Source organism: Pelmatolapia mariae, linkage group LG22 (genome assembly GCF_036321145.2).
Source record: "Pelmatolapia mariae isolate MD_Pm_ZW linkage group LG22, Pm_UMD_F_2, whole genome shotgun sequence".
In the NCBI taxonomy this organism is placed as follows: domain Eukaryota; kingdom Metazoa; phylum Chordata; class Actinopteri; order Cichliformes; family Cichlidae; genus Pelmatolapia; species Pelmatolapia mariae.
The window spans coordinates 30,296,151-30,368,239 of record NC_086245.2 but is presented as its reverse complement, the minus strand read 5'-3'; the positions used below and the strand labels follow the sequence as shown (position 1 = coordinate 30,368,239).

The 72,089-nt window shown below is 38.6% G+C and overlaps 1 protein-coding gene across 1 annotated transcript; it reads right to left on the bottom strand.

Moving 5' to 3' along the window:
* Nucleotides 1-35,837: 35,837 nt before the first annotated feature.
* On the bottom strand, nucleotides 35,838-59,394 carry oprd1a (opioid receptor, delta 1a). Its single transcript, XM_065469923.1, has 3 exons — nucleotides 58,856-59,394; nucleotides 44,275-44,630; nucleotides 35,838-39,083 (listed from the first exon to the last, which is right to left on the bottom strand). Exons 1-3 carry the CDS (start codon nucleotides 59,104-59,106, stop codon nucleotides 38,554-38,556), a joined length of 1,137 nt encoding a protein of 378 aa, XP_065325995.1. The 5' UTR covers nucleotides 59,107-59,394; the 3' UTR covers nucleotides 35,838-38,553.
* Nucleotides 59,395-72,089: the final 12,695 nt, after the last annotated feature.

Below are 72,089 nucleotides of genomic sequence, written 5' to 3'. Positions count from 1 at the left end.
GATTTTTGACCAGAGTAAGAAACATGAATGAACTGCTCTAATGATGCTGTGAAAAGAAGCATAATACCTTATTTTATGTAAGGAATAGATTGTTGTTGGTTCTCTACAAGTGTGTTTGGACCAACCCTCTTTTTGATATCCAGGAAGTAATAAGAGTAACTTCTGTCTGTGGAGCTCTGAGGCCAAGAACGCGCGTGACAGCGTTCTTGGCCATTCTGCCACTGAGAGGGAGTATCATGCCTTTTATTTACTGCATGAGGGTCTCACAAAACTGAAAGCAAGTCCCAAACAGCAGGTTTAAATTGGTAACATAATTGTAGGAGTCAGGCTAATGTAGGCTGCCACCTTTTTGATCATGATTGGACACTAATGGAGAATGGTTCTTATAACTGGCAGAGAGGCTGCAGCTCTCAGCCACACTCAGGTGACCCCTGCCCCTCCAATGGGAGAAGAGCAAAATGTGATCCATGTGAAAATCTTGGTTTAACCCTTGAAGACCTACCATAGAACCAAGTCCGCCAGACCTTATATTATATATTTACATGCTGTAGTGCCATTTTTGGGAGCATTTCAAGTTGCTATACATCAATACAACCATTATAGCCCAAATTTTAATAATATGTATGCATTAAGTGCATAGTGATTACATAAATTGCAAAAAAGTGCAATAAACTACAAAAAAATTGAAAATCGTTTTTGTTTTTTTAACATATATTTCTAGTTAGAGAAATTTAAGAGGCTTATCCCTCAAAACTGTAAATACAAAAAAGTTGCACAAACTAGTTTCCCACCACAGGAAATTTATTTTAAGTGTCTTCATAGTTTTATTTTTGAAATACACCAATTTTCATATACTGCAGGAAAAACGAAAATAAATATTATTTGCAAATTTGCAAAAAAAGCAGCATATGCATCAAAATAAACTATTTCCAGCAGTGCAATATGAGTCCTAAGCATCCCAGAAACGACACAGAAAGTCATAAAGTCAAACATAACTTTTAAAAACACCAGTATAGGGTCATAAGGCCACGATGGTAAAAAACTACATTTCCGCAAAATGACGTCACTTCCGGTTTCGGGAAGGTCATGGCGGACATGCAACAGTTCACGCTGATGGACGTAGGAAGTGTTTTGAACAGCTGATCGGATCGGCAAAGCGTTTTTCTGGAATATTATGTTTTTGTTGCTGCAAGCGCTTTTTATGCAGTTTTTGCAAAGCTATATGTAGAAGGAAACTGTGACCTAGGACAAGCTGATGGCATAAGATGTAAGTACAACTCCTCTAGTTTCATATGCAAAAAAAATTATTGCGCTAGCTTACGTGGTTGCAGAGCTACTGGGATTTAAAAATAGTTACGCAAAACGGAGCGTGTCCGCTCCGACCGGCTTTAAAGGGTTAAGGATGCATTTTTCTCTGTTGAGGTCAGGAATCTCAGTCCTGATATACAGTAACTTAGTAAGAACTTTCTATCTAACCCAATCACACTCCAATGGATGCATTGGAGAGCAACTTGGGGTTAATATCTTGCCCAAGGATGTTTGGCATACAGACTTGGGGGAGCCAAGGATCGAACCACCAACCTCCTGAGCTACAGCCACCTCCATTGCAGTACTATGTTGCTCCTGTTATTGTTTCACACTCTGTTTTCACTGTATTTGTGTGTCTGTTGGTGACATGTGTAGACCAACAAACAGCAGAAGATCTGTTGGTGATAAAGATGCAAAAAATGCTATTCTCTGCTACACTGATATGATGCCATGGTAGAAGCAGCAGATGTAGTTTGGTCAGTGGATGTCTTCACGGAGAGCTAAGTGTTTCTAGATTTGTTTCCCTGCTTTGCATTGAGACACTTATTAGTAGAACACGGGACTCTACTTGCTGTTAACTAAAACAAGACTTGGGGAAGAGCATGTGATATTCCTGAAAGAAATCAGGTAGCACTGGGTGTGTCTCATCTATTAATTCCTCAGATATCAAGACCCTGTTCTAAGAGCTTTTCAAACAAGTATCTTCTCTGAAGTTTGAAAACTTTGCAACTATTTTGTAATTTTTTTTATTTTCAGGGGGGATAAGATACTTACATACTTTCTGTCAAAAAGTGATGTATTAAAGGGGAAGTAACAAATATCTGAGTCTTAAAATCTGTCACTATATTAGGGTTATAGTTACTCATGTCATCTCTAATTAATAATATGAATATTACATCTGATTATCATGTTTTTTGTCCGAGATGTAAACTACCAGTAAAAGGTTTAGACACACGTTCTCATTCAACGTTTTTTCTTTCTTTTTTTTTTTACTATTTTCTACATTGTAGATACATACTGAACTGAACTATGCTTTTCTGAAAACACTGATCAGCAGTTCTCACACAAGACTATTAGAAGATGTTATCTAAGCTGTAGGCAAGCTTTGCATGAATCTCTTAAAAGGTAAAACACCTATTACAAATTATCAGTATAAAAAGCTTCAATGATACTGGAAAAACAGACTGATGGCTAATAAGCGTAAAGGAATGAGAAAGGAGAGACACTCAGAAGGATGGCTTTCTTTTGCCTCTCCTCACTTCAGTTTCACTCATTGTAGCTGGCCTAACCTAGGTGCAATTTGTACATAACAGAATCTCTATGCATTTATATATAATAATTACAACAATGCAGACAATGTACTTAATTTCTCCAGAACAAAACAAACATCTGAACAGGACTGACAAGTATCAGATAAAAGCTGAAAATGCTTTGGATCATGAAATGAGGGAAATATTGGATGATGAGAAGTTACTGCCTGATGGGAAGAATAAACAGTTTAATATTCTTTAACAAAGAGATCTTAATCTGCCACAACAAAAGGGAAACCAGGGAAATAATTCTTACTATCCCCACAGAACTTTAAAGAAGAAGAATTGAGTTTGAGTCAAAGCCCGAGACTGACAATCTTTGAGGATATTTAAAAAATAAAAATCCTCGTTTTAAGAAAAATACTTTGTACATTATGTATAAACTATTAGACTCAAAAGGCTACAGTGAATGGAATAAGGATGGTGAATTAATCTATAAGTTTACTCTGTCAGGCAGCCATATGCAAGTTTTTAGCAAGCTCTCACAAGTCTAAAGAAAGCCTGAGACCTACAGGATAGAGATGATTTTTGAAAACCCTGTCGGATTTAAAAATTCCACTTTCCATAGTGAGTAACGTGGCCACTGGTCAGAACATTATGGATCTTAAACACTCTGGCAACACATCAGAGGAGGACGGGTTACAGCAGATGTCATCATCAGAAGACCCCTGTTTTGAAAAAAGGAAGAAAAGAAGAAAGATACTCCTCTATCACCTTGTTGGTTAAAAATTTGATGAAAAATGCAATATCTCCAATAAAGACTTGTTTCTATATGAAGCTTAGATCTGTAGTCACTCATCTGCCAGTTTTCCTGGGTGTTCGGCTGCTAGTCTATTTTCTACTTCACTACCTGTTTCCCATGCTGTCATCATTACTCTAGTCCAATCACCTTCTTGTCTGCCTTTTTAAGCCAATCAGCCGCCACTCTGCATGGTTTAAATCTGTGGTCTCTGTTATTCTCCTCTCAAAATCACTTTAGTGCAAAAAAACCTCCTCCTCATCTCCACCTCAGAGACATGTTAGCCACACCCATCCGAGCCTTAGTCTTCATCCTGCCACGATGGGCCATCAGATAAATTACTTCTCTCTCCCAAAAAATAGATTCTGTTGATCTGGATGCAGCGTTTTCATCATTTCGTCACTCATCCAAGTGAGTTCTCCAGTCTTTTTTAGGATTTCCTTACCTGGATGATTGAGCATGCAATAAGACATTACTTGTCTATGTCAATATAACTTGTTCAGTTAATTCAAATGATCTCTCCTTATTGAATTAAAGTTACCTTTTTGTTGTTTGGATGTTTTTGTACACAGAAAAAACAATACATAAAGGTTTCATTCCACTGTGTAAATAAAAATTGCAAATACTCATGTTATTCACATAGTTTTTTCAGCTATGTACACCAAATAAAATCATTTTTTTCAGATCAGTTATAATAATGTGCAAATGTGCCAAGGGGCAACCCTGGCACTTGTATTTTTCAGTGTACCCGAACATGATTACCACTGTGTGGGAGATAAATTATCCATCTACAGAGGCTGTAGAGCTGCTGTAGCTCTTCATTAATAGAAAAAAGAAGCAAGCAAATTTCTCCCTCCGTTGTTGCGTGATTTCACCGATGGGGAAAATTGGTAAAAGATGGAACAGCTGGTGATGCAAATCTGGAGGCTAGACTGTCCACTTCACAGCTAGCTTCCAGCTGCTGTGGCATTTGAAAGACCTGGCCAATGTAGGCTTGATAATGGCTCTATAAGAATTATTTGTGCTAGCCTGTGTATTAACCCGCCACTTAGAATGATGTCAAACTGTGCAAAAATTGTATCAAGGGGATAACTGATAACAGCTACAAGAACGTCAATGGCAACAGGAAGTTTTTAATCATTTCGATTTTTATCTTATTCCCAGTTTCATTCTGTACACCTGTAAGAAGCTTTCTAACCCCTCCATCTGGATGACCATCCATCCTCTTCCACTTATTCTTATCAGGGTCAGAGGGACTGGAGCCTATCCCAGCTACCATAGGACGAGAGGCAGGGCTACACCCTGGACAGGTCCCCATAGTGATGCAGGGCTAACACAGAGAGACAGACATCCATTTGCACTTACCCAGAGGGAGAGCCTTTGCATTATTTTTTTTGCATAAGAAGTTTTTCTGCAATCCATGACCCTAAAAAGTTACAGTTAACCATGTTAACAAATCATGATCAAACCATCAGTTTCTTCAAGAAAACTCTATACAAACCTACCAACTATACAAACCTACTCTCCTAACCACAGCTTGTACTTCTCCAAAAAACACATTTATCATTGTTACCTTTGAAATACTAGTTTCTAATTCAAAAAGAGCTTGTTCTATGTCTTTGACACCTGCCAGCTCAAAAAGATCAACTTTGACAGCTACTCTCTGTCAAGATAGCAAGAGAAAATTTCCTCTCAAAATTTCAAGCAGAGCAGTCGGAGTTTCTGAATTGTTGCAATAGTAACACATTTTATTGTTGGATCGATGAGCTCCAAAACTGCTGTTGGGAGTAAACTAAGAGCTTCTTCCTCAAGTGTTAACCCCCTGGAGTCTGCAGGTGCTTTTGAGAATAAAAGTCATCATGAAAAAGTAAACATTTTGGCCCTAAAATTACAGCATTTATAAACCATTGTTCCATACATTTAACTTCTGATATATACATGTCTCAAGCATAATAATAATCCCATTTAATCTTCATATTATTATTAATAACAACTTTTTTGGTATCATAAAATGTATGGCAGTCATAAATCTTTATTACTTACCCGGTTATGAGTCACTTGACAGGTGGGGCCATAAATTACTTTTTGACAAGCAAATCCTATCCCTCCTACTGAGGAGCCCACTGTGGTATTCTCAGGCCTCAAGAAAATGAATGAGGAAATGTTTTCCTTTCCTACTGGTATGCAAAATCTCCAGTTGTCCAATTTTAACTTTTTAGCTGCTAACATGCTAGCTTGTTAAAACCATTGTCCAGTTTTAACTGGACAACACTTCAGAAATGTCATGCAGAGAGATGTATAATTGCATGACATAAGGAGAGGTCCATAAATAAAATCCACTGGATTTTTTTATCAACTATAGTAACCTGCCCTTCGCAGCCCTCCAGCGCCACATCGAGTTTGTGCACTGTTTGTACTAAGATGTCAGTAAGAAACATGGTGACCCATTATGAGGTAGGAGTGCACTTTTCACTGGCTGTTGATCCGGGATCTCAAAGATTGTTTTTTGTTTAAGGGTTTCTTTTTTCCTGCAAAAAGTTATCAAATGGACAAACACATATCCGTCATGGTCCGGGTGAGTGGCAATGTGTTTTCCTGCTGTGCTTCATGTCTCCTCCTCTGAGAGGAGATTATCATTCCTCACGGGAGCCGCACCTGAGGCTGATTATCACGGCAGTACTTAAGACCAGCGATCGCAACTGCTCCTTCCCAGAGCGTCAGCAAATCACGGTTAATGTTAGGCACTCATGTTTATTGCTCTTGCTAATATTCGTACTAACCTTGTTTCTCTGGCTCCAGACAAGTCCACGGATCACATTCTCAGTCTGTCTGCGGTCAACCTCCGCCTGGTCGCTCTAGCAGTCAATTCCGCCACAGCTCAGGTACAGATTCCCCACTGTGTTCCACCTGCCTGCCTCCCTGTCACACCATCAGGACCAACTCCCTCATGGACTCACCTGGGCCTTGCCTCCCCTTCTAGTAAACCTCCACCTGCTGAGTTGAGGCTCGGGTTTGAAAATCATGGTTTTCAGGGTTTTTATCTGTCTTTAGCATTATTTTTTTTATCGTTAACTCGGTTTCTCTGGGTCTCTGTGTTACGAATAAATGTTTAACTTTTTTTTGGTACTGGTTTTATTTTGTTGTATTTATCCACGACACCTTAAAGGCCGGTCTGTGAAAATATTGTCGGACATAAACCTGTTCGTGGTGCAAAAAAGGTTGGGGACCGCTGCCTTAAGTAACTGGGAGCACCCTCTCTCCATAGCTGACATGGTCACTTATACTTTCCAGCTGGTAAAAAGGCACAACAGACATTTTTCTTTCTCAGAAAGGTTAAAACAGGCTAAACCTCCACACCCCGGTCATTGTCTGTTTTTAACCGCTGCTGTCTGGCAAACTCTTCAGGACAAGAAGAACAAGAACCAGAAGTTTTTGACCAGCAGGGTAGTTTGTGTCCACATGAACCCTTGGGAAATGAACAATTTTTTGAACCAAATGGATGGAAAGATTCAAGGATTCATGAGGCTTAATTTTGCCATGACTACACAGAGGTAAGTCCAAAAACAGCTTTATTCTTGAGCTTTTCCAAAAGTACAAAATACAAAAACACAATTGAACCTGGTCACTAACTCAGCTCAAGGGAAACTCAGACAATATATACACACAGGATAACATAGGAACAGACCACAGGTGGAAACACAGCTGACACAAATCCAGGTTAATGAGTCAAGGGAAGCAAAACTGAAGATGATGCGTACGAGGTAGGAGGCTATCAAAGTAAAACAAGAAGTAACACACACTGAGACTCAGGTGTGTGAGCTTGACACAGGGACCGGAGAAAAACACATGAAAACAAGACAGACTAAACATGTGATGTGGAATACAGGGGCGGCATGATAACAGTAGCCTAGATAACAAAACAAAGACCAGAAAATCATAAACTATATAACAACAAAAAAGCTGAACAACAACAAATAATATAAGAATAACAAACTTGAAAACTAAACGTTCCCCAAACTAAAAACCCTGGGTTACAGAACCAGGATCATGACAATTACGATGATAAATCACTGAAGCTCATTTATTTGCTAATGCCATCTACACAAAATGCAAAAAACTAAAGTCAGTATAGTGAAAGTAGAGCACCTGGCAGCTTGCCTTGTATGCTGCTCTCCCATTAGTTTACCGTTAAACCATTTGACTCACACACACGCGCATGCACACACGCGCACACACACACACAGTTATCCTACCACCACAAAAATCACAAAAGAAAGCTTGTTTGAATTTGATCATAGCAAAGAGAAACATAATGAGGCAAATTGGACTCACAGCATTTATTAACCGCTATCTCATTTGTCTGTGTCTTTATTAGGGATCCATTGAGTTGTCTTATTTGATGGTTTAATAGAATAATCAGGACAGCCAGTGCCGAGGTTGAATAGATGTATTAGACTTTTCAGGCAGAGAGCTTTGAAGTAAACAATCTATTAAATGTATAATGCAGTGCATGTATTATATCACATGTATGAAAATAACATAAACAAGAAGCAAAAGTGACAGAGTCAGTGAGGTCTTTATTGATCAGCCACATGGACACCAACAATATTGCCCCACTCTTACCTCGCTGTCTCTATGATTTGTATAGCCAGGATTTTTTCCCTTTGTTACATTTCCATTTATACTGAAAACAAAATGTGGTTATTTTGTACTAGGTTGTATGTTTTTATGATGTTCTGTGGGTCTTATTTTGAGGTCTTATATGTTCTGTCATGTTTTAAATACAGTAAATTACAGCTGCATTGATCATTTTGTAAATAGTTACAAGAAATACAGTATTTCCTGTATTTTAATGTAATTTGTTGTACATAATTTTATTTGCGCATAATTTTAAATTTGTACATAATTTTTTTTTGTTAGCTAAATTTTACATTTTAATTTTTAAATTCATCAACTTATGAGTTTGCACTTAAAATTCTAAAAAAAAAAAGAATTTGTTTGGTTTTACACTACCCCCATCTCAGATTTTTGTTTTTCGGGTGATTTTAGGCCCATACAGTGTCAAAATAAAATGCTGAAACAAATGACATTCCAGGGTGCTGGTGGAAACTATGCTACTGTTGGGCAAAGATGAAGAAAAAAGGGGGAAGGTGTGTTAGAAGGCAGAGAAAAAGAGAAGGAATCCAAGCAGCGTGGAGGTGAGAATAGGGCCTTTAAATGTAGGGACTATGGTAAAGGAAGAAAGTTAAAGTTAGATATATTGTGTGTGCAGTAGACCAGATAAAAGGGAAGTAAGGCCTGGACATTGGAGTTGGATTCAAGCTGCTTTACCATTATATAGATAGGAAGTAAAACCAAGTAGGGATAATCTTGAAGGAAGCATATATGAATAGTGTTGTAGAAGTGAAGAGAGTATCAGGCAGAGTCGTGAGTTTGAAGTAGGAAATCAAAGTGTTACGTTCTTGGCCTAGAAGTAAATTGAACGTAACAAATGTGACCCCCCACTCCAACACCATCCAAGAAAGAGCCAAAACTGAGCAATTTCTAAATGCTATGCAACCATTTTTTGTTGACTCTGAGCTTAAGCAATGCCAAAATAACCAAGAAAAAAACTCTAAAGGTCCCTAAGGTTCCCTATCAAAAAAGTAAACCAAAAAACAATTTGCTTACCTAAACTTCCATTTTGAAAAACAGGAGAAAACTGATTTCAACAGAAAAGGACTTCTCACTATTACAAGGCTGCTGCAGTGGACAATATATACAGTGAAAAGGCTACAAGTTACCCAATTCACAAATAATAATAATAATATTTTCGTGCCAGACACACAAATCAACTTATACTTACTAACACATTATTCTGCAAAGATTTTCAGAGAATCACACTCAAAGCAATGATCAGAGGTACAGACTGTTTGTTGGGTGGTGGAGGCCAGGAGACAGGGGCAAGGTGGCTGTCATCTAGTGGTTACGAACTTGCTGGTTAACCAATTATCCAATCCTGGACCAGGAATGAAGTCAACCCAACCACTCAGCAGGCACTGGTCTCCATCAAGACACACCCATGCCCACACCTAAGAGAGAGGAAAGAGAGAAAAAACCTACAACCGTCATCTGGTGGGAGGAGTCACACACATAAATACTCACACATATAACCCACATGACCTTGGGTTATAACAAAAAGGCATGGTGCTAAATGTTGTCATTGCCTATGCCCTGACATGGCCTAGATTTTGATATCAGAAGTGAAAGAGGAATTGTGGAATAAGCTGGATAAAATGGTAGTGTCCCCAAGGGAGATTTTTCCACAAAAAGGATGGAAATGGCTGTGCTGAACACATAATTTAAGAGGGAGAAATGTATAGTTACATAAGAGTTTAGGAAGGTGCACTACATCCTATGCAGAAGGTGTAATCTCAAAGACAGGAGACTTAAGGAGGTGGCGGGGGAGAATGTAGCTAGGCAGCTTCAGACGGTAGTCTGATGGTTTTGGACATTAGGAAGACGAACTGACTTAAAGCAGAGACATGATCAAATGGTGGAAGTTAAAGAGGAAAAAATGATGCATAGAGGAGGCAGGTTTTGGGCGGCAAGGAAGAGTTTCCAGATGGCCATAAAGCAGAGAGAAGTGGCAAATGAAAAGGCTTATACTAACTTTTATATTGATTGATTGATTGACTTGCTAGGCAGACAGATTGAGCTGAAAAGGATGTGCAAAGTGCTGTGGATATTTTGACTAGACTTTAACACTATGGAGAGTAAGGGGACACCTGAGGAATGAAGAAGAATAATGTTAATCTACACAACTGTTGTAACTACAGTAGGATAAAGCTGATGAGCCATACTATGAAGTATCTCACCCCAAAATCATTTACTGGATTTTAATAGTATCTCAAGTCCAAAACTAAACTGTATCTTATCCGTTGGATTCATAGTTTTCTATTCAGTTTACAACCAAATAATTCTGTTTATAAAGTGTAATGAGATTCCAGCTTTAGCTTTTAAGGAAAATTCAGTCTGGCTGAATGATGACTGAATAGTCATGGGTGTGTTTTTTGGTGCATGTTGAATTGCATTTATATTTCTTTCACCGCTGAATAGACATAGACGCTTTGCTCGTTACCTGTTACCATGGTGAATCCTGGTGTCAAAGCTCCATTTTGATGACTTTCTTTCTTTCCTCCATTATCCACATTCACACATACAATTTTTTAGTGAACTAACTATAGTTACAATTTTCTGGAACAGGAAACAAGGAGTTTAGGTCTAAAATTTCTGTCAAACTTGTTGTAGGAGGCAGGGCCGTGCAGAGACGTTTAAAGGGGCGGGTGCTCAAAATTAAAAATTGGCACATTGAACCAGGCTGAATAACAACAACACACATTCATCAAGAATCGAATATGGGATCGCATCATACTATATCACTGTTGTGAGGTGGCGACAAGGCAAAGCAAACATAGCCTATGTTTTACCTGATGGGTACAATGTTGCTGTTGAGGGGTTGCTGCTGCTCCTGCTGCTGATAGTGCTGGAGTGCAGGGCTGTGCTGATGTGAGACTGTAGACATTAAAAAGTCCATAGGAGAGATGGTAGCTGATTAAACAAGTCTCATGAGATAATAACAAAATACAAAGAACATAACAAAATGCGCTTGGAACCATAAGGCAACAAAAAACTGTGAGAAATAAACTAGGCTCTACCTGTAAATCTCTCTTTGCTTCTCTTCTTCCTTCCATCCCCTCATTTCATATAACAGTCTCCACTTGCTGTCTATCTGAGAATAAGGCACAACTTGCTATTGCAATAAACTATAATTTAATTATTCACACCTAACAACTCCTGCACTTAATCTATAATAAAATGATGACAGAAAAATGTTATAGAAGCAAAACATTCCAGTTGTGCTTATTATTATTTTTATACTGGAATACCTCTCCAACAACTGGTACATGTGTTAATGTTACCTGTGCTCTTTGTAATCCAGCTGCTGAGGGATCCACTGCCTTCAGCTCCTACTGTTTCCTCCTCATGTCCTTATCAGGCATGTCTGGACAATGTTATATCATTAGTAATTATTTTTAAAAATCCATATAAATAAAACACACACATGCACGCACACACAGTGACATTTTAGACCTTCTTCAGAATACTGTATATACTATGGGCATCATGGTGCTGATCCAGAATCCTTCCCTTATTATTTATTAATAGAGCTACAATAATAAAGCAATGAGGGGAAAAAAGTAATAAATATGAAATAATGTATTTATGATGATTCCATTTGTTTCACTATCCACTCTGTGCAGGCAGAAAGTTTATTAAATGTTTAAACTGCAGAGATACAAAAATTTTACTGCTGTAAAATCAGCATTTTAAAATATAAATCTAATATAATCTGTGTCTTAATGTATGTTCTTTAAAAGACAGCATATGTTTTTTTTAAATATTATAATTATAATAATCCATAATTATGTGGACATGCATATTACATCGTTTTTAGTGAAATATAATCCCCCCAGAAAGGCAGGAAAAGCCCTGTAACTTACTTTAAAACTAAATATGTTCCGTAAAACGGTGACAGAGCTACAGACCCATGACAGCCTTACCCAGTTAGCCAGCAGCTATGACCAGCACTACTTGTGCAGTTAATAAAAGGACAGGTAATGTTTGTCGCGCTGTTACACACAGCACGCTCATTTGTATGGGCTCAAAATGTGGTCATAAATATTTTGTACTTGTAAATCAGTTTTGTATGTGTAAAAAGAATTTGTGTGTGCGTAAAAAAGATTTGTATGTGTAAAAAAGATTTGTGTGTGTGTAAAAAAGATTTGTATGTGTAAAAAAGATTTGTGTGTGCGTAAAAAAGATTTGTGTGTGTGTAAAAAAGATTTGTGTGTGCGTAAAAAAGATTTGTATGTGTAAAAAAGATTTGTGTGTGCGTAAAAAAGATTTGTATGTGTAAAAAAGATTTGTGTGTGCGTAAAAAAGATTTGTGTGTGTGTAAAAAAGATTTGTGTGTGCGTAAAAAAGATTTGTATGTGTAAAAAAGATTTGTGTGTGCGTAAAAAAGATTTGTATGTGTAAAAAAGATTTGTGTGTGCGTAAAAAAGATTTGTATGTGTAAAAAAGATTTGTGTGTGCGTAAAAAAGATTTGTATGTGTGTAAAAAAGATTTGTATGTGTAAAAAAGATTTGTGTGTGTGTAAAAAAGATTTGTATGTGTAAAAAAGATTTGTGTGTGCGTAAAAAAGATTTGTGTGTGTGTAAAAAAGATTTGTATGTGTAAAAAAGATTTGTGTGTGCGTAAAAAAGATTTGTATGTGTGTAAAAAAGATTTGTGTGTGGACTTAGCCAAAAAACCCCTGCAAGTTACAAGTACGGATTTTGACCCTGTTTTTCTTCCTTTCATCTGATTGGTCAATGTCATGTCAATCACAAATGTAACAATCCAATCAGAGGACAGATGGGTTTGGCTGTCGGAGGGGCACTTTTTTGAACTGCAGGTCCTTGAAGGGTAATACAGTTTGAAGCTGGAGGATCTCTATATAAATATCCGATAGCAGCTAGGTCCGCTAACTTTCAGCAGCTGTTGAAAGGATAAAGTTGTGGTATGTCAGTGGTTAGAAATACCATCATTACTTTAGGATTAGTTTAACACAAAGTCAGGGCTGACCCGGGACCATTGCTGTGAGTCACAGTGCGCAGCATAAAAGCCCTTTCACATCGGACACAGGATGTGCTGCTAATGCTAACTAAAAGCAAAGGATCCAGAATTTGTTGCGCTGGCTGCTGGGCTCTGTGGGTTTTTGCAGCAGCTCTACCTGTACTAGATGCACCTGCTCCTTGTCGTTTCTATCTCTGACTTTATGTCCTCTACAAGAGTTTCGGGTTTTTTTGCTAGTTCTTCAAATGTTCAATAAAAACATGTATGCTAATTCATAACGAAGAAAGCTTTGTAATGGAGACTGTCATTTCCAAAACACTGCCCCCCCCCGCGGTCCGCAGCGCTGTTGAAAAGGCTGTGGAAGTCCCTGTATTAAGCACGTAGACCTGTGACACAAACATCACCAAACTCAGACCACCACAGACTGTTTTCCTTCCTGGTGATGAAGGAAAACGCTGGGTTGGCATGTAAAAGGGCATTTATTCCCTTCAAAGACCTGCAGTTCAAAAAAAGTGCCCCTCCGACAGCCAAACCCATCTGTTCTCTGATTGGATTGTTACATTTGTGATTGACATGACATTGACCAATCAAATGAAAGGAAGAAAAATAGGGTCAAAATCCGTACTTGTAACTTGCAGGGGTTTTTTACGGTGGCCCTGAGAGGCCAAATGGACTGCAACTTCAGAAAACACTTGCAAAAAGAAAAATGCTGCAAAAAGAAAAATGCTGCAAAAAGAAAAACACCTGCAAAAAGAAAAACACCTGCAAAAAGAAAAACACTTGCAAAAAGAAAAATACGGTGGCCCCTAGAGGCAAAGCACTTGCAAACTCCAAAGCACTTGCAAACTCCAAAACACTTGCAAACTCCAAAGCACTTGCAAACTCCAAAGCACTTGCAAACTCAAAAGCACTTGCAAACTCCAAAACACTTGCAAACTCAAAAGCACATGCAAACTACAAAACACTTGCAAACTCCAAAACACTTGCAAACTCAAAAGCACATGCAAACTACAAAACACTTGCAAACTCAAAAGCACATGCAAACTCCAAAACACTTGCAAACTCCAAAACACTTGCAAACTCAAAAGCACATGCAAACCCCAAAACACAACGGAAGTGCTCCAGGACGCTAGGGGCAGTGTTGAGCTTTTGTTAGCTAGTAACTACACAAGCCATGAAGTACCGGATTTGGGCTGTAGGCCGCATTTTAAGGCCGATTACGTCACAGTGACACGACGAAGGCTGTCCTAATTCAAAGGCTGCTCCAACTGCGGCCCTCAAATGCGGTCCTTAATTTCCCTGAATTTTAAGGATGGGTCGGTGAAGCCTTCATGGCCCAACATACCCCAGATTTCATAGTGCGGCGGTGGTGTGGATAATTTTGCCGAAAAAACGGCGGAAGCGGAGCGGCCGAAGAGTAAACTTTCAGAAGTAAGTGCTGAATATTATGTCACTTATTTATGCGCAAATATTTTTATAATGAAGATCATTAAAACATTACTGTTGGCCACATGTTGGGAAAGTTATGTGACATTAGCTTGGTTTTAAAGCCTTTACTTAAAAATATTAGTCGACCTTAGTCTTACAGAGAATGTGAGGATTTCATGGATAATTAAAGTCAGTCATAAATCCACAAACACAACAAGCTGAAAGTCAGTGATGCAGCTCGGTTTGCAGTCCTGAATATCACGGCACAAGCAGGATCCACTGCACTGTTAATGTTAGCTATGTTATATTGCTGCCTCTGTTCGGTGGTGTCGAGCCAAACGGACTTTAACGTGTGTTTGAACGAGCTGACGGTTCACTCGTTAAGCTGAAAGAAAGATGCTTTAATCACAGGAGTCACACATGTGTCCACTGTACCATCTGGGAACTCTTCTTGTTTAGCACTCGTAATAACACAAACGCTAAATCTTCCTTCTCTGTGCCGTTTTGTAGCAGTGTGTACACCTGAGACTGTCACCTGTCTGTCTGTCCTGCACTCTCTCTCTGTTTCTTTCTCTCTGATTGTGGAATAAAAGTATGAACATGTATTTATAAGTTACACTTGTGTTTGAATCCTGCAGCTTATCACACATTTGATTTCCATGTGTGACAACTGCAAGTGTCCAGAATGAGGACAGACTGAGGGACCCACTGCTGCACATCATCTGTGAGGCTTTGCACCCCTGATGATCCACCAGGACAAACTCAGCAGTGTGTGAGGAAGAGGAAGAGCCAGCAGCAGCTGACAGATGAAGAGAATAGACAGACTGTTCCCTGTTTGTGAAGGACTGCTAGGAAAGTTTAACATCACTAATGTCTGTCCTGAATCAGTCTTATTAGGTAATTTTCAAATAATGTTATCATCCCAGTGTTTTCAGTGTGGGAGAAAGTACTCAGGGCCTTCAGGTTACACACTATGAAAGGCAGCAACAAGTTTAATATTCAGAAACCTAAAGTATGTATCAGCAGCAGAATGGAGCTAAAAATAAATGTTTGTTTCAGTTCTATGAAGCTTTGAGTATTTTGGATTAGTAGTCCTGCTGTGTTTGTTGCATCATGTTGCTGTGATTGTTTATATGCTTTATATATTCTGAGGTAAGTTGATCTATAGTGTTACACCATATTCTATAAGGATGTTATGTGTTTGTTTACTTTCTGCCCAATATGACCCATTTAGCAGAAGTCAGCCTGTTTAAGGCCCTGATATCTATTCTGTATGACTTAAAGCAGTTATGACATGGTCTGATTTTCTCACCCAATAAAGGAATATTTAATATATCAGTCTACTCTTCATTTTATCAGAAACAGTTATCACAGTTCATACATTTGCTTTTTACACACATATGTAAGCATTGAGCCAAATTTAGTAATGCCAACATACTGAAGCACCAACATTTGTCTCTTATATATGATACACCTATATATATATATATATATATATATATATGTATATATATATATATATATATATATATATATATATATATATGCACTGTCAAAGATACTTGTCTTTGAGTGAAGATTTAAGGTGATAACACATAAATAACTGCAACTTGAATCTGTAAGCTCAGTATTTAACACAGAGTTCATGTTAACTGCCGCAATAGCTAATAATGATCAATATAATAACTATTATATTGGCCATATTATATTTACATTACCAATGTGATATGACTTTAGTCTCATAAACAACATTAGCAAATTGTTATTTATTAACTAATCTTAAATGACTGTTCAGTACAGAAATGAAGCCCAAAAATCATGTTTTACTGTCCTGTGGTCTCAGCCTCAGATACTTATCAAATCACACAAAGCTCTTGTAGAAACAAACAAACAAATGAACAAAATATGTTCTCCTTCATTTCTGTCAAACAAAGTTGTATGACTCGTTTCCAGTGGTTAGTATCATGGTTGCTAGGCAACCTGGGAAGCGCGACGGTCATTGGTACTTCATGGCTTGTGTAGTTACTTGGTAACAAAAGCTCAACACCGCCCCTAGCGTCCCAGAGCACTTCCGTTATGTTTTGGAGTTTGCATGTGCTTTGGCGTTTGCAAGTGTTTTGGAGTTTGCAAGTGCTTTGGAGTTTGCAAGTGTTTTAGAGTTTGCAAGTGTTTTGGAGTTTGCATGTGCTTTGGAGTTTGCAAGTGCTTTGGAGTTTGCAAGTGTTTTGGAGTTTGCAAGTGCTTTGCCTCTAGGGGCCACCGTAGTTTTTTGGCTAAGTCCACACACAAATCTTTTTTTACACACACACAAATCTTTTTTACACATACAAATCTTTTTTACACATACAAATCTTTTTTACGCACACACAAATTCTTTTTACACATACAAAACTGATTTACAAGTACAAAATATTTATGACCACATTTTGAGCCCATACATTTGTTTCAGTTTGTCAGTTGCAACAAGACAGCTTACCAACGTGTACATGATAAGCTAACACTCCTGTGTGCTATATACTACAGTGTACGCTGTACACCTACTTACTGGTTTTGTCCCATCAGTCTGTCTCTGAGTTAATTTGTGTTTGTCCTACAGCTCCGGACCGCTAAAAATGCGCGCGCTCTTTATGAGCTCGTTCCCGGCTCGTAACCAGCGCGTTCTGCCGTCAAGGGCGATCATTGGTTAATAGTGATCATGTGACTGATGCAAGCCAGATCCTTTTATTTAGCAAAACTGTGATTAATAGTTAAATATTAATGTTGAGGGGCACAGACAGGACTCCACACGCACACACACATTAAAAAAAAATAAATAAATAAAAATTTTTTTTAAAGTTGCCTCAACAAAAGGGCACTTTGGGCACCCATCAGGAAAGGGGCAGGTGCTCAAGCCCCTCCAGCCCCCCCCCTCTGCACGTGCCTGGTAGGAGGGGGGAGGGACATTTGGAGCATTTTAAGGAATTCAAAAAGAAGAAATGAGAAACAGAAATTAAATTGTGTTTTACTGCAACAATTTGGAAACAAAATCATTTTAATCGGTTATGTGTCATGGTACGGATTAGATCACTAAAACTGATAAAGTCATCGTTTTACAGTCAGTGTGCGTGACAGAAGAATGATAATGATAAAAATAAGTGAATTTAAAATATTCACAAAATCTCATGCAGAGAAATGCGAAAGGGAAAAGTAGTCTCCCAGTGCACCTGGGTGTGTGCACCAATAACTAAGGACCATGCATCATCATAATTATGAGTTTTGGTAATATTATAGGCTTGGTTTCCAATGTAATATTTTTGTATGATTCAGTTAGCAGCTCGAGGCTGCCACATATATGAGACAGAAAAGTGGGGGAAAATCAGTCTATGAGTCCATCGTGAAGAGACTGATCATTTTAATCTCAAACAAACAGTTTTAAGAGGAATCGGTCATCATGAACGATCTGCTGTTACTTGTTTTTTGTCATTTGGGCCTTGTAATATCTTGTATTATATTTTTGTTGTTGATTTAAACTTTTTTCATGTGTATATTTATTATATATGTCTTAATATTTTTTAAGTGGTGTATCTGATAAGTTTGATACATTTAATAAAATAAAATAAATGGTTATAGATGCATGTACCGTATTTTCGCACTATAAGGCGCACTTCAAATTCTTTAATTTTCTCAAAAATTGACAGCGTGCCTTATAATCCGGTGCGCCTTATGTAGGAATTCTGGTTGTGCTTACTGACCTCGAACCGATTTTATGTGGTACACGGTGCTCAAAAATCTGTCCAAAAATGTTTTAGTACGACTTTGCTAAGCTGCGAAGCCGATGGATTGTCTGAGCATTACGGCTGCCGTAGTCAGGAGCCTCGCGGAGTAATCTGGGTCCAAAACTCCGTCTGCTTCAGGTCCCAAAGTCAAGTCAAACAAACACTGTGGCATCACTGAGAGTTAAAAAATAATTTAGATAGACCTAAATTCTTTCATCTTTAATAAAATGATCAGCATTTCTGCTTTACCAGGTTTAACAATTAAGTTTAACATCCAGGCATCCATGAAAATAGAATCTGTTAAATTTAATCAGTTTTAGAATTAATTAATTTAGGTTGGAAGTTAGCAGGAAGTTAACCTGCTACATTCCACCTAAACATAATATACCATGTTCTGACTGAGTGATTTCTGAAAAAATTAAAACGTACAGCTCTGCTATCACTTCCAACATAAATGAAGACAGAAAACTAACAGCAGTGACTTTTGTGGGGTTACTGAAGTTCAGGTAGTTGGTATATAATGATGTGCTACGTGATCGCTAGCGACACAGCTATGTTAGCATAACATAAACATAACATAAACACAATGAAGCTGGAGGACGAACGCTAACTTTTTTCCCCTCGATAAAAGTTAACGTGAGGGTTCCCGATGGTTAGGGACAAATGCAATCGCATGGCAGGATGCTGTAAACGGACCAAATTTCAGTCAGGAGAACAACTGAGATAATCCATCCACAATACGAGGTTAGTCATTAATATACTGCAACAACATGGTAATAGAGCAGCTGCGAGAGAATTCATCATCAATGGATCAATGGTACGGAAGTGGAGGAAGCAAGAAGAATGAGTTGAGTAAAGTTTGACTTATCTGACTGTTTGGTTTCTTAATGCGGTGCGCCTTATGGCCCGAAAAATACGGTATGTCCGTTTTTAATGTAAAACTTACTGCATATATTATTGTTAAACATTAACCAGTGTATTTTTTAAAAATTCTGTTTTTGACTTCTGACATAAATATTTCTTGTTGTGCCATCCTCCATGTTTTACATGTTTTTTTATTTGTTAGTAGTTTTAATGATTTCCTCTCTGTGCCTTCTGTCACATACATTTTTTATTTCTTTTTGGGGCAGCTGTGGCTCAGGAGAAAGTGTGAATCATGGGCTGAGGATTTATGGTTTGCTCACCCGGTCTCCATATGTTCTTGGGTAAGATACTGAACTCCAAAGACAGTGCTTCAAAGTACATAGAACAAACCACTCTATGAAGCTACTATGAAGTACTTAGAGTAGTGAGTAGGATTAGAAAAGTGCTACATACCAGTCTTTTTACAATCTTTCCATCTACTTTAATAAAATTAGAACTCATGGCATCCATTTTTTAAGATACTGTTGATAATTTGAGTAATTCTAAATTAGGAAAGCCTGAACCTAAAACAGAGACTACTCTGACACACCATAGACATTTTACTACAGACATATCAATAATCTGATTTCATATGTTTAGATTTGATGCACCCTGTGTCAGACACACACACAAAAAAGCAACACAGCTGAACTCACTTACATGTCACAGTGGGGATTCTGTTCAATGGCTCATGGAGTTTTAGCACTGGGCTGCAGAAGTGCAGAAATTTCTAAACACAACCATGTTTGAAAAAAATAAATGATAGGGTTAATGGCAATTTAAAGATGTTAGAAGTCTATCATTAAGTTGCAAGTCATCAAAAACAAATGGAATGGAACTATGTGCACTGAAAGATGAAAGAAAATGATTAAACACTCCCCTCTTATTTTACTCTGCAGGATAAACTATGTATATATATATATATATATATATATATATACATATATATATATATATATATATATATATATATATATATATATATATGTGTGTGTGTGTGTGTGTGTGTGTGTGTATATATATATATATTCACCATTGCCATTCATCACCATGATTACTGAGCATTGTGAATTAATGAGGATGTCAGTGAAAGATTTTTTTAATGGACCAAGTGGGCATAATAGCGGTACAAGATATAAATGTCAGTGATGCAAACATCTATTTCTCCCATTTACCATCTTTCTTCAGCCTTGTTTAGGCAGCCACCACCCTCATCCCTGGCTGAACCAGCACCTATAGAAAATGGCACTTGAAATGAAATGTTTATTTGCTAGTTGCAGCTTTCCTAATGGTCTCTTCATGGTGCCAATTTTCCTGTGAGATTCCAAGGTACTTGTATCTACTCTTAGTGTCTACAATCTTGGCTTCTGGGAGCACAATCTCCTCAGTTCTGACTACCTTCCCTCTCTTTTTTACCACTTGATATACTTCTCCTGTCTGAATGGCATTTTGCTTTAAGATGTTGCTGCTGTAGATCCTTGTAAATTCTTGCCATCTATGTAAAGGATGTGAGAAACAGTTGTTCCATTCCGTAGTCGGTCAATTTTATTAAAATAACACAAAATCACAACAGTTGCCTTAAAGCGCTTTACACTGTAAAGACCCTACAATAATTTAAAGAAAACAGAGAAAACCCAATAGTTAGATGACCCCTTATGAGTAAGTGCTATGGTGACAGTGGGAAGGAAAAATTCCCTTTTGACAGGAAGAAACCTCCGGCAGAACCAGGCTCAGGTAACGGCGGCCATCTTCCATGAGCAGTTGGGGGTGAGGGGAGGACAACAGGACAAAGACATGCTGTGGCAGAGAGCCAAAGATTAATAATAACTAATGATTAAAGCACAGTGGTGTACAAACAGATGTGCCCTGATTATTCAAGACCTTGCATGTTAGGAGAAGGATTTTAATTTCAATTCTGTATTTAACTGTAGCTTTTTGGATCAACTGAAGTAACTTTTCGGGGAGGTTTTAGGACATGCTGATAATGAATTAGTTTGGCCTAGAAGTAATAAATGCTGAACTATTTTTCCAGTGTCACTCTGAGACGGGATATTTCTAATTTTAGAGATATTGCACAAGTTGAAGAAAACGCTCCTACATATTTCTTTACTGTACAAACCAAAGGACATATCCTGGTCAAAAACAAATCTAAGATTCCTCACAGTGTTACTGGAGGCGAGGGTAATGCCATCCATTTATGTATAATGGAAACAGAAATGTTACCAGCACAGAATCTGGTAGAACTTCTTGTAGAAATTCAACATTTACACAAACAAATTGTAGGCTATTAGATAGATAGATCAAACCACACAACGCAGTAACTTTTAATACCTATAGCATAACTCTAATTACTGCAAAAAATATTATGGTCAACAGTACTGAATGCGGCATTGAGGTCTAGCAGGACAAGCACAGAGATGAGTTCACTGTCAGAGGCCAGAAGTAAATCGTTTGTAAACTTCACTAATGCCGTTTCTGTATTGAGCTCTGAAACCTTACCAAAACTCTTCAAATAAACCTTTTCTCTGCAGATGATCAGTTAGCTGTTTTACAACTAAAAAATGGCTTTACCAACTGTTAGCCGTCACTGGCAATCCCATAAACCTAACCAAGTCCAAATCCTGATTTCAAGTGTCTTTCCTTACTTTAATATTGGAGCACATGATAGTATTTCAGTTTAGTCATTGGCTCGGCTTATATGGTCATGACTACAGAAAGCTTTCCTCATCTACAACCAAGGCAGGTCAGCATAACCTGCTGGATCAAAGATTACTTTAATCCATGGAGCTTTCCTGTACGAGGGACTGAAATCTGAAGATAGACCTAATCATTTACAACAGAGTGCATGTGAGCATAATGAAAGGCCTCAGACTGCCGCTTACATTTTTCTGAGCAGCTTATCAGACCAGTACAGTGTTTTACTCTAGCCTGTCTGTGGCTGTTGCTTGATGCCGACAGAGCGACTTGCAAAAACCACAGGGGTGGCTCTAAAGGTGTTGGGCAAAAAGAAGCTCACACTGGCCTGTTAAAAAACACCTGTCAACCTCTTCATTCATTCAAATTTAAGTTCATATTTAACTTTAAGCTTTATGAAAATTAAACCATAGGATGTTATAAAGGTTATTTTTATTATATTTGTGTCATTCTTATCATTTGTAAACAATGAAATTACATACATACAGGTGTGTAGCTGCAGTAAATGCTTTTGCTGCAGTTTGACACCTGTACATCTTACAATTCACTGTGATTGATGGTTCTATCACTAGTCACATCATCAATAAACACCTGTTTCATAAAAGCATGTGTCAAAGAAGGGCTTCAAAGAAGAGTGCTTCAAGAAGCCTTGAGAACAATTACAGAAAACTACTTGAAGAACTTGCTGAGGAGAATTCAGACTGTGCTGCAGTCACACCAAATATTGATTTCTATAACTTGATTAACCTATTTATAATATTCCAAGCAGAATATAATTAAATTAATCTTACGGGTAAGTTCAGTATGGGAAATCTGTAATCATCCCTCTGCCTGCTTTCCCGGGTGTTCAGCTGCTTTCCTGTTCTTTACGTAACTACCGTTTTCTCACACTCTCAGTGTCAATACTGACATCATTACTCTAGTCCAATCATCTTCTCGCCTGCCTTTTTTGAGCCAATCAGCCTCTGCTTTATCTTCACCACCATCAACATCTAGAATCCAGTGGTTCCTGTCCTAAATCCTATCACAGCGGAGATCACATTCTGCCATGACAGGTCATCTGTGTCTAATCGCCATATACATTAATTTCTCTAGCTCAAAAAATTATGTTCTGATCTTCCAAGTGATTTCACCTTACTGGAATGACGGGTGGATTGAGACGTACTGTATTTCCATTCCTTGGATCCCATTAAAGTATGGACTTAGATTTTTGGAAATGGTGTGGGCAGAGAAGTGGCAATCATAAACATATACTTAACCAAGAAAAAGAGTGTCTGAGAACAGTTAGAAACAATTTGGAACTTAACAAAAGAAAAATCCAAGTGAGAATGCAAGTGTTTATCAAGGTAGGCCATACTAAAATATTTTGTATAGTTTAATCTCCTTAAAGATAAAGATAAATCAAGGCAGCCATCCACAGTGAATATTTACATCAGTTAATAACTACAAGATTGTCTTCATTTAGAACTAACAACCATTACAGATTTAGATTTAGAAATAAATACGGTGAAATCATTAGATACTAAATCAAAAGGGAATGTCAAGAAATACCTGCAAAGAATAAGGCAAGTCCTGAGGAGTCAGCTGAATGGGAAGAGCAAGACACAGGCAATCAGCACCTACTCCCTGCCAGTCATCAGATACCCTGCTGCGATAATAAGCTGGCAAAAGGAGGAAATAGAAGCCATTGACATCAAGACAAGAAAGCTCCTTAACATACATAAAGGGTTTTCTCCCCAAATCCAGCACGCTGAGACTAAATGCTAAGCATAAGGGAGGAGGGCAAGGAGCAGTGAGTGTGAGTGTCAGAACAAATATCCATGGGTACATCAGGAAGATGGCCACAACTGGCTGTGTACTTAGTGAATACCCTCGGCAGCAGAAACCCAATAAAGAAGAGGAGCAAGAACAGGAACCATTGTGGACTGCCGGCAGGTACAACTGGGAGATAAAAGAAGTGGCTGATATTGAAAAATCCTCCAATGGCTGGACAAAGTTGGACTGAAAGATAGCACAGAGCCAGTAATCATGGCAGCACAGGAACAAACGCTAAGCACAAGATGGGGTTTACTAGACCAGATGAGACCCCAGATGCAGGCTGTACTGATTCAAGTAGAGGTGTGAAATTAGGGCTAAGCAGCTTTGACAGCTTGGGGGAAATACTGATGCCTAGTTATTTTATATTGTCATTGTGAATTGTTGTTATTGTTTTTTTGTATTACTTTTCCCTGGAACACTCTCTCACAGTCTGTTCTCTAAAACCTAAAAGAGGAATTATGGATTTGATCAACTGGTCCCTGAATGCAATTGACACCCTTTTCTCAACGAGAAGTCTGGGCTTGGGTGAGCCTGAGTGTCCTGGATGTACTTTCCCTGCTGGATACACGATGGACTGGAAGATCGTGTGCCTGGCGGGACGGTCGATCGAAGACGCTGAAGATATCTACCTATTCGGAACCATGATAACAGGGTTCTTGGTGATCGGAGCTGGCTTGGTCCTGGCTTATCGAAGAATTAAGAAAGCGGAACCGGCTGTTCAAACCCCCACAAGGCTGCCCGCTGGGATTGAACCGATGGGACGTGGTGTGAGTTCTCAAAATGGGCTCATTGAGTGCAGCACGGATAAGATCTTGGAGAAGCTCACGGCTGCCGTGAACACTCAGAATAAGACCTCTGAGTGCAAACTGGATCACCTCTTGGAGCAGCTCACTGCGGTCGTGAGTTCTCAGAATCGGCTCTTTGAGCACAAGAATGACAACATCACGGAGCGTAAGGTTGATAACATCATGGAGAAGCTCACGGCTCTCCAACGGGAGATTGAGAGACCAGTGTTGTTAGAACAGCTTTGAAATTCTCATGAGTTGTTCGCACTAAAGAAAAAACCACCATCATAATGCAGCTATCCCTTCGGCACCAGCTGTGGTCTCAAGGCTGGAGCTGAACAAAAACACCCTGATAACGACTGTGTTTAGACTGTTCTTCCCATTCTATGCAAGGCCACCTGAGTTGGCTGGAAGACTGTTTACTTAGCCTGGCAGGGCTAAGGACACTGTCTCAGCTGAACTCTGGACATATACACACACACACACACACACACACACAGACATATATATACACATGCAGATATACACTCATCTCCCCTCCCTCTTCAAACGCCTTCGACGCTTATTGCCTTCTGATGCTGACGGTGGATCAAGGAGACCAGCGCATAGGCTGCAGGCCCGGATGTACTGTCTACATTGGCTGTCTCTCACCCTTTACCCACCCCTGTTGCTTGTCATGTGTTTCTTTGATGTATTAAGAGTTTTTTCATGTGCTATGTGCAGAGGTGTTTTTTTTCTGTTCTCAAACTGATCTCCCTATTGGAGCTCAGTCTGGGGGGAGTTATTTTTTTCTCCTTATCTTTCCTCATGTGGTGCATTTTCCATTGTTATACCTCTCTGACCTGTCTTCCCCATGTGATGTTTTTGTGTAATGTATGTATGGACGGAGGGTAAGATGGTGCCGCCATTGCGTGCAATAGGTTCGGCAGCCTTAACATGAAATTTCCCCTTGTGGGACTAATAAAGGTATCTTATCTTATCTTGAAAGTGATGGGATGTCACCAGGGCTGCCACATTCCAATTTTTGTTTTAGAAAATCAAAATCAAAAGTGGTTTATTATTGGGAACACTTGCAGTTGATGTGTTCATCATAGAAGTAGCCTACAATGTAGCTGATGTTTCTTTTTCTAACAGATTGAGTGCACCCTTTGTGGGAATAAGTTCCACTGGGCATGTGTTTACCATACCTTACCATCAGTGTTGGGGAGTAACGGAATACATGTACCGCCGTTACGTATTTAAAATACAAAATATGAGTAACTGTATTCCGTTACACTTACTGTTTAAAAAGGTGGTATTTAGAATACAGTTACTTTGTTGAAATAAATAGATTACACGGCGGTATTTTCCTGTTTCATATTGAGTTTTGTTTGACAGCTATGTTCTGTTGTTCCAGGCGGCAGCGTTACAGTTGCCATGGTTACAGGGCGACGCGCGCTCTCTCTGCGACTGTGTATTTCCTCGGTGAGAGAGCGCCTTTTTGTTGTTGTTGTTGTTGTGCTAAGCTAATAGGCAGAATGCTACAGGCATAGTTCTAAAGAATGTAGCCTCATGGGCAGTGTAGTCCGTGCTGCAGGGAGAATGAACTGTCATACCCGTTATGTGTCTGTGAGCGCCAGGAGGGAGAAAAAGGAGAGTGGAAAAGTAGGAGTTATCATCGAGCAGAAACGGGAGCTGGAAGCATGTAAATATAATAATAACCACTGCAGCCAAGAAGAGTGCCTGATGAGCCCAGTTGTAAGTACGCTATTAAGACTCGACTGTACACTGTGTTCGTGTTTTCCTCCGAAACAATAAGTTCCATTGGAGCAGCCTTTCAATGCCTCTCTCTGTCTCAAACTTGACCCAGACAACAAAGTAATGCTATTTTTCGGCTACGAGCCCGACACGGAACCCGCCGTATTAGCCAGAGGTCCCTTTACTACGGTTCGGAGCCGCGGACCTTCAGTAAAAGTAATAAATCACACAGCAATAGTACATTCATGTAGTTGTAAAAAGCATGATAATATATTAAGTAATCCAAAGTATTCAGAATACGTTACTCTCATTGAGTAACGTAACGGAATACGTTACAGAATACATTTTGGGGCATGTATTCTGTAATCTGTAGTGGAATACATTTTAAAAGTAACCTTCCCAACACTGCTTACCATACCATACCATAATTTATTTATAAAGCACTTTCATATAACAAATGGCCGACCAAAGTGCTGTACAACAGAAATATAAAAAGTACAATAAGAACAACAAATACAATAAATAAATAAATAACAATAAAATAATAGTGTCAGTTACCCACTGAGTCAAAAGCCAACGAATAAAAATGAGTTTTTTACCAGGATTTAAACACCACCACTGAAGTAGATTGGCCCCATATGAAGAGGAAGATCAATCCAAAGCTTAGAGTACACCTTGCATTCTTAATAGTGGCCTCGAAGTTTCAGCCAAGATTTAGGGACTGAGAGCAACAGCTGCAGCAGATCGGACAAATATACAGGCGCCAGACAATTTAAGGATTTAAAAGCCAGCAAAAGGGTTTTTAAAATAGATCCTAAATTCAATTGGAAGCCAGTCTAAGGTGACCACAACCGAAAATCACGACCAAAATCTCGTTTGGCTCTCAGCGAAGGCGGTCGCACTTTTCTCCTCTCCTCTCCCTTATCTTCCCTGCTTAGCTTCTTATGTCCTTGTCTTGTCTCGTGCTTTTATTACTTTTCCCTGGAACACTCTCTCACAGTTTGTTCTCTAAAACCTAAAAGAGGAATTATGGATTTGATCAACTGGTCTCTGAATGCAATTGACACCCCTTCAACGAGAAGTCTGGGCTTGGGTGAGCCTGACTGCTGAAGATATCTACCTATTCGGAACCATGATACCAGGGTTCTTGCTGATCAGAGCTGGCTTGGCCCTGGCTTATCGAAGAATTAAGGAAGCGGAACTAGCTGTTCAAACCCCCACAAAGCTGCCCGCTGGGATTGAAGATAAGTTTCCCGAAATGGGTCATTGAGTGCAACACGGATGAGATCTTGGAGAACCACACGGCTGCCGTGAATACTCAGAACAAGACCTCTGAGTGCAAACTGATTACATCTGGAGGGGCTGGCTCGGAATAACATCTAAGCAAATTGGATCACATCTTGGGAAGCGCACCGCAGTTGTGAGTTCTCAGAACCTGCTCTTTGACCACAAGAATGACAACACCACGGAACGTAAGTTTGGATAACATCATAGAAAGCTCACGGCTCTCCAACGGGAGATTGAGAGACCAGTGTTGGACTGTTAGAACAGCTTTGAAATTCTTATGAGTTGTTCGCACTAAAGTTAAAACCATCATCATTTCATGCGGCTACCCCTTCGGCACCAGCTGTGGGCTCAAGGCTGGAGCCAAACAAAAACTCCCTGATAATGACTGTGTTTGTCTGTTTCTCCCCATCCTATGCAAGGCCACCTGAGTTGGCTGGAAGACTGTTTACTTAGCCTGGCAGGGCGAAGGACACTGTCTCAGCTTGACTCTGGACATACACACACACATACACATACACTGATATGCACACACTGATCCCCCTCCCTTTCCAAACGCCTTCGATGCTTGTTTCCGTGGGGCAACACGGCGGGTCTACGTGCCGCGCTGGATAAGATAGCGCTGTGCGAGGCGGCCGCTGGGTTCGCTTCAGATTACTCCTCACCCATCACCCAACCCTGTGGCTTGTTATGTCTTCACAATGTTGTGCTGTGGACATTTATGTGCTTTTTGTGCAGAGGAGTTTTTTTGGTTTCCTGTTCCCATGCTGTCCTACCATGGAAGCACAGCATGAGAAGGGGTCTCTTTTTTTCCTCTTGTACTTTCCCATTGTAATGTACATTTCAATGTTTTTTCTCCAACGCTACCAATCTCCGACTTGTATCCCCATGTAATGTCTGTGTGTGTATGTAAGGTCGGGGGGGGTCCCATTTCACTGCAGGGCAACCTGCATGTGACGAATAAAGCTTGATTGATTGATTGATTGATTGATTGAGTAATATGCTCAAGTTTGAGCTATCCATGACTTAACATCGCTAAGACAATCAAACAGGAGTCTAATCGAGGAGCTATCAGAGTGATTGAAATGTAGATCAAGCTGGCAATCGTCACCATATAGATGACGTGAAATTTCAGAGACACAGCAGGAAATACAATGAAAACAGTTGTGGCCCATGCGATACACCCCATGGCAAAGGGGGACCGAGGATGAGACCGAACCCAACCTAACACAAAAGCTCCTGTTAGAGAGATATGATTTTATCCACAAAAGGCCACGCCGGAAATTCCCACACAATGCTGTAGTCAAGAGATCCATGATCCACCGTGTCAAGTGCAGCAGTCAGATCCAACAAAACAAGCAATACATGTTTACCACAGTATGTCGCTAAAAAAATGTTGTTCATAACCTTTATGAGAGCTGTCTCTGTGCTGTAAAACAGCTTAAGCTGGACTGAAGAGCTTCTGAAAATTGAAACTCATTTAGATAGTCCATCAGCGGAGTGTGAACAATTTTTTCCTCAGAACACAGAATTTATGGTGTTATACAAAACACAAGGATTATGTGAATTAACAGCAATGAGTTGAAAAAAATAACTGTTCCTGGCAGTCTTTTGTGGCAGTGTTTGTGAATCATCCATTGAGGATTTCTTTTGCTGTTCCTGTGTGTAAACCAATGCCAGCTGTATGCCACATAAAATCTTTTTCTATTTTACTGTATATTTTTGTTGTTGTTTTTTCTTCTTCTACTGCATTAATTTTAATGTCTCTTATGATAACATCTTAAATAAAAAAGTCCTTATCAAACAAAGTTGTGTGTGTGTTTTTTTAAGGTATGCAGGTAAACTCAAGATTCCATCGAGCTGATGGGTGGTGTCTTAGGAAAATCTCAGCTTGTGATTTATGGTACAGAAACAGAGGTATGAGACTAAGCAGAAGTATTAGATGTGATAATATAGATTTTTTTCCCCCAAGGTCCTTAAACTTGTCAAACAACATAACATACTGGTAGATAAAGGTACCCATTATGTGAAAATGATAAATCTGCAGACGCAACATCTGGAAAACAGAAAGTTGAATATGTAAATAAAATTAAGGTAATGTAAAAATACAGATAACTGAAACACTGTCTATTTATTTCAACTATTGCAACTAGAAATAGTTGCAATAAAGTGTCCTTTCACTTTACTGAGTGGTTTTGATGTGCTTATTAGATGACAATTGATAAATATACACTAATATGATCATTTTTAGGGCTCTGTCTCCAGCTGCAGCAACTGTTTAACATCATCTGGTATTTAAAGTTAGGACTGTATAACCTGCAGTGGCCACCAATGTGACGGCCTGTTCTCTGAGAGTAAATAAACAGACTGGTTCCTATATAGCACTTTTCTACTCTATCTCAGCACTCAAAGTGCTTTACAGAACTTGCCTTATTCACACAAGCACTTTTTTTTCCTATACTCTTTTTTATGTAAGTGTATCTAACATTTACACACATTCATGCTCCGATCGATGCATCAGAGGGCAACTTGGGCTTAGCATCTTGCTACCACCAGCCTTCCAATCAGTAGGTGACCTGCTCTACCCCCTCAGCTACAGCCCCCTCAGAGATTGGGCTGTAGCTGAGGGAAGTGGCCTTCACAGAGTGATTACGGAGTGTTGCACTACAGCCATTGAGGGTAAAACTGGCGCTACACAGCTCAGGTGGCAGACTTATTGAGGATTTTTAATACTGTTTGGTGTGCATGTGTATGTGTGTGTGGATTTAGCATTTTTGGTTTTGGAATAAATGTTAGTGTTTTTATTTAATATGACTGTTAGGCACTTGGTCTTGGGCTGGGTGCCCATAGTGCTGAAAGATTTTTGACAGAAACAGTGTGGCCTCCCCGGTGGTGGGTCCCCTCTTCCACATTTCCTTTATAGTTCAGCACTCTGGGTTGTGAAGCTGATGTGTAATGTATTTTTTATTCCGCTTTGTTAGGGCCCTAAAATACTGTTAAGTTCATCCCAGCCTCTCTCACTTTTCATTTGTTGATATTGATTTCAAAACACCATTAGGTCACTGACAGCCTTATTTTTATTGCATTACTGTATTTATTTCCATCAAAAGTATATTTCATCACTGAAACCACCCTTCTTGGTGTATTGGTATATTTTCAAACTTATGTAGCCTTTAATTTACTTTGCAGGCTGCCTCAGCTTGTAGGTGGATCAAAGTGCGGGACTTGAGACAACGCTTAAACTTAACAGAAATCTCTTTAAAACATTTTACTATGAAACCCAGAAACTTACTAATGTATACGTCAAGGAAATGCCACAAAACACACAGGGAACACAACTATGTGGGGATGTTTGACAACGACATGTCAAAGAACAAAGAAAATCGAGGATTTAAATACACACGAGTTAATAAGGATGAAGGGAGACACCTGGAAATACTGCTAAACTAATGACACAAGGCTAAACAAATCTGAACAGAATGCATATCAGACGACGACACAGCAGCAACAGACACAAAGACGGAGACTAGACAACACACAGGGAAGGCAGGGAAACACAAGGTTGGCTAAGAAAAGTAACAAGAGTCAAAACCCAAATACCCCAAGCAGAACATGAACTGGAAATAGACATTTAATAAAACTCGAGGACTAGATTACCATAAAAAACCTACCAGCACATAACCAAAACATAATTACAACAACACTGAAAAATCTGTTAAAAAAAAATCTTTTAAGCAAGAACAAAGAACAAAAAACTTCATACCCAGGAACCGTGGCAGTTTAAATATGCTTTAGTATTCAATCAATATATTTCCTGGGGATGAGATTCACTTCAGCAAAAAAAATTGACAAAAAAAAAGACAAAAACAGAAAAGAAATGAGATACTCGGAGCGTCAGATTTGAAAGACAGACCAGGAATTTGTTGATTTTGTAGTGAATGAAGAAAAATAAATAAAAGAATAAATAAAATGTGTTCTTCCAACATGAACCGGGGCGTGGCTCAGGGTCAGGTTAACGAGTCAGCACAGAGGGCTGACATCATGGGTGTCCCCTATCACCAAGTAGATAGCCATCAAGCTCTCCTGTATTTATAAGTGGATACATTTTAAGATTGTTTTAAGAATGGAAAGAAAATATAATATATTGAATTTACATTTGCAAATCTGTTGCTCAAGCTACACTCCTGATACATTTGATCATCATGCACTAGGCCAGGCCATTTGGCTTCAACATTTGTGAATAAATCTGCTGCATCACAAACAATTTTAGCAGTACAGACAATAAGAGAAATTAGTTGCATATTTAATGTCATGTATTTTAATGTATTGTCTCTCACACTGTATGTTGCAAGTTAATTGTGCTTTTCACACCGACTGGCTTAAAAAGGACGGACACACCATGTCCAACCAGGCTCAACAGTCTGAGCACTCTGCCTTCTATTGTAGTTTTGGAAGCTCCATCAGGATAATAGGGTACTTTGAGGCAGCCTTTTTGAGATACAATGGTGCTAGATCATTCAGGATTTTGGATGAGGAGAGGGATTTGAAATTAAATTCTGGGGGCCAATATAGAGTAGCCAATATATTAAAGTTGTGATCTTTTTTTCTCACTCTCATCTCGTTATACCCCACCCATCCAGTTTTACATTTTTTAGTGTAATAATTTTTTCAGTTTTACACATTTTAGTGTAAAACTACGCATACTTCACATATCTTTAGTCTTGTCCCTTCATATAGTACCAATTTAAAACTACTTTTGCACTACAATGAGGGACAAGGTATGTGAGGTAGTGAATCTTCAATATCTCAAGTGAAAATTTCACAGTGTACACAGCCTTATATTAGCTTACAGAATTGCTACTACGCTGTTGACTTTGAGGTTTTATATTGATAAAATAAATATTACTGTTGGTAAAATGAGTCATTTATTACTCTTCCTAATTCAAAGGAAACTGTTATAAATCTCTAAACATAACCATTACAAATGTAAATGATGATCTAGTTGAGTTAGAGTGTATATTGTAGAGAAAAGATCCTTTATGTCCTCATGGACACACTTTTTAAAAAGGTCCCAGTTTATTAAAATTATTATTATTTAAATAATAATTACTTATTTTAGCTGCCAATATATTTCTCTCAAAACACAGTTACAGTGGTAATCTTAAATAAACAGGATTGTTCATCAAGTTCAGGAGTCTTTATTCTGACGGTAGAATGGCAGAAGGCTATCCTGCATGTCAGAATACTCTTGTTGAACTCTTTTGAATACTTACTTCAGGGATTTGAGCCGTCCCCTTGCTCGTTAAAGCGGTCAGCCCTTGGCTAATCAGCAGGGAGGCGTCTCTGTTGTTGTGGGTAATTGATGAGTGGCTGCTACAGAAGGAAACAGTCATAATTAAATTGAAACTCTTCTGCTCTTTCACTAGAGTATTCTTTGGCTGAGGTGACTGTCAGTCTCCATGGCAACTGCAAGATGCTGACATGTATTTGCAAAGTTGGGTCTAATTTCCTGCTGGCGGTGAGCAGCACACTCTGGGATTCAGGAGAGCCTTGGGTCATCTCTTGCGTGTTTATCCATGCACCTGTGGAAATGCACTTTGTCACGACTGACCGAAGTGAAGCACTCTTAGCTGTTAACCTCAATCATGTTCATGCAAGATGGATTGTTCCATTATGAAACAAATCAGTTTAAAGGAAATATTATGCCCTCTCTTTTCCTCATTACCAGGAAACCAAACCAAAAAAAAAAAAAAACCAAACCAAAAAAAAAACAAAAACCCAGTAGCTCACAAAGTTTACTCAAAGCTTTATTTTATTTTCTTCACTTTAGCCTACAATTGAAGTTAGCTAGAAACACAGTAGCTGCAAGATAAATGTTTTAAACAACATTTGCACCAAAAAGCCAAGAAATATGTTAACACTGCAAAAGAAGCAGTATAGTGTTAAATATGATTAGCTTTGCATTTGATATTGCAGTCAGTGGTTATCAACAGATTAGCATATAACACAAATCTACATCTATTAAATTCACAAAGGCTGCTTTAATATTCTGTTTACAGTGTTAAGCTGTAGTGTATCAACATCAAAAGTGTCAAAGTAACTAACAATACTGATACAACATAAATGACAGGCGTGCAAAACATGCATAAAACCTGACAGAAGAGTAAGAAATGAATCAGAGGAGCTCTTCTGAACAATAAATGAGTAATAGCATTTATTGATATTTCACATCTTACAAGGCTTCCCTAGTGATTATCTTCTGTATCAGGAGTGAACTACTAATGCATTTAATTATGAGTTATTATTCATCTCTGGCTTTCTTCCACAGCGCATCTTTTATCCTGTCTTCCTCTCATCTCCCCCTCCCTCATCCTGCTTCTGCCAGAGGTTTCTTCCTGTTAAAAGGAAGTTTTTCTTTCCCACTGTTGCCAAATGCTTGCTCAAATGACGTTGTTTATTGTTTTTACAATATAAAGCGCCTTTAAGCAACTGTTGTTGTGATTTGGTGAATTGAATTGATCATTGCAATTTAACCAGTTAAGCTGGAATTATTAAATTGCTCATGATAAATTACTATGACAACATAGATCGTACTACCGAAAGTCACTGAAATATCCGTGAAGCTTAAAAGCTTTACATCGCTGCATATCAGTGATCATCATAGTGTATTTATGTATATATGTCTGTATCTCCTTAACACGGTGCCAATCTGAGCGAATCTTTGCATGGACTTTATCACACATACTGCGATCATTAACAGCAATATAATTTTACAAAAGATTAATTATAAATGGTGATTTAGATTGCATGTATTATGTTAATTTCCTATTCCAACAGTGAAAGCACACTGCGCCACATTCTCAGTTTGCGTTAGTTTCACGTGTCACAACACTGTATGTAACTTAATGATTACTAAAATTTGTATTTGCAAGGGAATTTTGTTCAAGAATCAAACTTTTTTTTTTAAATGTTGGAGATGTGGAAATGTCCATATGTAATGGGCATTTCCACGCAGTTTCCATATAATACCAAAGTAAACCAATGTATCAACGAAAGTGCACTGAACATAAAAGTCTGGCAAGTTTGTTTTCTGTGGTTAAAGTTCTGAAAGTTGATTAATCAATGTAAAAATACTCTTAGTGTAGTCTTTTTTGCTGGTTTTAATCAGTAGCCCAGCAGGTTATATGAGAATAACTTAGAGGCAGGGATCGTTTACCCTTTTGTCATCTTTGAAATTAAATCTTGCATCTTATTTGGCCACACAGTTTTTCTGTATTAAAATTTACATTTGGGAATACCAACTTCCGCATACCAAAGAAGCTGTGTACCCAACCCTATTTCATCTAACACAGGACACACTTCTGTGTAATTCCTCACTGGAGAATTTAGGCTTCCTTGTGACTATTAAGAGGATATTGTTTCAGTGCCTTCCATTACAAAAAAGACTCATAATTTTCTGGAATCATAGCCCGGCACGACCTATCATGTTCAAGTTTTGGAGTCCTGAAGCTCCGGGAGGAAATGTTTCTTTTTGTGCCAAAATAAGGATTTAATGTTTCTGACTTAATCTTCCAAAAATAAAAGTAGTATTTATTCTGAAAGGCAACAAATAATAAATACTGCTTTGCACCTAAAATAGACTAAGTTGATTGGTTTACAGGGGTAATGGCAAAGAGATTAATGGGTTAGCAAGCCGTGTGGAGCTTGAGGTCAGTGTTTTCTGTGTTACAATGTTTCTGTTATTCACAGCATATTGCTAGTATTATATAGCTATACAATTCCAGCTGTAGCAATATGGTTTATATTTGTAACTTCTTGTATATATGCAGCTAAAACCCCTGAATGAAACCCAGCTGTTCCTCTTATTTTGTACATATTCTTCTTGTTTGTTATTTATTCCTGTTGCGTCACTACTTATATGTCCTGCACAGTTGGTGTGGAGCACCCACAGTGTCATTGTACATGTACAATGACAATTCTATTCTATTGAAGATACAAACTGTGCCGTATTGTCAGTTGGTGATACAAAAACTCTACAAAGGTTTTTATCCTTGGTTCTAATCTGCTGCTGTTTTATTTGAAGCCTGTTTTACACTGCTGGAATTGTAGCTACTAAAACACAGATTAGAAAATTAAAAAGAGCTTTTGTTATAACTAAGATGACCTATTAAATCAACAAAAGTAAATACTGTGAACTTGTGAACAAACCAAAGTGATTTCCATGTCTACTTATAGTAGGCTATGGAACAGTAACATTTAATGTTCAGATGTATCGATTTTAAAGAGCTCTAATGTGCAGTTGTGACATTAGAAATTACCTGCAGTGTAAACATAATTAACAAATACGCTATTACTCTTGAGCTAAACCCCAATATTTTAATAATTTTAATAATTTTCTGCTGCATTAGAACTTGAGTTATATTTGGACTTGGGTTGCATTGTGCTGTTATATTTTGTATACTAATTAAGGAGTTTTATCACCATTTTATCATCATTATTTAATAATGTCTCTTATTGGAGTAAGTTGGACTTTGTGCAGAAAAACAGTCACATGTTCTGTGATGGCCCTTTCACATAGAAAGCGCTGCAGTGACTGCTGGTTGAGCGAATGACCCCAAATTTGCTCAGTCTAGCCACAGGTCTCTGCGAATACCATGTCATTTTTTGCGACTTCGTATGCTTATGTGTACTATATGCACCCAGTCTCTGTCATTCCACAATTCTACTGGTTTGCCCTTGACACACCCCTTTTTATGAGAGTGTGCACAGAATCTGAAGGTTGGCTTATCGAAGAAAGTTGATAACCACTTTTGTGATAGCCGGTATTTTAAGCTTTTACAGTCAGATACTATGGAAAGTATCTGACTGTAAAAGAATGAGAAAGCCTCATAAGCAGGGCTAATCCTGGTTGTACAGTGTAAATCATGCACATACATTTTACTTATTCATACCCTGAATTCACATGATTCATGCTTTTTTTGTAGTAATTGCTGATTTAGTCAAAACAGAAATTTACACACTCTTGTCATCCTTTGGGATAGCTACGTCTGTACATTCCATCTGGATATAGTTTGGTATTGCAAAGATAACAGCAGCTCAGACATATTCTGCACACCTGGCAGATTTGGCACTTAGAGCGAAGCAGAGCAGGTATATACACCACATTACACTTTATATCACACATTATCACTGTAAGAAAACATACACTACAAAAAGTATCAATATCCTGCTGCAAACAGATATTTTTTTTTGCTTGTTCTGACCATATCTCTGTGGGGAAGTCCACAGCCAGCCCAAAGGGAAATTGCTGAATCTGTAACTGGAACACAAACTCATATCCAAACAAACTGTAAACACTTATTTTGCTTCTCTTTCTTCTTTACTTTTTTTTCCTTAAATATTTTTGAGCCACATAGATCAAAAGCAAGGTGATGAAATATCAAGAAATATCAAATGTCAATATAAGCAAAGCGTAAAGGAAAAATACAGAACCACAGACGTACCTCGTGGTCATTTTATCTGTGTCTGAAGCCAAATGTGTTGTAATGTAAAAGCTAAACATTATGTACAAATTTACATTTTTAATTCATTTTCTACCATCTTTTCATTCACAGTCTGCTCCGATGTGTTTTTACTGCTACATTAACCTCATTTTGTCAACTATGCATTTCAGCACTCACCAATGTGACCGTGACTGTCTCGGAAATATTTCCACATGAGAGCAAATTCATATAAACTCTGGATTATTATCTCTAACACAACTCTTTGTGTATGCAAAGCTGAAATGATCATTACCTTCACATTGACAGAGTTTGATTCATGTCGAGTCCCGTCATAGCACATAAATCACCAAGAATGATTTCGCTCTCGGTAATGCCATCTTACTTGTCTTAAATGTGCTACAGATATTCAGTGTAACAGTTTTCTCATTTAAAAATGATCAATAATCTTAATAACCCTTGGAGCAGTTAGTTTGACATCAGGATGGAAGTCTAGAAAATGAGATAAAGCCAGTCTCAGTCTGAACAATAGACCAATACAATGAGTGAAGTGTTGTGGCTGCCGACAGTGTTCTTCCATGGCAGGTTTATCATCCTTTAGTGATTCTGCTCAGAGGCTTTCTGTGCGCTTGACACCACTACAGAAAGTCAAGTAGGTAAGCAGAAAAGAAGCCCATGGAAATCCAAACACAAGTGGTTTGATGCTATTCTGTCTTTTTCTAAGCACAAACCCCATAGAGTGGGCTCCATCCTGATTCCACGTCTGTTATGACAGACCTTTTTCAAATCCACTGAGTCCAAAATTGTCTTTCAGCACAGGCCACGTGTCTCTTTTTAAAACAAAGAAAAATACAAAAAAAAAACCCCAAAGGGTGGTTGAATCACACGGAATACCAAACAAGAATTCCCTGCTTCTCCATGTAGAGAGTTGCTGGCGTTGTGCAACAAACTACACTGTAATTCATCATCCAGCTGTCGGTGGGCAAGAGTTGTGTGATTCTCCTCTGTAAGGCTCACTTATTATGAGATGATGTTAAATATACAAATGGAAAGAGTTAATCTCCAAAATTCTTACTTTTCAGTCTTTTAATCCATATCAGATGTCTCTGATGAAATAGCACAGTCAGATTTGAAAAGGCCATTGTTTTAAACTTTTGGCTTTTTGTACATCAGTCATTCTCTGCTCTATTATAGTACCAAGATAAATGCCATATGAATGACACTTTCTGAGACAGACTCCTTCAGGGATTTCTTTGCCCTTTTTGTGTCATCAGAAAGTTCAGCTTTCATTCTCTAAATTATGAACTGTTTCATTATCTTGATATAACATTTTAGGCCATCAATATCATTCTACTCTCAGTGCCTCCGTAAGGCATCACTTTGAGGGGGGACAGTAAGAACTTAGAAACATAAGATCAGAGTGAAACTTGTTTTCCATTACCTTTAATTACTCATTTGAATGTCTCGTTTGACAGCCAAATTAGAGAGAATAAAGCACGATTTGACTGTGTCAACTCTTCCTTTGAAAATATCTCTTAAAACTCTGTTGTGGAGATCTGGGTGACTTCTGATTGGAGATCTTGCTGGATCCTCCTTGAACGAGAGCAATGGGGGACCCGGTCCATGCCTAGTCATGCCGGCTTCTTTCCTGCTTCTGTTGGAGCACAGATGGACACTGGCTCCCTGGTGGTGTTGTGGCCTCTGGTCAGACTGTTTTGCTCCACACGGGTCCGACAGGGGAGGCAGAAATCCCTGAAGCATCGCTTGAAATTTTCATCCAAAAATGCATAGAGGACAGGATTGAGGCTGCTGTTGGTATACCCCAAAGCAATGCACAGATGCCAGCTAGCTATCACAAAGGGATTCCTGCTGTCAATTTCTATCATGGTCTTCACAATGATGAATATGTGAATGGGGGTCCAGCAGATGATAAAGGCCGCCACCACCACCAGGACCATGCGGGTAATGCGGCGCATGTTGCGGTCTTTCTCCTTGGAGCCTGAGAGCAGACGAACACTCCTCAGACGCAGGATCATCAGACCATAGCATATGGTGATGACCATCACAGGGACCACAAAAGCAAAGATAAAGACGCAGATCTTTGTCACAGTGTCCCAATACCAGTCAGGCTCAGGAAACTTTAGCATGCAAGTGGTTTTACCTGAAAAGAAAAGAACAGTTACATTTTGATGGCGTTAGACAAAATAGGGCTGATGTTAATTAACATCTGTGAAAGATCTGAAAAAAAATCACAAGCTTTAAATCCAAAAAACTGCAGTGGAGGCTGTGGTACAAGATCAAGAACCTTTTGTGTGTAGTGCAGACTTTTAAATTCAGCACATTTTCAGACGGTCTGTCATGGAAGGTTTCATAATGTTGCACTCAGCTGTTCACACAATAAGAGATAAAAAGTCCTCTAAAGTGTTGAAGAAGAGAGAATAAAGCAAAAGCTAATAACTTTTCAAAAGTTATAGAAGCAATTACACATGTAGTGACATGTAATTTACTGTAACTTTAGGCACACATATAGAAATTAAGGTTAGGTAAAATTATAGTTAGAGGTAAATAGGCGAATAAACTGGGGTATGTGGAGGTCTTTTCTATCCTCCAGTCCACAGTTAGTTCACAGAGGTCACATCGTTTTTGGGGATACCACTCACACAGCCAGCTATTTAATGTGTAGCTTAACATATCACACCTGGTCCATTTGGGAGGGGACCAGAGAAAATTACAGTCCAACATTGTTTTGGCAAAGTTACACATCTATTCTTATATTAATTTTAGTGATCTCTATTTGACGTGAACAGGTATCATTACTGCCACTCAGCAGTTTCAGGTTTCTTTTAATGTTGCCTATTCTGGCCGCTGGAAGACAATTCACTATGGCTGCTGTGGTCTCTAGCTTCATATGTCTCAAAACAGAATCGTGAAAAACCAGAGTTTGTTTCTCAGTGGGTCTTTTGCCAAGTGGGGAAAAATGATTCAGACATGAATGGGTTGGTGGTGTACTGGGGATTCAGGGCTACACCTTTTCCTCACTGTCACCCAGCCAGTGTTGCCAACTTAGCGACTTTGTCGCTATATTTAGCGAGTTTTCAGACCCCCTAGCGACTTTTTTTCTAAAAAAAAGTCGCTAAAAAAAGACGTGAAAGCGCGTATCGCTTTTACTCTCAACAAGCAGCGGGTGCTGTAACGCAGTCAGTTCTTCTTTTACTCTTTTACTCTTATGCTGTTTTGTGGATCACAAGGTTTAAAACTACTTATAAACACACACACACACAAAGTAACTCCACCAGAGTGCCTATTTCGGGTCACTTTTGCCGGTCCAAGCCCGGGTAAAGGAGCAGGGTTGGAATTGTGACATTAAAAAAAGCAATAATTGCTAAAAGAAATGTAATTTGTAGTTCTAAATAAACTCTAAATGCATTTAGGACGTTTTTTACTCACTTTATGTCTCTTCCACGATGTTATTTCTCTCTCCAACAACATAGGTTACAATTACATTAGCATGACCAATTATGCAAATTAGGTGACGACATCATTTAGCGACTTCTAGCGACTTTTAGGACAACCAATAGCGATTTTCCTTACTGAGGAGTTGGCAACACTGCACCCAGCAATCCTATTTTCCCAGCTGCACGGGAAAATCTGCTAATGGTGCATACCTGCCTCTTCAGACACACTGAGTAGAGGTACCTTGCTAGCTAAAGGTTTTTTTCCGGCCTCCAGAGCTAGAAAATTAATTACAAGTAATTTTACTTGTAGTACTAGTACAGGCCAAGAATTAGCTAAAAATATTGTACGCTGAGCAGAAAGGTGCAGAAGGGACAGGTGAAGAGGCTATGCTGCTACAAGCTAAGCTAAGCTAAGCTACCAAATCCCTAAAGACACAGTGAATGAATAGTGGTGAATGTAATAACCAGTTCATTTAACACTGAGTGTGCTTTTAAGATTACACTATGAAATAAGAAGTTATCTCAAAGTTTTAAATAAATAGGCTACACCAAAATAGCACTGTAACAGGAAGAGGAACAGATACTGTACCTCAGAGAGAGTGAAAGAAAGGCTTACAGTATCCGGTATTCCCACAGGTCCGCTGAGATCAGAAAAGATTAGGTGTTCAGGGCGGCATATGTGTAAACTATTTTATGCTATCCGGTCTTTAAGTGATGACGTGATGAATCCTGCTTCCGGGCCCAAACTACCCTCTGTTTAATAAGGCTTTTGTGTTTTTAACATGTTGTAATGCTTTGTATCTGGTTCTATTCATTCTCAAAAAGCCCCTAAAAACAGTAAGTGATCACTGTCGCCCTCTCTCGGTTTTTATTACTGCAATTCATTTTAAAGCTCCGTTTTTAAAACCTTACGATGTAACTACAGCTCAGCCCATGCAGCAGTATATTAATGACTAACCTCGGATTGTGGATGAATAATCTCAGTTGTTCTCCTGACTTAAGTTTGGTCCGTTTACACCATCCTGCCATGCGATTGCATTTGTCCCTGACCACCGAAAATCTTCACGGCAACTTTTATCGAGTGGAAAAAAGTTAGCGTTCATCCTCCACCTTCACTGTTTATATTAAGCTAACATAGCTGTGACGCTAGCGATCACGTAGCACATCGTTATATATCAGCTAGCCAAACTAAAGTAACCCTACAAACGCCACTGCTGTTTACTTTCCTGTCTTCATTTATGTCGGAAGTGATAGCAGAGCTGTACGTCTTAATTTGTTTCAGAAATCTCTCAGTCAGGACAGGCTATATTATATTTAGATGGAAACTAGTGACCTAACTCCTTGCTAACTTCTAACTCCGTTAAGTTTAATAAATTCCATTTTCATGGATGCCTGGATGTTAAACTTAATTGGTACACCTGGTAGAGTAGCCACAATGATCATTTTATTACAGATGAAAGAATTTAAACAGTTTTTAACTCTCAGTGATGCTGCAGTGATCGTTTGGCTTATGGACCTGCAGCGGAGTTTGGGCCCAGACACAGCTAATGACGTCAGACTTAAAGACCGGATAGTCAAAACCAGTGTTGGGCAAGTTACTTTGAAAAAGTAATTCAATTATAGTTACTAGTTACTTCTTCAAAGAAGTAACTGAGTTAGTAACTGAGTTACAATATTCTAAAAGTAATTAATTACTTGGAAAAGTAACTATTGCGTTACTTAAAAAAAAACAAAGAACGTTTAACCCTCTGGGGTCCAGGGTATAATTGGCCATTTTTTTACTACTCTTGATTTTCCCTCCACATTTTACCTTTAAAAACTATTTGCTTTGCCTTGTTTGGTATCATTCTTTTTAGCACAACATCACGTGTCTGAATTTACAGTCATGTTTTCATTTTGACAAACTGTATAACCAGAATTGATCTAAAATCAGACAAAAACCATAAAATCAGAGTAGAAAAAGTTATATTTTTACTGTAACAACCATAAACATGTTTAATGAATGATATTTCATAACTTCAAATGCAAATATTAATTGTCAATTTTAAAATCCTATGCACAAGTTTTGCAAACAACAAATTTATTTGCATCCATTTACCTTGATTTTTTAAATAACCATTTCAAACTATTTACAGAACAATCAGCTGTTCTTCAATAAGATGCCACAAATTATTTGTGCCACTCCAAAAACATAATGTCTGTCCACTATAAAGGAGAACATCACAGCTGATACCTGCAGGTCTGACAGCAGCAGGTGTATCACTCCTGTTTCTACCTGGAGACAGCAGTCGCCTCATTGTTCTAACACACAACACAAAACTATCCACAACATTACACACTAACTACACAAGACAACACATTAACTACACACTCCAAACACGCTAAACGTCACAAATCTCTCACATCTCAAAACTCGCTCTCTCTCTTTTTCTGCTCTCTCTTTCTCTTTCTCTCTCTCTCTCTCTCTCTCTCTCTCGCCGTCACTCCTAAAACTTCCCCTGTTTTGTTTTGGTTTTTTGCTCATAAGCAGAGAGTGCTTGCCAGCGCTAACGTGGCAAAACTATTGAGGTAAAAACGCCGCGTATATCTTGTTTATCACGACTCTGGTTTTACGTGGCCTATCAACACAATTTAAAAACTGGTATATATCACCTTGTTGCTTTGTCTTTAAGTGGTCATGTGATTTTCTTACCACGACTACTTTATTCTTCCTCAGTCAAACAGCAGCACTCCTGCGGTTGTTTTGCCCCCTTAGCTCCAGGTGTTGTGCTAGACAGTGATCGTGATTGCCGTCCGCGGGAGCGCGCGCAGCTGCTTAAAGCTGTAGCGTCCAGATTACTTACAGCTACTTCCTGCAGCTGATATAAAATGCGGTAAGCTGAACACAGCTTCAACCGTCTGTTTGTTGAAAAATAGTAACGGACCGCGTTTCCTTGTTAGTAACTGTAACGGCGTTGTAACGATAGGAATAGTAATTAGTTAGATTACTCGTTACTGAAAAAAGTAACGCCGTTAGTAACGCCGTTACTTGTAACGCCGTTATTCCCATCACTGGTCAAAACACCTTAAACTACCTTAAACTTATCACTTCACTGCATCCTGTCAGACACAACTCCTCAGCTGTCACTGCTAAATGACTGCTAGATGACTTTTTAAATTTTTAATTGCCTTGGGCAGCAGATATGTGAATTTTGGAACACACTGTGAAGTCTCTAGTGGGATTCCACAACTGTGGATTACACACTTTGCTAAATAAAGGGCACACTACCTCCTATACCGGCAACTATATTTCGGCAATAGTATTTCAGCGATACATAGTTGTTTTTTTTCTACATTATGTTCCTTCAAAGATGTGCTAAAGGTTATCAGAGAAGGCTGTGACTTCATTACCAAATACATTTATTTGGAAAAATGAGTAATCCTCATGCAATCTTAGACTTACGTTGTGGCAACAAACAAAAAAAGACATCAGGAAAAGCAGTTCAAAAGGACCTACCCTCAACTACAGAATCTGTCTCCTGGAACATATTACCTTAGGTTTCGTTAGACAGTTTTTGTATCAAGTAGTGTAGATGTTTAAGAGGCTCTTCTCCTTGCTCTTAGAATACACAATGTATTGTGTATCAGATTCTGAATCAGAGTATTGATTCAGAATCAGTTGCCGCTATTGTTGCATTTCCTTTGTGTACAGTTTCATTTCCGACTGAAGGACCACAAGGTTTGCCTGATAGATGCAAATTATTCAGATGAATGCAGAATTACCTTTGTTCTCCACCACTTCGACCAGCACTCAGTAACCATACATATTCAGCCTTATGCTTTGAAATAATATAAATTAATTCAGAAATCATCTTAAAATATTACCAAGAGGTAAAGAACATGCACTTGCAGTCTTACCATTGTCTGCCACTTTGGTCACAGCCATGATCATGACAGGCACACCAATTGCCGAGGACAGCACCCAGATGAGTATGTTGATCAACTTGGCCTTGACAGGCGTCCGAAACTCCAGCGCCCTGACTGGGTGGCACACGGCGATGTAGCGATCTACACTCATCATTGTGAGGGTGAAGATACTTGTGAACATGTTGTAGTAGTCGATGGCAATAATGAGCTTGCAGAGGACATCCCCAAATGGCCAGGTGTTCATGAGGTATTTGGCGCTCTGGAAGGGCAGCGTGCTGGTGGCCAAGGCATCGGCAAGAGCAAGATTGAAGATGTAGATATTTGTGGCAGTGTTCATCTTGGTGTATCTGGTTGTGGTCACAAAGTAGACAGAAGGTGTAGTAAAAGTTAAAAAGAAACTGATATTTTTTAACAATTTTTTTTCTAGTCAAAAACGGGTTATTTCAGATCATCTCACAGTTGCCTCCCTGGTCCAGTCTACTTGCAGATGACATAAAGGCCCATGAATTGACATTTGAATAGAAAAAAATTGTCATTTGTGTTACTGGTGCACTTTTGTCCTTTCTTAATAATAATAATAAAAATAATAATAATAATAATAACAACAACAATAATAATGTATACTTTATTGATCCTCATGGGGAAATTACTTTCTCTGCATTTGACCCATTCACTCAGTGAAGCAGTGGGCAGCCACTAAGCAGGCGCCCGGGGAGCAGTGTGTAGGGACGGTACCTTGCTCAGGGGTACCTCAGGGTAGCCGTTCAGTGGATTTGAACCCCCAACCTTCCGATCATGGGGCAACCATTCTACCTACTGAGCTGCATCAGGGAAAATGGATATTTCAATTATTCTGTTACCTTCTCTAGATCCATTTTACCTCTAGTCATTTTCATAAAGTTATTATAGAAATAATTAGATATAATTCCATGTTGGAATTGATTACAAACAAAGGCTTAGTTTAATTTATGACTGCACTTCCTTGCTAATTTCCAGATTACCAAATTACCAAAACAACAAGTTAATTGCTTTTCTCCTCAGATCCGAAGTTAAATTAAGAACTGAAACCAAGGATTCAAAGCCAACAGTAGAACAGCAACTCATTCAAACTCCATAAACCCAAAACAGTCACTGCAACTCAAACACAACAAGTACCAAGTGCCTGGAATATTAATGACATTTAATTAGGGGTCAAAACCTCATCATTAACAATAATTAAAGGCTAGGAGCGTAATTAATAATAATAATAATAAATAATAATAATAATTAATAATTTATTATTTCAGATCTCAATGAAACTCAAAGGTTTTGGGATTAAAATCCAGGACGGTGACAGTTTTATTAACCCAAATTCACACTGGCTTGCTCATAGTGCAAAAGAGATTCAAGTCACATGCTTCATTTGTAGCTCATTTCCAGCATATTTTCTTCGTAGTCTATAATTTTAACAAGAAAAAAATGTTGCTTTTTTTCCCCATTTCTATCTTTAACTTTTTAACACTGGAGATATTGACATTTCATTTTATAGCAGAAAAAGATAACAATATTATTGTAAAGCCTAAACCATACTCAAGCAGAACATCAGCTAGTGGAAGCCAACCTCATTTGTACCTGTCCATGATTCTATAGTGGAATCACTGTGGCTTTTTATTTGTGTTAGAGCTGGGCGATATAAGATTTTTTCATATCACGATATGTTTTTTTCATTTCAGGCGATAACGATATATATCACGATATAAGCCAAATAACTATATTTGTAAGATTTAAATGTGCCGTTGCTCACAAGTAAAATGTGAAATAATCAGCACCTTGTTTTGATTTAAATATTTATTTCCCATAATAAGTTCAACAGGGTAGATGTACTTAAGGAACATGAGACTTTTTCAGATAAATAAAGGCAAATATTGCAAACTACACAAAAGGCAGCCGCTAAAGCATTTAAGTTTCAAAATAGAACAAACAAAACAGACTACTAAATTGTCAATTCCACTTAGAAACAAAATATTAATTCTAAAAATAAATCTTAGTTTGTTTTACAGAAGAACAGACAAAATTGACTAACTTTTGTCAATATCAAATAAACTGAGAACTAAAAGGAAATTCTCAATCTCTCCTTGTTGTATAGCTTAGCTTTTCAAACAGTTTTAACAGTTACTTTAGTCTGACAAAAGCCGAATGACGAATTAGCGCTTTCAGTCAGAGATTGAGGATGCACCGGTTTATTGTATTTCCAGACTTGCTTTCGGCACAATTTACAGTGCGCGCTACTCTGTTTTTTGTCAGACTTGAAATAGCCGAAATACCTTCACACTACGGAACTTCTATGGCCCTTCCGTTCGACAGTCTCTCCGGCACTGGAGCCATCATCTGTTTTCTCTTCGGTAACCTTTGGTCACGCTCTCGGTTGATTTTTCTCTAGTCGGTACACTCATTTCCTCCATTACCCGGGCGCTACTTAATTTGGATTGGCTGTTCTTCTTTTTTTTTAAGAGAGCAAGAGAGACGAGGTCTATCGCAATAGTTTAATTTTTCTATCGAGATAAAGTTATTTCGCAATACATATCGTTATCGTTCTATCGCCCAGCTTTAATTTGTGTTGATATGTAAAAAATGAAAAAAAAAAATGTATGACAGGCTAAGTCATAAAAGGTTAACTAGAGACAATGCATCTCAGGACATGTTGGAGTATGAGTAGTTTAAGCACTTTCTGCAGGGAGTAATTATTGTATTACTTTTTCAAAAGCTTACAGGTAATATGTTACAGATTACTTAATACATTACCGCAACACTGTTATTTTGGTATGAGGGGAAACCTCATGCAGAAATAATTGTGTAGGAGATGCAGATCAATAGTGCAAAATATACTGTAGATACATTTAATGTGGGTTTCACTATTTGCACTATTTACAAGCTCCTACAGTTTGTAAATAGACTGCAAACTCCCCTTGTGACCCATTGTAGAGCCAAAGCAGTAGATAGGTCATCATACTCTCAAATGTTTTAGTGAGTCTTTTTTCAAGCCACAACATGTAGTGAGATCTCAATAAATTAGAGGGGTTTGCATCCAAAAACTCAATCACAGTCATTTATATTTTAAAATCTAATTCTATTGAATTAATAGATCGTTTTTCTGTGTCCTTTTAGATAAACTAACAACCATGGCTGAATCACTCAAAATCTTCTTTAATGCCGGCATTTCATTTTTTTTTTTCGTTAACTGGATCTAGATTATTATGAGATAAATCATAATTAGGCTATGTCATTTTTTTTAAGTTGTAGAACAGTTGCAGTGTGTCATATTAGGTCAGGCCTTAAGAGTTAAATCATCTTTGGGAGTTTTTCCACTACAAGTATATTAATGAAAGAACTCTGTAGTCTGATAGAAAAGTTTTCTTAACGTAATAAATTAGTCTAAAGCGAATGTCGGCTTAATCAGGAATTTATAATTACAACTGCTGTCAAAACGTCTCAACAGCTGCTCTATTACTCACTCTCAACATCAGCTTTAGTCTCTAAATGACATCAACGTTTCATTTCAATCTGTGTTTCTTTTTTCAGCTGAAGGTAAAACTGACACAGACCATTAACAAATTAGTAATTATTTATAAGAGCAATGGGCTTTTTCATAATTCATACAAGGAAAACTACTGGTGTAATTAATTAGAGGCTGCATTTAATTCATGTGTTCCATGTCAAAGAAGCGACTATTTTTTTTTGTTCAATGCATCTCAAAGTGGCTATCTTATCTTTTGCACCTCTTACTAATTATGGAGGGAAAATTGCCATCAAATAGGAAATGTTAATCATTCAGGAGGCTATGCAGAGACTGATTAACCAGCAGTAGCACACAGAAGATTTTGCAGAAATTACATACAGTAATTCAGGGCAGCAACACAGAAAAGTCAACCTTATGATAGAGTTAGTTTTTGAATTTCAAAAAGACAATGGTGGAATGGAAAAGCCAGAAATATAATGCATCCCAAATGACCTTGCACACACCAGAGACATATTGAACACTGTGGGAGTGCCTGAAAAAACAGTTAGCTGTGAGGTACCACCAGTTAGAGCTATAGCATTCTTCTTCCCTGAATGTCTAATCATTCTGCAAACTTTCTAAAATGATGTAACTGCACCTTGTCATCTAGGTTTTTTTTTCTGCTGCACCAATTTAATTCTCCTTCCTCATTCCTGGTTCTATCATCCCTCTTTCTCTTTCTTTTTCTGTTTCTTTGGCCATGAAGAGTCAACTAAACACTTATCCATAGACTCTCTGCCAATTGCTCTCAGAAGAACTGAAGAAGCTTCTCGGATGAGAGGTGAAACATCTTCAAGGAACCTTAAAGAAGTACAGACGCTTGTACTTGCAACTTGTAGGGGATTCTCAGTGATATAACACCCACTCTGATATGACATGAGGAAATAGTGGAAATGACACGGTAGTAAGATTGTTGAAATTTGAGTATATAAATCAGCTTTTGGCTGTAGACTATTTCGCTGACATTTTAGTCCCTCAAACCATTTAATACAACAAGCCTCATTCACCCATTCATACAGGCAGCTCATCTATACTTAAGTGCTTTTTATCTAGCATTCGCACAAACATTCCTACTCCGATGGATACGCTCAGAGAACAACTTGGGGTTAGTTGACCCAAGGATACTTGGCATGCAGACTAGAGCAACCAGGGATTGAAACACCAACCTTCTGATTAGGAGATGCCCTGCTCTAACTCCTGAGGTACAGCCACCGCCAAGCTGTGTCAGATCCATGCTAGTATGCCCTAGCTTGGCTGGATTGTAAGAAATCGAAAAAATGTCACAAAGAAGGGAAAAGCGCCTGCATGGAAGGCTCTGTTTTAGTATTATTGCTTAGGTCTGGACTGCACAGTATGCATGCTCTCAGCAGGCAACAAGCAAAAGACACATAGACATACAACATTAATTTTACACCAGACACTGACAGGTTGTTATGCAGAAGTATTTTTCTGATAGGCACTAATACAAGTGGTCCTGAGGTTCAGTCACAGTCAGCTTTCAGTATATAAAGGTGACAGGCGGAAAATCTTGTTCCTGCAGTTTAATCACATTTTTGTTTGTTTGTTTGTTTTGGGTTAAAACCATGGCCATCTTGCTAAGTGGCTGTCACAGCTATCCAATTGTTCCCTCTTCACCTAACACAGAATAAAAAAAGAAGTCTCAGAGCAGTGGGCTGCAGCGGGGGTCCCTGACCTTCATTTCTAAGCAAATGATGATGCACACTGAGAGTGTCTTAGTAATGCTAGCCATCCTGTTTCCTGGGCTCGGAAGGTCATTTCTGCTTGTTCACCTTGTCAGCACGCCAGTGATCCCAACAAGTGATCCCTCTACTGGATTACCACAAAACTTACCATTAATCAAGTACTGACAGCTTAGCAATATCTAAATCCCAACAAACCAGGAAGGATGTGGAAATACAACAGAGTCTGACACTGATAAAATTAAATATCTTTTTTTTTTTGGATCATGAAGAATCCATTGCACACAGCCTTATACTTTTAACCATTAAAGAAAGACAAGTTATGAAATAATTATCATGATTTCTTGGGCTTCTAATTTTATTTTATTTTTTTACTTTTTTAAGATCTTTATACCATTTTTGCCTCATTATATCATTTTTTTTCTCATGCTTAGAAATGTATGATGATGACATCCCTACAAGCATGTACCTGTGCAGGTGCCTATACTATGACTCAGTTTCAACATACCCTGGATATATTTACCTAATCTGCCTTCATTTATCTTAATATCAGCAATCATTCTAAGTGGCATATGAAGGTTGTGATTAAGTCAAAAAAGTCAACCCAGGGAGTCCCAAACTGGGTACAAGTATATTCATATGAAATTGGTGGGAGTGGCAGCATCTGAACAGTCACGAGCATGGGTAGGTCTGCTTGCAGCAGAGCAAGCGATTTCACAAAGGCACGGTGTGTTGCTATTTGATTTCTTTTAGCCTATTTCACTTTCTCAGACGGGTGCTGTTCAAGTATTTTTTTATTCAACAGCTTTGGCAATAATCAGGCCTTGGTGTGGGTAGTGAAATTGAGCTCAGCTTTAATAAAAGATGTGGATAATCACATTTAATTCATGATTTAACAAGGTGGAAGGACAATTACTTTTTATTACTTTAGGGTTAGGTTTGATTGGGATAGGTTTCTTTTTTAAAAATAAATAAAACCCTCATTTAAAAACTTTGTGTTTACTTTGTATTTACTACTAGTTTCTGCACTGTATTGTGATGCGTAGAACACTAAAATTGTACAATTGTGGCCAGCCAAAAGAAAAATAAGAAAAAGAGAAAATCAAGGAGTACAGTACTGTTTTCTATATTCCTTACTGATACATCAGGGGATGACAAAGACTTGCTAGTCAGTAAAAAACTGTGGACCCCTGTACTATCTCTGCACTGATATCCTGGCAATCTTACAGGGATGTTGACACTATTTTGCGGAGGACTGGTTGTTCAGTACATTCCATACCTCTTTAATTTAGAACAGAACCTGCTCCAGTGCTGGTTAGGTCTGCAGCATAAGTCACCATGGCAGTGCACCTTGGTACGATGTGAACCACCTTCACATCGTACCAAGGTACAACCTAAATCATATGAATGATGTCAACTGAAAGCACAACAGAACTAAGAAATTATAGTACCATTAATTAAATTACAAAAAATGCTTAGAAAATTCTTATAGGAAAACATAAGATTGTTTATTACCATTTGCCTTATAGCACACTGTTGTCACTGTTTGTGTTCTACCACAGGGTAAAAGTAAATATTCCGCATACACCTACTTTTTTATTTAGTATTGAGGATGCCCACTTCTTGAGCCCCTGTGGTTTGCATTGTTCAGCAGTGCAGTAGTGCACTCAGGGAAAGCTTTTTTTGTTTTAGGCCAACTAGTGGGCTGCCTAAGGAGTTACCACAGAGATGGAATAAATATTAAGCAATTAATTTTATCTGCTCTTCAAAGTCTGCTGCTTGTGTCCTCTGCACCCTGCACACTGTTATAAAAACTCTCATTTCCAGTGCGCTCCGTTGCTAGATGGAAGCAGTGCACAACCGGTATGTGGGCTACTCTTGCCGGTCCATCAGCCAGTCGCAGAGAAGAGCAAAGTCAGAGCACACAAAGAGCTGAAGTATTTTCTTTGAGGTGTTTTTTTACACTTCTCCCATTCCTGGTGCTCTCAGCCTTTATTCTGAACCACTTGTCAACCAGTCAACATTAACACTGACACTTGTCCTTTGGTTCTGGTGACACACAGTCAGGATATTTAAAGACTGCGTGGGAGCCCATATGGAGTGGGTGAAAACCCCTAATCCCTCTGTCCAACACAAATCATGTACACGAAGACACATCTGTGTGATGATAAATTAAGAATTTGAGAATCACATATGAGTAAGCAGATTAATGAAAATATTAGAGGATTAGGATAACATCACCCACGTTGCTATAAAATAATGATGCAGATAATACTGAAAGCCTGGGAGGATGAACAAGAATGGCGAACAAGGAAAGATCATATTACTGATGTTCTGAGCAGCAAATCCATTTTTGATACTGACAGCTTATGAACTAGAAATGTAGATATTTCCCCTAAAGTAAATGCAAAAGACACAGTTTATGTTCTTAAATTGCTGGGGGAGAAAAGAGCTGTGGAGGAGGTTAATAAAAAAAATGTGTCATTCCAGAAATTGATGTTTGCTGTCTACTGAGTTCTACTCACTTTCCTGTGAGATTATTTAAAAAAACTAAAGGTTTATTTTAAATTTACCTACAGCTGAGTCTGTGAGATTTCTGAAAGCAAGTAAATTGCAACCCACAGATGTGGTGTTCATTATTTCTGAGCGACAAGACCTATCAGAACCAAACCTTAACTCTCTGTCTGCACTTTTCTTGAAATATGGCACCCAGTTGTATTGTAACAATCAAAGCATGCGTGCCGCAAGTTGCTGAGAAGATTATTATTAAAACACCAAGGGTTAAACATTATTTTATGAACAACACAAACTCAGAATTTGGGCTCATAATTATTAAAGAAGTAATAAAATGATTATGCTTGTATGTTCCTCATTAGGCACCCATTCAATCTTATGGCCCAAAATAACTCCTCATGTATTTATGCTCGGATAGATACAAATAATGAGTAATTGGTAATCCATTTATCTAACATACTAGTCAAGTTTATTATGATGCAAGAAAATATGGTCTGTTATAGCTAAACATCTCTGCTTCTCTCTCATCTTTAAGGATTTTAAAATTTTGTCCTTAAAGATAAATCTTGGAATTAAAAGCTTACTTTTTTCACATAATTTCTATATGTAAAAGGGAAAAAGGACCATGTGTTTAAGAGGTTTTAGTCTTTCAAAACAATTGTGAAAATACAGTTTTTTAGCTAGCTAATACTTGATCTTTTAGAATAACTGGAATGAACTGCAATGTCATTATGGGCAAAAGTGTATTGTAATGTACCACATTAATATAGTGCTTTTTCTAGTCTTGCTGACTACGCGAAGCACTTTTACATAAAGGTCACATCAACTGTTTTCAGTTAGCTGCCACATAGCTCCCTCATTTGTTCTTGACATACATAAGTATGACAGCATTGTGCAATTGCTGCAGATGCAAATGATCATGCAAATCTCCCATTCCACCACATTCTAAAGGTGCTCTGTTGCACCGAGATCTGGTGATTGTAGAAGCCATCGAAGTCACTGTTCATGTCATGTTCAGGAAACCAGTTTGAGATGATTTGAGCTTTGTGACACTGGAGGCAGCCATTACAAGATGGGTACACTGTTCTTGTCATGATCCTGGGTTTTACCTCAGAATTTTCTCTTTGGGACCTTTCATTTCTGTCTGCTCTGTTTCACATTTTATGTTTGATGCTTTGCCTTGGTTGCGCTCTCTTTCATATTTAGTATTTCAACTTTTATCTGGCAGTGATAATGTGTGCTTTGTTTGCTGTTCTTACTATCATGATTACCTGGTTTATTTTCTTGACTTTTGTTGGTTTTTATTAGTTCCCTTATTTCAGTTATCAGCCCTTCCCTGTGTTCCCTGTTTCTTGTCAAGTCATCATTGTCCCTGTTTGCGATTCCATAGTTTGGCATAGTTTGGTACTTCCTGTTTTATTTTATCTTCATCCTGTGTTTGCTTCTCGTGTCTAGTCTCCCTTGATTGTTGTCAGCTGTTTTCCCACCTGCTGCCCATCCTCTCGTTATCCTGTGCATGTATATATTGTTTCTGTCTCCCACTGAGCTTTGTTGAGTCATACTGTTTGGTCCTGCTGTGTATTCTCTTTTGGTTTGCTTTCAAGTTTTCCTCTGTCATCTGGATTTGCTGGCTCACCTGAATAAGGGTTCATTTTCATTTATTCCAATCTGTTTTTCTAGTCTGCATTTTGGCTCCAAACTCCACACACATCATGACAATTATTAGCACAAGCTGGTGCGGCAATGCTGTGCTGATCCTCAGCTACTACCAATGGACCTAAAGTGTGCAAAGAAAATCTCCCCCACACTACTACATCACCATCAGCAGTTTGAACTGTTGATACAAGACAGGAGGGATCTATGTTTTTCACTTCTGACCCTACCTTGGCAATCTCACAGTAGAAATCAGTCTGACAGCAATAACCATGCCACTTTCAACATCACTTTAGTCACCTTTCTTCCCCATTTTTATGCTACTCACAAACTCATCGCTTTAATACACTGCTTTCATCTGATTGACAGATTTTGTACGAGTAGTTGAACAGGTATACCTAATAAAGAGGAAAATAATTTTATATTTTTCTAAAAATGTGTAAGTGCTTCTTGATACACTGAGCTACAGAGATTTAAGATTTTCATTTAGATAAGTCCTTATCTTTCATCTCAGTGCAGCTTAAAGTTGCAATACATTTTGTGACTACATCAGTCCTTTCAGTTTTGACACAAAAGTCAGCTTCGACTCTGCCCTGAAGGGTACACATGGACACAAGCACATACTGACATCAATCCCTGCTGTGTGAGATGCAAGACAAGCCATGTTGACTCAGCCCAGGAAATGAACAAACTGACTGCCATCTCTCAGCCACACACAGTCATGTTCCTACTGGCAACGAGCTACAATATTTCTAAGCAAAACCCCAGTAATTAACTTTAGATTTTGTCATTACACAATATTCCCATTACAGAACGTCCAAAACATAAATTGTAAATGTTTTCAAAACTTACTGTCTCAGTAGAGATTGAACAATAATCCACAAGAAGAAGCTCAGTAAGAGTCTATTTTCACACAAACTGAGCCCAGCCTCCATTTACCTGCATATCGATCTGATTTCAAATTTAGCCCACTTGACAGTATATTGCATGAGCACTGAACTGGTTCTTATCTAAACAGTGCAGCAGCAAGAAGGTGGAAAACCAGTGGAAGATAAGAGGATCCTGACCTGCCCTGTGTAACTGAATGGACAATCGCTTGAAGCTGTGTTTGCGTCTGCGTCATGCTCTCCATCAGAAAACAGGCTGTCAGGTCACGTCAGACCGGTGTGACATCCACAATGATGCTAGCATCCAGGGAGACTCTGCTATAAACGTGGAGCATGTTTGCGTGTGTGTGTTTCTATCGAAGGACCTAAGTGGAGGCACAAATTCAAAATTCATTATATTAAAAAAAAAAAATAGATGGATGCTTTCAAATGGGCTTTAGGTTTATTATTATCAAAGCTGACAAGTGGCCATTGGCAGAAAATAAACTAGTTCTAGTTATTGATTTATTCAACCATGCATTCTGGTATTTTACCCTTTATTTCACAGGACGAGTGAATTGGGGGAATTATACTCATTCACCTGCTAGCACCTATGTGGCAGCATTTAGCTCTTAGCTTAGGTCACCCCTCGGCAAAACACCCCCAGTACTGTTTGCCATTCTGGTCAGCCTGCATCGCTCTCACCTCATGTATGGCAGAAAATTCTCAAATATTTCATTGCAATACTGCTACAGAAGGAACAGAGGCTACTGTTTATTTATTCATAAGAGGTTCTCACAGCCCCTGACACAACCCCAAAGGAAGTTGTGTCTCTTTCTAGTCTGGGACCAGGGACTTTCAGGTATTATGCTGAGACACTTTGCTGTAGTAACACTGTACTGCACCACCAAGTCACTTTAACAGTGATGACAATATAACTGTTCAACTTGGCTGTAACTTTCTGCATGGATCATGAAAACAACGCATTCCTCAGAAACAGTCACTGTGCCCATCTTCAATTATCACAGCAATGAGCGTAATGGACACACTGGTCCACCGTGTGGATCTCACCCCTTGCATCTTCTTAACCGTGAAATAGACAAGCATGCTTAAGTTGCATTACCAGTAGGGGGAGATAATGTAATTAAAGCCAACACTTGGCTAGTGACCAAGGAAGGTATAAAGTACATTGCAGGCTCCTTCTATGCCAGAAACAATGAAGCTTCTTGGCTAATATGTATTTACATGTAAATGTGTTAGGAATGTCTCTTTAACCATATTCATGTTGTCTTGAAATAAAATATCGCCCTCTGCTGGTACTGCAACTTGCTGCAACTCAAACCAGCATGTCTATTAAACACTGCCGTGATATTTGGTTGTTCCATCAGAGTTCGTCACTATTAACTAAATAAATATCAATTAAGCTTTTTTTCATTGATCTGAGATAGCAAAAAGAAAATAATTATACAGTATAATAAATTAAAATTGGAATTCTGAATTTATAGCACATCTGTGGTAGCTGGGATAGGCTCCAGCCCCCTGCAACCCTCAATTGGATAATCGGAAGGGGGTGGATGGATGGATGGATGTTATCGAATTAGAGTTCCTCAAATTTTTACTTCAGTCCTGCATTGTCCTGATTCCTGGGTCCACACCTTTGTTATTTTGGATATAGAAATATACAGTTTTCAGCTATATAAACCCACTGGCCCTACATTCCATATTTGGAAAATACAGCAAAACACATACAACACAAAATCTACTTCCAATACACCTTTGATCAGTTAATAATAAAACAATACTGTCAGTTATAACAGTTTTTACTCTCTAAATCCCTCCATTACCGTTGTTCTATAAAACAGATGGGATTCAAGCCTAACATTATGGAGAAATCCTATTTTTTCTAAATTTCTGGATGCTTTGGAATTTTTTAGGAAAATTCTCCTGTGGCTTAATATCCAGTTATTATTTGTAGTACAGGTGGCATTAAGGCAGTGTGTGCAGTTATTCTTAACCCATCAGTCAGCAAGCATTAGCAGGATGCTAGCCTCTTACGAACAGAATTCCTGTAAGAAAAATTAAAGGACATAACTGCCATAGTATTAATGCTGTATTTTTTTAAATAAAATGTTGGTTGAATTGCAGTCAATTTATGTAAAATGGAAATTATACAAAATGTATTTGTTCCACAAAACAATGAGGAAAAGCACGCAGTGATTGTCTATCAAGTAGAAGTGCACAAAGATGATATTCTGACCAGGGATGATCAGGCTACAATCTGCCCTCCAGTGGATGGACTTACACAAGGTCCATTTACTGTTTTCTTCAAGATTGTTTAACCATATTTTGTGGGTCTTTGTTTGTTTGTTTTTTCTAGAAAATTATGAAAATGTAAGAAGAGTGAGATAAATTTAGAAGTCGTGGGTTCATTACTGGAACATCATGTGGATAAAAACAGTGTTTTAAAATGCAGCTTTAAAAACGAAAAAAGGAAAATGTAATCTGTCAAATATTATAGTTCTGGAGACGCCCCTGCTTTTTTGCTATTCACACCTCCAGTTTTTGCAGCCACGAAGGCACTACAAAACAAATCCACCTAAAGCATTTTGTTATTTCGTGTATTAATGAGTTCATAAATCCATAGTACAACTTAAAGGAATATAAATAACAGCTATTACAGAATGTCAAACTTTTCATTTGAAGGCAACTCTAAGATTTTGTTAATAAGCTCATTACTTTCAGAGCTTACAGATGTTCCACAGGAGATGATACATTCTCACTGGGTTACTGTGCTCGAGCTTCCCGTCTCATGGAGGTGTGGGTGCTGTCTGAAATATGTGACATCAATGTCAGGTAAATCGCTTCACAGTGTGACTCACTGACTTTTCTGACTCCTCAGACATCCCCTTTTTGTCTCCCTCCTTCCTCCCTCGCTCCCCTTTGTGTTTAGGTGGTTTATTTTTCCCAATCTTTTCACGTCAACACCTGAATGGAAATACCTCAGAGCTCTGAATATGGATCAGTTTTGATTGCCACAGCATACATTCCACATTTTCTGTTATTTCTCTGTTTGGATTCCCCCTGCTGCTGTCTTCTATTGTTCCCTCCATAGGCTGAAATATGACCAGCAGCTAGGATATATATGTATATGTATATGTATATGTATATATATATATATATATATATATATATATATATATATATATATATATATATATATATATATATATATATATAAATAAATTAATTTTACCTGCTTCTTCAATTTTCCAGCCAAGAGTCGTGATTAATACTTTGGCTGATATTGGGGGAACAGATAAAGAGATTAGGAGGTATAAGTGAGGATAAGAAGCAAGCAATATAAGCTATTGTTTCTTGTCTATTTATTTGTTTATATTTTTTCCTCATCATGCAGGTTAGGGCTGGGAGGCTTTTCAGGAAAATAAGTGCGTGCAGGGTTTATTTCTTTTCTTTTAGAGTCAGACCTTGGACTGACAATAATACTGTCAACACCCACTAATGGAATAATAATAATAATAATAATTATTATTATTATTATTATAACAATAATAATCTTAAAACTAGGGCATATAACCTACAGTTTTATAAAGAGACCAAATGCTGTCTCCGTCGGTCCTTCTAGCTGCAGGATTTCCATTTCTACTCTGCTCCATCACACTCAGTGAAGAGGAGCGTGCAGCTGAAGGTCCACAGATCAGTTTGAGCTCATGAAGACTATTTGAGTAGCCCTCTCTCCCTGAGGCACGACTGAGTCAGTCATAACAACCATCTTTAGTATGAAACTGGTGCATGTTGTTGCTTCATGCAGAAATAATAAAAGACCAATCTCATGGTTTATGCAGGGAATCTTAAATCACTTGTTTGGCATGCGCATATTTCACCTACAAATGCAGGTGCAGTGCAAGCACACACTTGTGGCTCAACACACACACACAGACACTAAAAAAGTGCAGGAAAGGGGCAATCGATGGGTAATTAGCAGGCAACGTTCCGGTATTTACACCATGTTTATCCTACAAGGGTCTGATTGGGATTTTTTGTTAATTCGTGTGCATTAGAAAACTTAAATTAAATTTGTATTTAGAAAAGCTCTTGAGATAATTGAAGAAAACTTCAAGCAACACATTTGAATTGAATTGAACTTGATTTGAAATCAGCGCGTATTTAGAGCGTGAAACCCCCAAATTAAGCTTTGCATTTCGCATAAAGTGGGTTTTGTTGCTCTCATCAACAGCCACAAACTCATGACAGTGACTGTGCTAATAAAGCATGACAGTGTTTACCTGACCACTCCGTACATGACAAGGACGTTGCCGAGAAGTCCCACCACGCAAATAACGGAGTAGAGCGCCGTGATGGATATGGCTATGATTATACCCCCGGCGCTCCTCACCGGATTCTGCTGCTCGGTGTAGTTCTGCAGCCTGTCGCCCATTAAGTCGCTTTCATCATCCGGGAGGGTGACATTGTAGGGGATGACGGAGTAAAGATCGGACAGGGAGAGCTGAGCTCCAGGGACCGTGTAAGGCTCCATGCTGCAGTGCTGCCCACTCTGTCCTCGGTGATGAAAACTTAACCGCGCAACAGTGAGAAGAAAGGTAAAGATTTGAACTGAGACAGGAGAAAAAACTAGTCAGACTGGAGGAAACAAGTGGAAAAGGCGAGCAGGAGAGTTTCCAAAAAAATGTGCAGATTAGAGCCTCTGAGTAAGAGTTTTCTGTCCAGACGGACGAAGAGTAAGTGCCCCCCCGGAAACGGGCAGCTGCATCTGTGCGCTCTAGCTGTGTGTACACCTCTTATACTCTCGGAGACCCCACCTCACAGCCCGGCAGCTCTCTAATACCCGTGCGTCGACGTCAAACCTGCTCATTTATATGAAGTCACACTGGAGTCAACGGGAATGCAAGGTTTGGGGTTTCAGTCTTTTAAACAGAAATAAAACTTTAAAGTTGCGCAGAAAGAGAAACAGATTCAATCAAATTCCACTTATCTCGTGTAAACTGGGAACAGGGCACGTTAATGATACTGAAACTGCCTTTTAACGGCACTTTCAGTGAAGCTATTATAGAAGACATAAACACACGCTAAAGTTAGCAAGGTTGATGTGTCCGCCTACAGGTGGTTAAATCAATCAGGTCTGCAATCGAAACCCAAACAAAACTTCACTGCATGTAATTTTTAATCATGTTTCCACTGAAAAAGGTTTAACACGGTGCCTGTGACAGCGTTTCAGGGTTTTGGTTCTGTTCAGTGAAAACCAAAATATGCAATATAGCCGCTTAGTTTAAAAACCAAAACCTGATGACATGATAAGGATACTACAGCAATGTCTAGCTGACCTTATTGTCATTCATTAGCTGATGAAGTTTGAAGTTTTTCCACACTGCAACTGCTTTCTTATATTAAGTTGACTATGTTGGCGCAGGGTTGGGGTCATGTTTGTGGTGTTGGGGCTGTTTTGTTATAGCTGCATGAAATAGGTGTGAAACTAAGTGTGTAATCCAGCCATTAGCTGTTCTTCTTAACTGAAGATAGGACACTCTGGAACCTTTTGTTTATGAAATGTACCAATATACAAATCTGTAAGAAAAAAAAGGAAATAAATATGTAAATAAATAGTGTTATACATTTACAGTTTGCATTATTGCGCGTAAAATTAAGTATTGCACAGTGGTGGTTTATAGAGGGAAGTCCTTGGAATGTGGGGTGGAACTGTGTTATCAGTGCATGTGTGAGTTCAGGGTGGTTATGGCTTTTGGGAGGAAACTGTTCTTGAGTATGTCGGTCTTTGTGCTGATGCACCTGTAGTACTTCCCTGAGGGAAGCAGGTTGAACAGGTCAAAGCCAGGGTGGGAGCTGTCCTTGTCCTGATGTTTGTTGCTCTCCTGACGCAGCGGGAGGAATAAATTATGCCTTCGGAAGCACTGTACAGATCAAAATTAGAGATCAACTTTCAAATTCCCTGCTTTTTACAATGTAAAATTATACTAAAATTAAAAAGAGGCATCCATCCATTCACTGGGCTAACCAGGGTACAGCATGACTCAAACCCAACATGAAGGTCCTGGGTTTGAATCCCTGTGCCTGTGTGAGTTCTCTTTGGCCAATCTGACTTCTACTTACAGTCCAGAGAGATGCGTCGGTGATTCTAAATTGACTGCAGGTGTGAAAGGTTGCCTGCCTTCGTATTGGCCTTGTGATAGATGCGTGACCTGCCCTGGTGTACCCTAATTATTGCTCTATGACAGCTGTGATTGGCTCTCACCCTCCCACAAGGTTTTTTCTTAAACCTTGATTTAACCAGAACAACTCTTGAAATTGTCTGTAAGTACACTAGTTGTATTTATGCATACCAGTTTAAGACAATTTAAAATAGGCTTGAATTTACTATGCAGTCGATTATAATGGTGGTGGTTATCGGTTTACTGTGTCATACTGTTTTAAATGTAAATTTATTGGGTTTCCCACTATGCATCTTCATTTATAACCTCTGTTTAGCTGACATTTGTTTGTCAGTTCAAATGACAGTATGAATGTACGCCCATCTGTCATAGCTTATTTCTTTCATGAAACACCAAAGTAAAGGGAGCCAAATGCCCCACTGTGAGAGTTGGTTGCCTGTCCAGTCCTTATGCACTGGCGCTGACCTTAGTTTGGCCACTGCAGAGTGGACTTTCAGTCCAAATTCTTCCAGGTGGTGAAATACTTTATGCCAAGAAAAAGATTTGCCCCGTTCAGGAGAGAACTGGCAAGCAATTCAAACTACAGTCTTCTCAATTACATGACATGTCTTAGATTTTCTAAGAATTATCCTCCTACAACTAACGTCTCATATTTTCAGATTATAAAAAAATTGAAATGCATCCCTCTGACTGAATCATTTTAAAATGGAATAAGTAGTGACTTTAATATTTAGAAAATGTTTTTATTTTTTTTTGAGTGCCGTGTGTCTGGTTGGCAAACTGGAACTAAATGCAGAACCAAGAGACACTCAGAGAAATGTTTACAGTCTTTTTTTATTTTGTTACTACGGAGCAAAGGTAAACACTGGGAATGTCAGGAGAAAGCCCTCCAGGTCCAGAAAAGGCAGGAAATACACAAGACAAAGAGAAGAGTGTTTGAGCCAGTACAAAGAGCTTTTGGTGACAGAGATTAGTGTGGAGGTATGGAGATGCAGAGCTTACTTGCATTTCTAGGAATGGTCCTCCGAGGGGTGAAGTGACAGCAGGGCTGCCTGTAACTCCTGATTTAGTGTTTCCGTCTGGCCGTTGGACTGAGGCTGGTATCCTGAGCTGAAGCTTGCCTTGGTCTCCCAAAGCCGTACAGAAAGTTTTCCAAACTTGTAAGACCACAATTGGACACAATATTTACAGCTGGGATGTCAGACTGATTTACATCGCAGGCCACACACAATCCATTTAGCCTCTTTTCCACTAGTACCTGCTCAACTTGGCTCAGCTTTTTAGGGTTTTCCATTTAGTAGTAGTACCTGGTATTTAGTAGATTTTTTAGCTCCCGTTTGGCCAGGGTTCTCGTGACTCATCGAGTGAGTCATGAAATCAACTCATTCACAAAAATCACAACCAACACTTTTGAAACCCGGCAATGGGGGAAATGACTACTCACAAACCAACACCATGGTCCTTGATTCTGACAAAAGCCCTAGACTGAGCAGCGGGTACACCAGTGCCATGACGTATTCCATTGTTGTGTTGTTTTAGTGTCACATGCAAATGATGTCACAGACTTTCAGATGCATTGCTATAAAGATCCCATCCACACTGAGGTGGTATCTGAATTGTAATGGAAAATGAGTAGAGCAGAGTTGAGCCAAATAGGTACAAGTGGAAAAGAGACATTTGATCTTTTGTGGGCTGGACCAAGAAAACTCCCTTTTCTGTCAGTGTGCAGAAAATTAACTGGACATTTAATCAATGAGATATCTTAATATAAGAAAAAAAATATCACAATTTCAATAGTGTGTCTCAGTTTTGCTACGTCATACAGAAATGATGGTCTAGTAAATATAATCTGTCAGCATGACTGAAGAAGCTGACAAGTTTCTTACAACATAGTGCCTGAAACGAAGCAGACGTATTGGTTATGGTGAAGGGCATGACTAGATATTCAAAGTGTTCCAGAGGCATATTAAACACAGTTTTCCATTCGTTACCCTTAAGGATGTGGATGAGGGGAAATGCATTACATTATGGAGGTCTAGTTTAGTGAAAATATTTCCAACTGCGAAAGAGTCTTTGATATATTTTTCCATGCCCACCCTCTCAGGACAAGAGAAGTTAAATATTTTTTTGGTGGGTAGTGGAGCACCTAGGAGAAGGTCAATGGTCAATTGGATGAACAGTGTCTTGGAATGAGAGGGGTTTGCCTTTATTGAAAACTTGTTGTATACCTGTATTGTTGTATTCCTGGGAAAGGCTCAGAGCTCAGGCTCAGAGCTAGCTGGGGAGGTAGGCTTTGTGGATTTGAAACAGTTCGACAAACAAATTGGTCTCTTGGGCACAATTAAAGGGCTGTGAAAGGTTTTCTTTAATTCCTCAATAAGCAAATCATAAGAGCAGGTGGAGATTGGAGTACACTGGAAAAAGGTGTCTGCCTAAGCTAGGGCCTTAAGTCATAGATAACCTACCACATAGGAAAGTTTAGCTGCTTCAGTAAAACTGAGGTTTTTGAAGGTGGAGCAGGTGCTTCTGTACCTGCAGGAGCCTCAATGGGGGAGTTGGAGCCAGGGAACCTGAGGAGGAAGTGGAAAATACCCCAGCATGAATTGCTTCAATCAATTCAGTAAGCTAACCAAAGCGCTGGTTAGTGATTACATGTTAAGCTCTCTGGAAATGTATAGCCACAGACTGATCTTAAATTATGGCCGCTTGTTTAGAGATGGCGATCTTAATTGGATCTGCTTAGAATGCAAATACATCCTTGGCCAGATACATAGATCTGGAAAGAAAAGTGGGGAGAAAGAGAAGGGCAAAGACACACAGCAGGTCAGAGGGACGCTGGTCAGACTTGAACTTGAACCATGCCTCTGCATTCCAGCCATCTGACATATGGCTGCCTGCTCACCCAATGAGCTCAATTGGAGCCTGCCATTTACTTCTTTTATACATGCACATCTTTTACAACTTTGTACCATACTAAATTTAAACACTAAGACTAAAAGCTTTATTTGTGGGAAATTGTCATTGAGTATTTTAGTTTTTGACTAGGCTTAATCAGTGAGTAGGATGGACGCTAAGTGTACACTGATCATTGGGTGATCATGTTCATCTACCACTAAAAGTTTCTGTTTAACATGATGTTGACATAACATAGGACATGGTAAAATAGAAGTTTTGAAGTTTTGAAATTCTTCACCCTACGTTTCAAAGAAATCGAAAAATGCATTTGTGCTCAACATCTGCATTAATCTTCTCCTCACTTTAATGTTGCATCTCCGAATGAAAATAATCTTTGTCCTGGCTGCCTAGATCTCTAATGCACACATCTATAAGATCGATCAACTAGAAGTTCAGAAACACAGCAATTGCAGTGTGATCTTCTAGGAGAACTCGGGTTCATTGATCATGAATAGTTTCCAGTTGCTCATCTGATTGCTCTGTTACCCCCACTGGGAACAGAAATGCTTAGATCCTACCTGTTCTGGAATACACGGTAGATAGGTCATTAGACGCTTCAGATCAAGCTGTATCCCTGTATCCCGTCACACTGTGTTCTTTTTAATCACTTTCCCAATCAATCTCTACTATAACCACGGAGATCATGAGTTAGCCTCCTTTGACAGCCTTTTCAGAACAGCATACATGTATAATGGTCATCACTTTCCCCTCCTCTTCAGACATCCCCTACTTTACCAAAAAATGAAACTGTCTATTTCTCCAGTAAGCCTAAGTATCATTTACCTAGTATTGAGTTTTGCTATCTGTGGTACACTTTCCATTTGCTGAACAGAGCACAGCCCTTTGCAGTGATACCATCTCAATTCTTAATTACCTTCAACAGAAAATAACTTGCCAACACAGATTCATTACCTTCTGTGCACATGCATTTCTTCTTCATGTCAGACAATCTGTCTTCACCCGTCGAAATAATTAAGCAGACACTGTGACACAGAATATCAGAATTTTCATCTCCACTTTTTCGTAATAGCAGTCTCTGAACTGAACAGTCATTTGCTAAAACACCCAGACTGGATTGTTAAAATGGCGGGAAAAACACTCTATTCACTCCATTTGGAACTGACCTATGGACTCTGGATGGATCCTCAAACAATAAGCTTAAAGCTCAATTTCACATTTAGACCAACATTATTATGTTTATGCAGAAACAACACCAACACAGGGGCATCAAAAGAAAACTCTACTAACAGCTAAGCAACAATCACAGCTTCAGCTCCTGTTAATGATTTGTCGCTTACAATTTTACATGTTTAGCAATTATCTTCATAGTTGTCTTGAGTGCTATTACATCCAGTTTTTGATGAGCAAGAAAGTGAAGGCCAGTATCAACACAAATCACAGCATTCTTCATGCAGAAAGTTTAAAAGATGGATGAAGCTCACAGGCCTAAAAAGCAAAGGCGACATAGAAGGGCCTTAAACCATTTCTTTTTTTAATGGCCCTCAGTGCCTTTGCCCTGAGAAGTTAGTAATCACTTTCCACCAGCATGCATGTGCTCCACATCCAAGTCATCTTTATTGTTATTATGCTAATCCAGTTGATGGATGCTGGTCTTCCAGGTGTTGTACAATAAATTAGATTCATACAACAGAGTGATGTTGCAGTTCAGCTCACACCTTTGGGTGTCGCCAATAACAGTATTTTTCTGAGGTTACGCAGAACTTGTGCAACTTTATACTTAGGGGAACATGCAGATATTTAAATATATATATATATATTAAAAAAAACAATATTTAAAAGAAAGAACAAGTGCAGCAGGCACTTTGAGTCCATGTCAGAGCTCGGTATATCACTTTCCCTTTTGCTCTTGCAGGAGAGACACATTGTGTTATACAGACTCAACAGCCTGCAGGCAGGTTCACTGGAAAAAAAAGACAAACATTTTAAGTTACACCTTCATGCCAGCATAACTCACATGCCTCGTGGCATTTAGTGTTTTTTGTTCTTTCGTTTGCTTTTTAACTTCTAAATTCTTGCCAGGTTGAGTTTGAGAGAAAACAGTTGAAGTATCCATTACAGACTGGTCTCAAATTTAGGACAGAGGAAAATTTTTGGATGTGATTTTACAAAATCATGTTGCCAATAAATATATGCACAGTAAGACTGTACTCTTACTGTGCAAGTAAAAATATGTTGGAAAAATAAAAACAAACGTATAAAGGCTTTTGGCATGAGGCACCAGCACGAGGATGTGAATCAGCAACCACTTGCAAAACTGAAAACAACTCAAATGTAACAGAGTCAGAACACATGGGAGCAAGAGGGGGATGGGTGGTGGTTAAGGAGGTAGAGCAGATCATCTACTAACTGAAAGTTGGTGTTTTGATCCCTGGCTGCTCCAGTCTATAAAGTATCCGCGAGCAAGATACTTCACGCCGAGATAAGTACTGTTCAGACTTAAGCATAGAGAAAAAGTGCTTGTGTGAATGGGTGTGTGAGCCATGTTATGCTCAGTTAGAGTAGAAAAGCAGTATATAATAAGTGGTCCATTTACCATTTAGTTATGGAAGTCATGTTGCCAGGAAACGGGATGTGAAATTGCTGTCAGAAGAGCATGAAAGTGCTCAGACAGCAGCTACCTACTTTCATAAGATGATTGGCTACTGATCACTGAGTAGTTAAAGCAGAGCAGAACTTGCAAGACTTGAACACAACAAACAGAAAAACACTGAATATGATACACTACCTTGATGCAGTATTAATTGTGCTGCTGCTGTTCATAACTGCAGAACTCAGAGGGCAAAGTTTAGATCAATTTTACAAGGAAAAAGTGCAGCATATACCATGTCTATTACCTATAGTTTCCTTCCTTTAGAAGGCATAAATGAAACTAGATTCACTGATTCATTTTGCTGCAGTATTTCAAAATATCTTAACTTCCTGCCTGGAGACATCAATAAAACAACTATAATGGCATGATGTAGATCATTTGGATTTGTTATTCAATTTACCAGCTCACTTACTGCCAGACTACATGAATAAAGATGTAAACAGACTTGTACACATACCTACAGTATTGCATTCTACCTTTGCATGTTAGCATAATGAAACATAGCTCAATCAGATCTAATGCGTTTATGCCAGCAGTCATCAAGAGCGAAGGAGGGTGATACACAACATAGTTTAACAGCGGAGATAATTGCACATTTTCAGACTATCTCTCCAGGTTACATTGATCTTGGTTTGACAAAAGGTCAATAAACACAGTGTTTTTGGTGGGTAATGCTGAATGTAAGTGGAACATGAGTACCCAACAGGGAAGCTTTTAATTCCAAGTTAAACTAGCATTTTCAGTTTAGTTCTCATTGAATCCTAAATCAATCTAATACAATCTAACAGTCATTTATTTTTGAATCAATAACTACACTCCTGTGCATCCATCATGGGGTTTTTTAAATGAACATCAAAAATGATCAATATGTCCCACTGCACATGTTGGCTGTTGCACAGTTGTATTGGGAGTTCTACTCACTTTTATGTGCCATATAATAAAAAATGTATAAAAAGGAAAAAAATGTGACTTACACTGACAAATAGCTAGAGGTCTGTTTTCAGACTCAGGCTCAATGACAAATGGGAACTTTCAGGTTGCATTTGGACCGCTAGGTGGTCACTACCTTTCAATTCTCAAAACAAACAATACACATTAGCCTACTCTACACTGTGCCTAACAAAATGGGGGTGTAGGATTTAGAATTAGGATTGAGATTTTGAGTTCCCTCTTATCATTTATTAAAACATATTTTGCAGTAGAAACTTTAACCTTTCGTGATGAGTGTTAAAATTCATGTTAGTTTTGGGTGTTATTAAAGTTAAATTAAGCTTTCAGTTTCATTTCGTCTCCGTTGGTAAATTGGAAAAAATCAATAAGGGGCTGCACTGCTAGTTTTGCTATTTCTCATTTAATAGGTGACGAATGTGCTATTTAGAAATAGTTTAATATTTCTCCTCAGTATCTCTGAATATTCCTTTCAAATAAATATGACTTTTTATGAGAAAAATATTTTGAGCCACATAATTAAGGGAAAGCTGTGCTGATTGTTCTACACCATATGAAAAAAGTAGTTTCTATTATTGGGATGTTTGGGACAAAGACTAAAGACTTAAAAGAAGTGCCTGAAGGAATTTAACCAAACTCTGTGGGTGAGTTTTACAAATAGTTCGGGGAGTGACATCTTTTTTGGCCTGGGCCTCATCTCTTCAGCAGGTTCGAGGTTAGAGATTAGATTAGCTGCTAGTAGAATAAAAAGACCAGAATCACGAGCTGATCATTTTGTGGTTGAGTTGCATTGTTGCAAATATAATTACCAGATTTGAATAGAAAGAGGAATGCTATCCGGCCCGCTGTAATTTTCCCTTCTCTCGCTTCCATAAAGGCCGGTCCATTTAATGTATATTCATATTTCCTCTTCAAACTCTGCTCAGGGTTATTGTGCTTCTCTGAGGGATTTTAAATGCACAGCATGGACTTATTAGTGCAGTCTCACATTATGGAACCAATTCCTAGCTTTTATAGAACTTTGTTATAAATATATAGAGAAAACTGTCTTGAAGGTGGAACCTTTTCACATATATCTTTAAAAAATTAACGCTGGCTCAGTGTTGATTCAGAAGTGCTACTTAGATTGAAGTGCAGTTGTCTGGCAAGAGTAAAGAAGGTGACAAAGTATTTGAAGTTCATGGTATGGTATAATATATGGTCAGTTTAAAGAAATATATTTAGTTAACAGTTGGTTATCTAAAATTAGTACATGGGTTGTTTATGAACAAAACATTGTAACAAGGAACAGAGCAGCAGTCATTTGGAAGTTAGTCATTTACATACACACAAATAAAGAAAAAAAAAACCCAAAAAACAATTGTAAAGGAAACTTTTGTAGACAAATTTCTAAATGATTGAATGGAACGGCTCATAAGCCAAAGCGCCACCTCATCTGTCAGAAGCAGTGGTGCTTCTATTATGGCTTGAGCTGCCAGAAAGCTGGCCCTTTGTTGATAGTTTCACTACTGATGGAAGTAACAGAAGTAATGCAGTAGTAAACTCAAATTCAGCCAAATGCATTAAAGCACACCGGACAGCAATTTATCATTCAGCAGGACATCAATCCTATTGCCAAAGCAACCAAAGAACATTTCAGGTTGAAGAAGTGAAACTATCGACCTGCTGAATCAAAGACAAAAGGAGCCAGCTAGAGCTGATGCTGTTTGTAGTTCAGTACTATTTCAATTCAATTCAATTCAATTCAATAAAACTTAATTGATCTTGAAGGTTGACCCCGAAGGTAAATTGGGTATTTGCACTCTTAACCAGGTGATATTTGATAGGCTGGAAAGTTAAAGATTAAATGTCCTCAGTTCTGTTGGGGTCACATTTGATCCTTTGATAAACTTATCTGGCTGTTTCATTTTTTTATTTGTTTATCAACGAGTGGACAGTTTTGTGATATTCAGAAATAATGTGAGAATACTGAACAGTAAGTCCAAGGTAAAGTAGTTTTCAGTACGTTTGTACAGTTTACAGAATGAACTTTGTAGGATTGGTGCAGGGCAGGTCTAAGATCTCTTGGTCAATGGTTGGTGAAGCAGTTATTAAACTGAAATTAAGGTAATAATGCTCTTTAACACCATCTAACATGCTTTATAGTAGGAGCAGGCTTGATAGTTCATATAACATCTGCCTCATTCTCAGGAATCAGCTTTTAAAGAAACCCACGTGGCTCAGTTCAAAATTTTGTCTTAAACAAAACTCATCATCTCTTGTAGTTGGTGAAATCCAGATTCAACAGTAAACCTCGGAGTCAAAAAGTCAACTGTTTACGCAAAGAAAAAAAACCTAACTGATCTCACAGTACAAACTAAACTATTTCTTATCTTATTATATAAGTTGTTGTTTTTTTAATATATCAGGTTCTACCTTTTAGAATACAACTCTTGAACTTTGAATGGTATATTTTAAAGCAGTAATTTAATAATCAAGTGCAGAAGAATGGAAAATCCAAACGTGTGCAACTTTTTTTATTGCGTGAAGCTGTGAATTTTCTGTGAATAAATCAATTGGGATCAATTTGTTCTATTTTCTTGTCTCTGTAGAAAGTACATGGAGTTTTTAAGACCCTGATCTTTGATTCTCTTACTGCTGTCGAACTTACATCCATGTTGCAAATGGTGATGTGTTGCGCCTTGTAATCCACAGTGCCATCCAACATAGAGCTTGGAGCTTTTCTGGAAGCCTCTTAATCAGTGGCACAGCAGATGGAGTGGTGGGGAGGGAAATGTCGAGACGCATTAGCTTCAGCCTTCTTTCCCTTCACACTCCTGAAAAATAGACGTTAGCGAGGTGGATCTGTTATGGAGCTGGGTTTTGGCCATAACATATGGTCAGTGCTGCTGGTCTCACATTTTTAAGCTAGGGCTTTCCAATTGGGCAGTTATGGTGTGATGTAAATACAATTGTGGAAACTGAGTAGTTACAGCTCAGCGATATTTTTCAGCATTTTACAAAATCAGTGGCAATGTTTTTAGTTTGGTCAGGAAACTTGACTCTACAGAGAAACTACTGTCTTCCCTTTACTTCAATGCTCTGCTTCTCTGGGGTTCAGAGGGGTCAAAGTCTATTTTGTTGTTGTTACTTTACTTTAGTCTGGGTGTATAGGACTTTTTGCAGGATGCATCTCTTCCTTTGCCTTCACAGTTTGTTCCTCTGTGCTATTTCTGGGTCAGTCATTACATGTCTTACTTAATGTAAAAGGCTAATCAGAGGCTTGATGGCCATTAGAGTAACACTGGAGGTGTTAAAAGTGGCAGAGGAAATCACATCATCTACTTGCAACATCATTAAGCTGCATATTTCAGCGGACTGCAGCTGGCACGATGGCTGTCCCGCTGATCTTAGTTTTAATGTCAAAGCATTGTGCTGGTTGTGCTTGCTTGGTTAGACGGACACATGGTCATTTGGCAGCACCACTTTACCGATGATTGCGGTGTCAAGACAGCATCTGCTCTCAAAACTGTTTGGCTTCAAAAGTGACAGACATAATAAAGGCCTGTTGTTAGTTCTTTACTATGCCTCCATGGGAGGTCATAGACCTAAAATTGTGAAAATAGAGTGAAATAGAGTGGTGGTTTTACTTATCCTTTAGAAATCCAAGAGAAATTTTTTTAAGTTTAGTTGTTTAGCTCAAGGAAACATATAAATGGAAATTACTAGCAGCTTCATATACAATTTTATCTTCATTAAAATCCACATTGAAGTGACAGATCTAGAACATGTTCCTTCTCCAATATTAACCTCCTAGGACCTGGCGTCCATATGTGGACATCACATTTTGGGTTATTTAGACCAAAATACTCAATTTTGCTCTACAAGGGCCTGATATCCATTCATGAGGACATTATATTGCTACTGTTCTATCGAAATTTTAAACGGATATCCTCATATGTGGCTCTCATTTTTCTTAGAAACAAAAATTAGGTAAAAAAAAAAAGAATCTGGTAATTCTTTGTTTTTACATTCATCAGGTCCCAATCAGCCCAAATATCAAAGAGAAATTAAAAATGCATGCCGTGGAAGAGTTCGGGTCTTAGGAGGTTAAAGCAAGTGTCTATAATCAATGGTTTAAATTAACAAAGTGTTATGATGTCTTTTAGGTTATAGTTTTCTAAGGTCGGAACTCCGTCAAGGTCAGTCCTAAGCCCAACTGCAAAAGGAAGAGGTCGTCCTCCCTAAGTGACCAGAACCGGGAGACCGTGGAAAACAGACATGAAATCAATATGCCGAATGCGATGGTTTGGCCATGTGTGTCGAATGGACACGAGCCAACTACCACACCAACTCCTCTGGCGTAAACAATCTACCCAGTGGAGAATCCAACAAACGGCACCGAAGAGAACATGGCTAGAACAGGTCGAAGATGACTTCAGAAATCGCAGAATAAACCTCGACAAGGCCAGGACAATCGCCAATGATCATCATGCATGGAAACGATTTGTGAATGAAAATTTGACGACCATAGGCACCCACAACGGCGTATGGGCTTAGGAGTCAATCCAGGCCTAACGCCAGCTAGGGATCAAAGAGAGAAGAAGAAGAGTTTTCTAGCAAATGGCTGTTTTGGGGAGCAGCTGCTTATATGTCTAGTACTTTAAGTCCTATGGAACCTTTGCCCTGTTATTTTCACACCGGAGGGTTTGTTCCAACTATAGGGGAATCACACTCCTCAGCCTCCCTGGGAAAGTCTATGCCAGGGTGCTGGAGAGGAGAGTTTATCCGTTAGTCGAACCTCGGATACAGGAGGAACAATGCGTTTTTTTGTCCTGGTCG

Excerpts from the sequence above, each read along its gene's own strand:
- oprd1a (XM_065469923.1), bottom strand. The coding sequence starts at position 59,106 with ATGGAGCCTTACACGGTCCCTGGAGCTCAGCTCTCCCTGTCCGATCTT. Across the intron at positions 44,631-58,855 it reads GTCATGTACGGAGTGGTCAG|ATACACCAAGATGAACACTG; the intron begins GTAAACACTGTC and ends GACCACAACCAG. Across the intron at positions 39,084-44,274 it reads GACCAAAGTGGCAGACAATG|GTAAAACCACTTGCATGCTA; the intron begins GTAAGACTGCAA and ends TTTTCTTTTCAG.